Source organism: Pteronotus mesoamericanus, unplaced genomic scaffold, assembly GCF_021234165.1.
Source record: "Pteronotus mesoamericanus isolate MK-2021 breed Mesoamerican mustached bat unplaced genomic scaffold, CSHL_Meso_final scaffold_36, whole genome shotgun sequence".
NCBI classification, from domain to species: Eukaryota; Metazoa; Chordata; class Mammalia; order Chiroptera; family Mormoopidae; genus Pteronotus; species Pteronotus mesoamericanus.
The window spans coordinates 14199056-14271144 of NW_026555313.1; positions in this window are offsets into that span (position 1 = coordinate 14199056).

A 72089-nucleotide genomic window follows, 5' to 3' on the forward strand; every position below is an offset into this window, starting at 1 on the left:
ACCCAGGCGTCTGCTGTCTGACACAATTTCCCAACACATCAATTTCCCAGGAAGCTTGATACCTCAGCTATTTTGCATATTTTCTCTAGTCATCCCTTCCCATTTATGGGACCTTTATGAGTAGGTTGGTGCCTACTTTTCTCAGGTTCTGCCTCCAATTTATACTTAAAATTAGGAGACGACCATCAAGAAATAGAGAGTGTGGAATACAGTACCCATCTCATCCAGGACCATTGATAAAGCATTAGGCATATTAATTTTTGTTTTATTTTGTTTGTCAAGTATGTATTCATTCGACAAACTTTTATTAGCTGAATGCAAATCCCATTTTGTTTTCTTATTTTTTTTTAATTGTTGACACTATTACAGATGAACTCTGGGCCACAAATGAACTAAGCAAGGCTGCCTTCACTCTAGGTTGCAAAGTTATGTTCTAACAAAAGTAAAAAAATTAATAATAAATAAACCCAAAACAAAGAATCTTACATAAGGGATAATGACCTCTGTTCATTTATTCTGACAAGTATGATGGAGTTTTCATTGCAAAAATACTTAACAGTACACAAATAAACTTACTGTTGTACATCATGTAAACTTAATGAAATAATTATAACATAAGCTCTCACTAAGACATCTGGCAGCTTAATTCTTACCATTTTTGTAAAGAGGGAGACAACAGCAAGTAGGTGTTGGGGGGATGCACATCCATGCATACGCACGCAGGCAAGCGTGCACAAGTATAGAAACAATAAACTTTGTTCTGACATCTAAAAATAGAAATTTCTGTTTCATCCTCATACCTACCTATGTATAATCACTTACATATTCATTTTTTACTGTATACCTGGTTTTACAGATAGTAAGTAGACTATACATAAATATATTTTGTTTCCTCAGGAAGGTAGTAATATCTGGATGGCAAGAACTCTGGCTTTATTTTTGGTGTATTATCTCCCCTATAATTAACCCTTGAAAATTGTTCTATACATATCATCCACTCAGATGCAGCTAGTACCACTGCTGGATTGGAAGCAGGGTCTGGGATGGGGCAGAGGTAGAGTGGGAAAGCTAGTGTTGACATGTAGACAAATCAGCAGTGTACAACAAAGGCTTAAATGTAGAGCATTTCACATGGACTAATGTAATGGAGAAGGACTAAGTGCATTTAGATTTGGGGACCTAAAAGCAGAAAGGTTAAGACTCTTCAGATTAAAGAGTTAAGCCAGGATAATGCTTAAAGTTGTCCAAAAAGACAAAGTATTAAACAGGGCTTCTTGGAATTTTTTGTCTACAGGCTCCAGAAATATTTTTGGAAGGTAATATAAACTCTGGAATATATTTTTAGACTAGTTATTGAATTGAATGGTGCTCGCTGAAGTTTTTGGCTTTTGCTTAGTGTGACTTTCCCAAAGACTAAGAAATTGGGATGAGCCCTGGCTGGTATAGCTCAATGGATTGAGCGCTGGCCTGGAAACCAAAGGGTTGCTGGTTCGATTCCCAGTCAGGGCACATGTCTGGGGTGTGGGCCAGGTCCCAATTAGGGAGCACTTGAATGGCAAGCACATGCTGATGTTTCTCTCTCTCTCTTTCTCCCTCCCTCACCCCTCTCTAAAAATAAATAAAAATTAATAATTAAAAAAATTGGGGTGATTAATTCACAAGAACAAACATAACCCTACTCAGTTAAAATTCATCTAAAAGAAAGAGGGAAATTACATACTTTGGCATACGAACACAATACTTTGTCCAGAGTTAAATAAAAATCCAATAAGATTATAGTGATCCTAGAACCTAGGCCCAGGATCCATACCTTACATTATGAATACTGACTTTATGAATCTGTGGCTCAGAGATTGATGATTTGATTCTCTACTGTGGGTGTGTTTTGGAGCAGCATCTGTTCAGCTATTGGAACTAGAATTATTGCATTGAACCAGTCATCATTCAGAATAAACCCCTACATTTTTAAATTATCAAATCTTGAAAGTGAGGGAAAAAATGAACATGACAGGCACCTCATCCTGCTATGTTAATAGCATCAGTTTCAGTTAGGGCATTTAGCGATATCATCTCCATTTCATGGAAGATAGACATACCAGTTCTCCATTAATGGTTTTTTGCATGCTACTTTGTCTAGTCATCATTTTATTAATTCACTCACTCTCAGAAGGGACAATTAACAGACACAAGTCACCTGAGTTTTAAATGACACCATATTACCTCAGAAGTAATATCTCTGGAAACTGAGCAAGAATTAATCCCCAAGCTTTAACAAATGTTGCCATTTCCCCTAACTCAGTGGATTTCCAAGTCTGGGGGATAAATAAAGCTGTCATCATCAAATATGCTTACCTATCCACACATAGTTTTTTAAACATGTCTCAGAGAGCTCTCCAAAATTCTGATGCAATATCCTGATTTTATTCTCTCAACAGAAAAAAAAAAAAGCATTTTTGTAATACTGACTTTGCTGTTAAATTTTCCAATTTTTCAAAAGTCACTAAGATGTCAACAAATTAGTATCTGTTCACAAAATTTTCTGACTTGTTCTAATTGAGTTGACATCCCATAATGCATAAGAACTACATTGGTATTCTGCAAGGAGGTCATTCATAAAATTGAAAAATGGGAAGTGTCTAGGCATTGATCATAATACATCCCAGGAGGAATGATTTGCAAGCAAGACATTACTTCCTCTCACACAAAATAAGTGGATAACTTGTAGGCTGCCATCTGCTCACAATTATATCATAAATAATTAAATATTCAAGGTATTGTGGATTAAATAAAAATGCAAGAATATTTTGTGCTTTGCCAAAGAAGACAAATGAATTTTATCTTATATACAAACACCAGTCAATTGATGGTGCAGATTTGAGTGTTGTTGAGAACGATTTTGAAGTCATGTTGAGGTTCAATGGGGAAGAATGCCTTGATGGAATAGTGATATCCCCAAGGAACACAGAAGGGTTATGTGTCAGGAATTTACTCTTCCTAGGGTAGATCCTTGTGAGAGATTACAATGGCATGCGTAAGTGATTATGAGCAGTTTCCATGCCTGCAAAGTAAAACCAAAAAAGACATTATTGACAGTTTTTCTAATAAGCAATCAAGTGAAGGTTAATTATCAATATCAATACTGACTGTTAAGCTAGATCAAAATTTACCTGGGAATATACAGACCTCCAATTTGCTGCTTAAGCAAGTAATAAAAAGTAATAAATCAGCATATTTGGAATCTTTTGTCCTTGGAATTTATGTAATGTAATATTTGCTAAGTCCATCATTTGTGTTTGGTCTAAAAAGTAAACATATATCTTGTATTCAAAAATTTGCTGCAAAGGCTACAAAGCAGACTTATGTGTGCCATGTGCAAAGTATATTCATATAAGAGAGGAACAGATAGATAAACCCAAAATGGAGAAACCACCACAAATGTATGTGGGTGCACGCATGTGTGTAGGTCCCAAGCAAGACATAGAAGAAACCATCCTGAAAAGTATGAAATCAATATTATTTCTTGTTTGTATTTCTTGAAAAAAATCCAGAGTATGACAGATCTTAGTGGACAGCCTCAAACTTGATAATACTACTTTTGATAAATGTACATATATTTCTATTTTAAAAGGTGAAATGCAGGTGTCCCTTGATGTATGCATTATTTCTCATGACTCAGAGCAATTTATGTAAGTTTTTTAGTTTCAATCATTCTTAAAGAGAGTATTACACTTTCTTCTAAGTGAGACTTGTTGGAAGATTCCAGAATGATGCATTTTCCTACTCTTGTTCTGGAAGATGGGTTTCACTCTTTGCTAAATTATATATTCTAATTGATTCTCAAGTACAGTTTCTCCTATATGGATGAAGGTGGCTATAATCTCATTATACTGCCAGATAATCCATCAAAAATAGACACTGTCATTTTCTTAATAAATGGCAGCTCCTATTTTTTCCATACAGTATCTTACATCAAGAATATGCAACTATTGCTATACTCTTTTTCACCTTGCTGAAAAAAATGGCTAAAGATAAGTAGGATTTGGGGACATTAATAATCTACCATCAGTATTTGATTCTATGAACTCTGTAAGAATCAACATGCACATTCGGAATTTCCTAATTTATCGTATTCCAATCTCAATCCTTTTTAATCAAAACAACAATTTAGTCTGTTGTTGTTTAGTTTTATTGAAATTTTAAATATTATGGCCTGTAATACAGATTATTAGGAAGATAAAGACAGTTGTTTACTGCTGAAGGTCTCATATAATGCCATCTGTCCATAAAATTTCATGAAGCCAGATTTCATTTGGCTCATTGAGAACAGATCTATTAACCAATTATATGTGTGTATATTTTCAAAATCTTTCTCCAAATAAGATAAAGTGTTATTAGTATTTTACTTCTTAAATTATAACCTCAGGCTCTTTATACCTTTACAAAGACAGGATTTCATCTTCCTAGCCATTTTGTATGAATATTGCTAATTTGACTTTTAAAGGATATTATTTCCTGCTTCTCCAAATATCTAAATAGCTTCATGCATTTCTTGAATTAACTAGACACACACTGTTTTGCCTTGGCAAAGAAGAAGAAAAATATCCTTCTCTATATGGACAATATGTTTTTTCTTCCCAAAGCTACTCCTAATAAGATGAAAATAGCCAACACATGACAATTTCCTTTCAGGCTGCCAAATACAGTCCCAGAGGGCCATCCTTGCCAGAGACTTTAACCTTGAATTCACTGCTCTCTAGCTTCGTCAAAGGCTTGGCTGATAGACACAATACCATACCAGCAAGAGGATTTGTGTTCCCCTGCCCTGAGCAGAGCATTCTTGCCCAAAAGCAAAGCTGCATTGGCTATAACCTGGAAGTGAAATCCCACTGCCTCAGCTGTGAAATTAAGTTGAGGTAAAGATAACACACATTTCTCTCCTAGGACTCAGACATCAAAGCCTTTGGGAAAATGAGGAGAAGAGATGTTTGAATCCATCTCTAATTCACATAGTGTTTTTTCTTTCTGGTACCATGTTAATTTCATAGATATAGGGAAGATCACAAAATATCTAGTCCAGTTCTCTGTTTTCAATACCCATTTGAAAATTAGCCTCCCAGGGCTCAAAGAGACTGTGATTTCCCCAGTGTACACTGCTAAAGAGTAAGCAGAGGAAGAATGACATCTAGAGGAACAGAGTCCCAGTCCATGCCTTGAGCTTCCCCTCAACAGCATGGCAGGTAAGCCAGACATTCACAACTACCTCAGTAATTATTCAAATGAGTACTTATTAAGGACCTATTTAATGTCAAGCTCCATGTGAGGCTCCCCAGGGTATCAGGTGATATATAAAATATTGTCTATTTTTCCATGGAACTCACTGAATATTTAACAAGAGATTGATATAAGAAATAATCAGAAAACAAGACTTTGGTCTTATCAGAATGTTCTCCTTAGCTCATCCCACCTCACCCATATCCCACAGGTTCTGGAAAGTTACTTGATGTTCTGTGCACACTTGGAGGGAGGGTAGGAAAGCACTGATACCTCAGATGAATACTCCCTCTTCTTCTTTCCCCAGAATCCTCCGAATGTGGTTTCATTTATGTTCTTCTGTGGCTTGAATGCCAATTAGATGTGTTATAGGCATTAAAATCTACTTAACTCTCACAAGAAACCTGTGAAATAGGCAACACTGTATTGCCCCTATGTGAAAATGGGATAATCTTTCCCTGAGAAAATTTAATTGACATGGTCATACAGCTAGTAAGTAGTAAAACCAATCTTTCTGATCCCAAAACCCACATGCTTCTTCTACCCTGCATACTGTCTTCCAAACTAATCTCATTTGATCCTCACAGCCACTCTGCAACAGAGGAAGGGTAGGACCAATCATCTCTACACTGCTGTGAAGAAATAAACTTCATCCTTGGTCCTGCTTCAACCAAATCCACTTTTTTTTATACATCCCACTGGCACAATTTGCATAGCCTCTAATGCTATACAAAGGATCTTCTTGTGTTAGGCTGATTCATGTACAACACCAAAGGTGAAATACTTTGTCATTTCTATTAGCACCTGAGGAGCCATCTGCTACAGTCTCCTTGTGTCTTGAATCTGAAAGTAGCATGTCTGAGGATAATCTCTGAAAATTAACTAGGATTTGATGCTCTTTGTGCAGTTAAAACAGATATCCATGGCCATTGTGTGTGTGTGTATCTTAACCAACAGGTACTCAGATGCTTTGGCCACAGTGTGATGAAAAATTAACACTATTTTTGTGATATTAGATAAAGTCACTTACCTTTTCTTAGCCTCAGCAACTCCATGAAAAACTGAGATTAAAAATAACTCATGAGAATATTATGAGAATTTAGTAAACTAATTTACATAAACATATCTCAAAGGGTATCTTGCAAGTAATAGGCATCCATTAAACATTTGCTCACTTACTCTACAAATATTAAGTACCTATATTTACAGTGGACCAGACTCAGGGATATAGAGATGAGTAAGACACACAAACTTACATGGATATATGGTCAATGATTTAATGTTGGCTCTTCATTACCAAGAACTGCATGCTGAAGGAAGCCTTGCTTAAGACTCAAACACACAGGTTGTTTTCAACTATGATTTTACTCTTTATTATGGAGAATATACTGTTGCACTTTTACAGTGTTTTAGAAAATATTATTTCTAATTTATTCTGCTTTAATTCCTATTTTAGATTTTTTTTTTATTTTAGGATAATTATAGATGTACAGAGAAGTTGCTAGTACAGAGGATTTCCATATCCTGATCACCTATCTCCCTCTTTTGTTAAGGTGCACTTGTCAAAACTAAGAAATTAACTGGTACAATCCTGTTAATTAAACCAAAGACTATTCAGATTTCACTAGTTTTATACTAATATCCTTTTAAAATTATTTTTATTGTATTTTTCCATTACCATTTAATCCCCTTATACTCCTCTCTCCCCCTAAAATCACCACACTGTTGTCCATGTCAATGAGTCCTTTTTCTGTTTTGCTCAATCCCTCCACCTCCTACTCTCCCTTGCCAACAATTAGCTGTCATTCTTCTCTTTATCAATGAGTATGTCTCTATTTTGCCTGTTAGTTCACTCCACATAGGAGTGAAATCATATGGTATTTGATTTGTCTTTCTCTGACTGGTTTATTTCACTAGAATATAGGTATAGTGTTCTCTAGGTTCATCCATACTGTTGCAAAGGGTACAATTTTCTTCTTTTTCATAGCCAAGTAGTATTCCATTGTGTAAATGACCCATAGTTGTTTTATCCATTCATCTATTTGTGGACATTTGGACTGCTTCCATACCTTAGCAGTTGTAAATAATGCTGGAATGGATATAGGGATGCTTATCTTCTTTCAAATTAGTGTTTTGGGTTTCTTCAGAAACATTCCAGGAAGTGGGAAAGCTGATTCAACAGGCGGAACCATTTATAATTTTTGAGGTATCTCCATAATGTGTCCACAGTAGTTGCACCAATCCGCATTTTCACCAACAGTGCAAAAGCATTCCCCTTTCTCCACATCCTCGCCAGCACTTGTTGTTTGTTGACTTATTGATAATAGCCATTCTGACAGGTGTGAGATGATATCTCATTGTGGTTTTAATTTACATTTCTCTGATGGTTAGAGACAGTAAGCAATTTTTGATATGTCTATTGACCATCCATAGTTCTCTCTGGAAAAGTATCTATTCAGGTCCTTTGCCCATTTTTTAAGTTGGATTGTTTGTTTTTATAGTGTCAAGTTTTGTAAGTCCTTTATAAATTTTGAATATTAACCCCTACCTGATGTGGCAACAAATATGTTCTCCCATTTTGTGGGCTCTCTTTATTTTGTTGATGTTTTCCTTAACTGTTCAAAAGCTTTTTAATTTGATGAAACCCCATTTGTTTATTTTTTCTTTTTCTACCTTTGCCTGGGAACATATATCCAATGAAATACTGCTATGAGCAATGTCCAAGATTTTACTGCTTATGTTTTCTTCTAGGATTTTTATGCATTCAGTTCTAACATTTAATTCTTTAAACCACTTTGAATTTATTCTTATGTGTGGCATAAGAAGTTGGTCTAGTTTCACTTTTCTGCATGTATCTGTAATTTTCCCAACATCATTTATTGAATAAACTATAGTTAGCCCATTGAGTGTGCTTATTTCTTCTGTCAAATATTAATTGACTATAAAGGTGTGGGTTTATTTCTGGGCTATTTTTCACCATTGATCTTTGTGTCTGTTTTTATGCCAGTACCATGCTGTTTTGACTACTCTGGCCTTGTAGTATAGTTTCATATTAGATAGCATGATTCCTCCAACTTTGTTCATCTTTCTCAGGATCACTATTGCTATGCAGGGCTCTTTGGGGTTCCATATAAATTTTTGAAATTTTTTTTTAGTTCTACAAAACATGTCATTGGAACTTTGAAAGAATTGCCTTGAATCTATATATTGCTTTGGGTAGCATGGGCATTTTAATGATGTTAATTTTCCTATCCATGAACACAGTATGTGCTTCCACTTATTTATATCTTCAATTTCTTTCTTCACTGTCTTATAATTTTCCAAGTCTTTTACATTCTTGGTTAGGTTTATTCGTAGGTATTTTATTCTTTTTGAAGCAATTGTGAATAGAATATTTTTAATTTCTCTTTCTGTTAGTACATTATTGGCATATAAAAATGTAAGTGATTCCTGGATATTAATTTTATATCCTGCTACTTTGCTGAATTCATTTATCAGTTCCAGTAGTTTCTTGATGGAATCTTTGGGATTCTCTATGTACAGTATCATGTCATCTGCAAATAGAGACAGTTTTACTTCCAACTTTCTATTTAAGATGTCTTTTATTTCTTCTTGTCTGATTGCTAAGGCTAGGACTTTCAGTTCTATGTTGAATAAGAAAGCTGAAAGTGGACATCCTTGTCTTGTTACTAATCTTAAGGGGAATGCTTACAGTCTTTGTGCATTAAATACAATGCTGGCAGTAGGTTTGTCTTATATAGCCTTTATTATGTTTAAGTATGTTCCCTGTATTCCCACTTTGCTGAGGGGTTTTATCATAAACAGGTCCTGGATTTTATCAGATGCTTTTTCAGCATCTATTAATACGATCATATGAATTTCATCTTTCATTTTTTTAATGTGATGAATCACATTTATTGAGTTACAAATGTTTTGTGCCAACCTTGCATTCCCAGAATAAACCCTACTTGATCATGGTGTATCATCTTTTTGATGCATTGCTGTATTTGGTTTGCTAATATTTTGCTGAGAATTTTAGCATCTGTGTTCATCGGGGATATTAACCTGTAAATTTCTTTCTTTGTATTGTCTTTATCTGGTTTTGGAATTAGGGTAATGCTGGCCTTTTAAAACGAGATTGGGAATCTCCCCTCCTCTTGAATTTTGCAAAATAGTTTGAGGGGAGATGTTAGTTCTTCCTGGAATGTTTGGTAAATTCACCTGTGAAGCCATCTGGTCCAGAGCTTTTGTTGTTGGGAGTTTTTTAATTATTGCTTCAGTTCCACTAGGTATAATCTGTCCATTCAGATTCTCTGATTTTTCATGATTTATTTTTGGAAGATTGTATATTTATAGGAATTATCCATTTCATCAAGGTTGTCTAGTTTGTTGGCATATAGTTGTTCACAATATTTTCTTAAAATATTTAAGGGTTTTCTTAAAACCCTTAAAATATTTAAGGGTTTTCTTAAAACCCTTAAAATATTTTAAGGGTTTTCTTAAAACCCTTAAAATATTTAAGGGTTTTCTTAAAACCCTTAAAATATTTAAGGGTTTTCTTAAAACCCATTGTTGTTCTTTCATGTCAGTTGTTATTTCTCCTCTTTCATTCTGATTTTATTTATTTGGGTCATCTCCCTTCTTCATGAGTTTCTTAAAAGTTTTGTCAATCTTTTTTACTTTTTCAAAGAAGAAGTTCTTGGATTCATTGATCTTTTGTACCATTTTCTTAGACTTTATTTTATTTCTGCTCTGATGTTTATTATTTCCTTCCTTATATTCACTTTGGGCTTTGCTTTTTGTTCTTTTCAAGTTCCTTTAAGTTTAGATTGTTTATTTGAGCTTTTTCTTGGTTTTTTCTTGTTTGTTTTTGTTTTTTGATATGTCTATAATGCTTTGAATTTCCCTCCTAGGATTGATTTCCCTATGCCCCACAGATTTTGGATTGTTGTGTTCTCATTTTCATTTTGTCTCACGGTATCTTTTGCTTTCTTCCTTGAACTCATTGTTGACCCATTCATCATTTAATAATGTGTTATTTAGCTTCCATGTCTCTGTGTGTTTTTCAGTGTTCTTCTTGTAATTGATTTATAGTTTCATAGCATTGTGATCAGAGAAGATGCTTGGTATTATTGCAGTCTTCCTAAATTTATTGAGAACTGTTATGTGTCCTAACTTGTGTCCTTTCCTAGAAAATGTCCCATGTGCACCTCAAAAGAATGTGTATTCTGCTGTTTTGGGATAAAATGCTCTGAAGACATCAATTAAATCCACTTGATCTAGTGTGTCATTTAATACCACTGTATCCTTGTTGACCTTCTATCTGGAAGATCTATCCATTGAAGCCAATGGAATGTTAAAATCTTCAGCTATGATTGTATTTCTGTCATTCTCTCCCTTTATATCCATCAAGAGTTGCTTCACATATTTATGTGTTTCTATGTTGGGTGTGTAAATGTTTACTAGGGTTATATCCTCTTGTTGGATTATTCCCTTCATCACTACATAGTGCCCTTCTTTGTCTCTTACTATAGCTTTGACTTTAAAGTCTATTTTGTTGTATATAAGTACTGCTACCCCAGCTCTTTTTTCCTTTCCATTTGCATATGTCCTTTTCCTTCCATTTACTTTTAGTCTGTATGTATCTTTCAATCTGAGGTGAATCTCTTGGAAGCAGCATATATATGGATCTTGTTTTCTTATCCACTCAGCTACCCTATGTCTTTTGGTTGAAGCATCTAAGCCATTTATATTTAAGGTGATTATTTATACATATGCATTTAGTGCCATTTTATTGTTATATTATTTTCTCTCTATATTTTCTTTCTCTTTTTCTTCTTCTTCTTCTTCAAGCAAGTCTTTTAACATTTGTTGTAGTACTGGTTTGCTATTAACAAACTCCTTTAGGTTTTTCTTGTCTAGGAGGCTTCTTATTTCTCCTTGGATTTTAAATGATAGCCTTGCTGGGTAAAGTAGCCTTGGTTGCAGGTCGTTGCTTTTCATCACTTTGAATATTTCACACCACTCTTTTCTGACCCAAAATGTTTCTGTTGAGAAATCAGATATCAGTTTAATTGGTGCTCTCTTCTATGTAACTACCTGCTTTGCTGTTGTGGCTTTAGGATTCTTTTCTTGTCTTTAAGCCTTGCCATTTTAATTATGATATGTCATGGTGTCAGCCTCTTTGGGTCCAACTTCTTTGGAATCTCTGAGCATCCTGGGTTTGCGTGTATTTTTCCTTCACCAGATGAGGAAAGTTTTCTGTCATTATTTCTTCAAATACATTATTGATCCCTTGTTCACTCTCTTCTCCTTCCATATTACCATGATGCCAATGTTGTTATGCTTCATGTTGTCCAAAACGTTTCTTAAGCTCTCTTCATATTTTTTTAATTCTTTTTCTCTTTTCGTTGCTCTGCTTGGACTTTTTTTCTATATTCCAAATCACTGATTCGATCCTCTGCTTCATCTAGCCTACTGTTTATTCCTTCAAGTATATTATTTATTTCAGATATTGCATTCTTTATTTCTGACTGGTCCTTTTTTATGATTTCTATGTCTTTTTTCATGCTGTTGAATATGCTTATAATCATCACTCTAAACTCTGATAAATTGCTTGCCTCCACTTTATCTAGCTCTTCCAGAGAATTTTCTTGTTCTCTTATTTGGGGTCTCTTTCTTTATCTTCCCATTTTGGCTGTTTCCTTGTATTTGTTTCTATGTATCAGGTGGATCTGCAAAGACTCCGATGCTGGCCTTTATTAGACAATATTTGTGACTGGCCCTGGGCAACCTGTTTGGAGCAATCAGTGATCCACAACATGTGGCTCCCTCTGCTGGACCTGTTTGTGTGCAGAATGAACCAGACTGCACACTAAGGCCAGCTTTTACCACCAGATAATCCAGGGGAGTGTCAGCTAAAGTCTCAGAGCTCCCAGAGATCCACCTTAGCCATTAAACTTAATCAATGATATAGCCTCAATCCATACTTAGCAGCCCACCTTAAGCTCCACAGGGTGGGTGTAGGGTAAGTGAAGGCAGTCTGGCTTCCTCACCCAGATGCTTTGGCAACTGGGGGAGCAACTTCTCATAACCTTGAAGGGCTCTGATAAAGCAGTATTCCCACAGTCTTGAGCCTGTGTCTCATGGCCTTGAGCCTGTGTGTGATAAACTGCCCCTTAGCCTTGAGTAGGCTTGCGTGTGCAGCTGATGCTAGGTTACCTCACTTTTTGGCCTGAAGCCAGTTTTGTTTCTGCTAGTACTTAAGGAGATAGGGACTTCTCACAGAAAGAGAAAGAGAAAGAGTGAGTCAGGGCACCGACATGGATACAGGCTTGTAGCCTGTGTAACTCCCAAATAAAGGCATGTCAAGCATTTCCATGGCTCCACACATCTTCTTATGTCTACCTGAGTCTTGAATGGACCTGCCCAGCCTAGGGAGGCTGCAACACAGTGGGGCAGAGTAATTCCTGTGGGTGGAGCTATTGCTGTCCCTCAGGTGAATGCCATTTAGAGAGGAATGCTCTGCCTGACAAAGATGGCTTCAGCAGCATGGGGAATAACTTAGCACAGGGATCCTGGAAGCTCTTTCTTCAGTTTTCTCCCCAGAGCCACCAGCTGCCGACTCTCTTCACACAGCTCTAGACCATTCTGCCATCCTTCTGCCAGAGCCCAGGGTAAGGGGCTGCAAATGAAATTTTGTGTTGGTCTTTACGAAGCGCCCTGAGTCTCCAGCTGTCTCTCCCTGGCAGACAGAAACCCCACTGCTTTTCACAGGTGGATGTTTTCTGGGTTCCTTTCCCAGCTCTATTGGTATAGGGTAGGGAGTCCCACTTGAGGTTTAGACCCCACACTTCTCAGGGGGAACCCCTTGGCAGCTGAAATACCCCTTTGAAACTTCAGCTGCCACCTGTGGGAGCCCAGCCAGCCCTTCACAACTACTCCACACTCCCTGTCAGCGTTGTTGTGGTGAAGTGGTTTCTTCTCCCTGTCCTTGGTTATAAGGCTTCTCTCCAGTTAGTGTTCAGCTGGTTATTCAGGATGATTTCTCTACAATCTAGAAATTCTAGATTGGTTCTGGAAGGAGGTTAGTTAACTTCCACTTACTCATCTGCCATCTTTGGTCTTCCCTTTAATTCTTTTTCAACTTACCTTTCAACTACATCTAATTTTTATGTTGTGACTTATTTTTATTCTTTTTATTTTAAGTGGTTTTAATATTTTTATTCCATAGTTTTCAATTTGATTAAAGTTATCATTTATATATTTTCCTTATTTCTATAATATTAATCATTTTTAATTTACATTTTTATTTAGTTTTTTCATATTAATGTGTACCTTAATCATTTTTATTTCTTATAATTATTGTATTTCTATCTTTATCATTTTACTCTAAACTTTGTCTTTTCTTACAGAGTGATTACATTGGCTTTCATGATATCCTTTCATAATAAGGGGGAGGAATGTGGCAGTAGTGGGGGAAGCCCACATAATTGATAGGAGTGGTTTGAACCTTTGCCTGACTGTTTCCTCTAAAACCACTTTTCTTGCTACCCTCCCATGGAGGATCTGCAGACTAAGTCACTTGCCCAAGAATGGCACTGTGGTGGTACGGTGGACAAGTTCCTAGAACCACACAGAGTTAGCGAATGACAGCTGGGATTCCTTCAGGTCTCTGTTCCCCAGTGTCTTCCCATGCTACATTGACTCATCCCCACTTTATTGCCCAGCGCCTCAAATGTGTACCCCTGTACCTGACTTATAATTAAATATATCCTCTAACAAGTCAGTCATCATTACCTAAAGGTAAATTTGTAATTATAGTGACTTTAAAAGTTCACCAGGGGTTCTATGAGGTTCTATTGGTGGTGGTGGTAGGGGTGACTCCTTCTACTACTTTTATAAATGTTAGGAAATCAGTAATGCCTGCTTTCTTGGCTAAGAGTGCTATGACGTAAAACTTTAGTGCCCTGATAATGTATTTGTCCACATTTTGAGGCAGATTCGGACTCTCTGTAGGAGAACCTCTGGCTTTGTCTACAGGTATTCCTTCAGTCCACTTTACTGAAACAGTACTAGTTCACGGATAGGTTCAGGCTCTGTTTTTTGTAACTCAAATCAAACTTTCAGTTGAATATTAAATATCATTGGCAATATTTAGGGTTTATTAAATTATTATTTTGTTTACAGGTGACAGAAGCCCAATTTGAACTAACAATGAACAGGGTGGGGCATTTATGGAAGAAAAACTGTATTTTACAAAAATGCCACATTGATATGTTTATCCATTCCCACATGCTGATTTTACAATGTGATTAACACTTCTCCCGCCAAGGAGTGGGAAGTCTATGATCTTGAATCTGAGCTGGAATTTATAATTTTCCCCAACAATGGAGGATGGCAGAAGTAACAGAATTTGACATCCAAGTCTAGGTTAAAATAAAAAGATACAGCTTCCATCTGACCTAACCTTTATCTCTCTCTTCAGAACTACCAGGAGAAACTAGCCAGCATGCAGGGTAAACAACTCATTCTGGTTGTCAGGTTCTTCCTTGGTTTTAGCACCAAATATCCCATGTCCCAGGAAACTCATCAGTCCCAGGTAAACCACATTAGTCAGCCACCCTATACTGCCATGTTGTGAGGAAGACAGGATCACATGGAGAGGCCATGTGAGAGTGTTTCAACCAACTGCCCTAGCTAAGGTCCCATCCAGCAACCAGCACCAACCTCCAGATATGTAAGTGAATGAGATTTAGAAAATTTTAACTTTGTGTCATCCAGCTTTTTACTAGCATGGAGTAAAAACAAACCATTCCCACTATATCATGTGTGAATTCCTGACCTACAGAAATCATCAGAGATAATAAATAAATATTGTTGTTTTAAACCATTAAGCTCTGGAATAATTTCTTATGCAGCAATTGCTAACTAACACAGATATTGAGGTATAGAATACGAATATAACTTTATTTTAAGACGATTTGGAGTAGAACAGAAATACTACCAGCACTATTTTTATATTGTTCCTGACTTCCCTTTTCTGTGAGCTTTATTCATCTCTATTACTGATAATCAGCTCTCTCCAATGTAATGTAAAACACTCTCAACTTTTCTATCTTGTGGCTTTGACCAAGAGGCTTAAGTCTTTGGTCCTAGGGAATAGCTCTGATTAGCAGGACTTGGATCATGACAGCATTTCTGGACCAATCAACTATAGCTAGTGATGAGAGGAAACAGCAGAAATAAGGTCATGTTGTGGAAAATGACTGTCCCTCAATAACTATGTGATAGGAGAAGAAGAAAAGCGGTTTCCAGCAAAATGCAGAGTCTGAGTAGATCCCATGAGGCTAAGAATATAAGCATCTGAACTTCATGATCTTAATTAAACATATATTATCAAACTTTTAACAAAGACAGTTTTGAGAAAGTCTCTTCACAGACAATTATCTAAAATATAAGCAGACTATTCATTTCTGTACATCAGGTTAAAAATATAGATTTTTGGATCTCACTCCAAATTTATGAGTCCAAATCTCTGGAGATTAGACCCAGAAATCTGTATTATAAGACATATGTTTATATTTTCACACAATTTATAAGAAAATATATCTGTTTAGCAATTTTGTGTTTTAAAAAAAACTCCAATTGCTACCAAATTATTTCTTGAACATCTCTTATAAAATTAATATATGGCCCTGGCTAGGTAGGTCCATTGGTTAAAGCATCATTCTCGTACCCCAAGGTTGCGGTTTGATCCACAGTTAGGACACATACAAGAATCAACCAACAAATGCATAAATGAGTGTAAAAAATAAGTTTATGTTTCTCTTTCTCTCTTTCTCCCTTTTTCTCTCTCTAAAATCAGGGGTTTTTTAAGTAAACAAAAAAAGAATCAATTTGTGGAAAACCCAAGTAGTGTAACTTAACAACTCTGCCTTACAAAAAACACTTTTCTACACACTCTAGGTAAATAACAATTTATGGCCAGAAAGCAGTATTAAAAAAAAGAGGATTTCATTTATTTTATTGCCTTCCTCTTTCTTGGAGGAGGGAAGGGAAACCTACTTTTTAAAAGATGGTACATTTTATTTTAGTACTTCCTTCCACAATTGAATTAAAGTAATGCAAGGTTTTTGTACAGATATCACAGCTATAAAAATAAATCAATAATATAAAACCTATCTTTGAAGACCTGCTGTTTCTGCTTTATTGGTATATTTCTAACAGGGACATAAGAGTTCCAGGAGCTACAAACCCCTGCCTCTATTCTTCCCCTAACAGTCCCTGTCATCTCTCACCACCATTGCCATCAAATCTATGCAGCCACAGGGATCTTCTGAAACTTAAGTCAGTCTATGTCACTCTCCTTCCTAGACCCACCAAAGCCTCCTTTCACATTTAAAATTGCTTTCAAATTATATTTTATACACCATCAAGGCCTGGCCTCCTTTACCTCTTTTGATCCTATCTCCTACTCTTTTTATACTCCTGTCCTCTTTACTATTTCTCAAACATTTCAACACGCTTCTGCCTCAGGCCCCACTCTTTCCTCTATCTAAAATATATTCCCTAGATAGTCCCTTGACTTTTTTCCTCATTTCATTCAGGTCTCTGCTAAAATGATGTCCCACCAAAGGGGTTCTGGCCAGTGTGGCTCAGCTGGTTAGAGTGTAATCCATAAACTGAAAAGTCACAGGATCTCTTCCCTGTCAGGGCTAATACCTAGGCTGCACACTCAGGCCCCAGAGGTCAGTGCATGTGCGAGAAGCAGCCAGTGGATATTACTCTCCCTCTCTCTCTCCCTCCCTTCCCCTGTCTCTAAAATCAAGAAACATGTGAGGATAATTAATTACTTGGATTAAATAACCGTCACACCCCCATCCAAGCCCTGTATTATTTTTCTTTCTGTTACTGGTCTGGATTCACTAAATATTTCTTGAATGAATGAGTGGATAAATAAATGAATTTATGAATTAATAAGAAACATTTTGCTTTGTTCTGAAAAACTTAGAATTTTATCATTTCCTAAAACATCTAATGTGCGCTCTGAAAGGCTAAACTTCCTCCTGAAAAAGCAGAGGTTGATGTTATCAAGTTCAGTTTCCAAGTGTTCTGGAAAAGTGAAGTTGATGAAGTATGTGAGATTTTATAACATGTCTACAAATCAAAAGTTTTAAACTGGTTTTCACTAATGTATTGTGCTATACATTCAAGGAAGTAACTGTGTGGAAGACTTGGGCTTTAAAATAGTAGGGATTACTTCAAGCCTGCAACATACTATAATGCAAGGACATTGACTTTGAAAATTATAAGATGAAGGGTTTCTGGTCAAGATTGTGGCATAGATAATGCTGCACTTATACCCCATGGCCATATCAAAATTACAACTAAACTGCAGAATAACCATCATTGAGAACCACCTGAAGTCTAGCTGAACAAAAGTCCTATAACTAGGGCTATACAGAGGAAGCCATGTTGATACTGATAGGAAGAGTGGAAATGCAGAAGGGGCTGGTCCCAAAACCATGCGTGGCAGTTAAAAACCAGGAAGGATAACTCAGCTTCCTGGTGGTTCACCCTGAGGAGCAGGGAGTCCCAGCCCTGCACAGGGCTCCCTAGCCCAGGGTTCTAGTGATGAAAAGAAAAGTCCCCATAACTTCTGGCTATGAAAACCAGTGGGGATTATGGCTGATTGAGAGGGAAAGCTTCTGAAGTCCCAGGCAGTTCCTCTTAAAGGGCCCACCTGGACTTCCTCAGATTCATTTGCTCCGATCTCCAACACTGGGGCAACAGCTTGAAATGTACCAGGGACATATGGGGAGGGACTGAATTGTCTGGCTTTGGGGCAAGGGCTGGAGGAGCTTCTTTCTCCCAGACAGAAGTGCTGGCATAAGTCATTGTTCCTTTGTTGAGGGATCCCATGAAAGCCCAGATGGACATGATATCTGAGTTTCCATCAACCTGGCTAATACTGTTCTCCCTACACTGGTGATTCCCTGAGACCTGTCCCACCCAAATTTTGGGCCCACCCAAGCTGCTTCCAGTAGTTCTCCTATACAAACAGCCTGTCTCAGCTCATGTTGCAGACTTGCCTAAAAGCTATCAAAGGTTTACCAACCCCAAACAAGCAGCATGCCCCATACCTATTGCTAAGCTGCCCCAAGTCTGGCATAGTGACAGCCAGTCTCAGTTTGCAGCATAGCCTCTCCCAGGCACTTCCATGTCCAGCACAAGTGTTAAGCATCTGCTTATCACTTTGTAGCTTATACCAGTGTCCTTGGGCAAAGTACAGGCAAAGGCTGACTTTGGCCAGCACTAGAGCACCTCCCAAAAGGGCCCAGAACCAACACACCCAGTGACCAGCTTCAGGCCAAACCAGAATACCACCCAACCACCTCCACAAACAATATACTCAAAGAGCAGACTGGGCAGGCACAAGAGCCCCACTAAAACAAATCTTACTCTATGGGGTCAGCCCCTGCATAATAGTTCCTCCACTGTAGTCACTGCCAGTTCTCACACACAATCAGCCTGAGGGTCATTCCTTCCCACCAATGTACCAACAGCATTGAAGGCTAAACTATAACAGGAGGGCACACACAACTCACACAAGGTATATATGTGGAACACCCAGCTCAGGTGATCAAGGACATTGTGCCCCTGGGCCCCACATAATACCTACTATATAAGCTCATTCTGCCAAGACCAGGAGATGCAGCAACTTTAACTTATATATAGAAACAAATACAAGGAGGTAACAAAAATGAAAAGACAAAGAAACATGTCCCAAAGGAAAAAAATGGAACAAAACTTCAGAAAAAGAACCAAACAAAATGAAAACAAGCAATCTACCTGATAAAGGTCTCAAAACTCTGCTTAAAAGGATGCTCAGTAATCTCAGTGATAACTTCAACAAAGAGATAGAAAACATAGGAAAGAATGTCAGAAATGCAGACCACAATAACCATAATGAAGAATACATTACAGGAAATCAATAGTGGAATAGATGAAACAGAGAATCAACTCAGAGATTTGGAAGATGATAATTACAAACACACCCAATCAGAACAGCAAAAAGTAAAAAGAATCTAAAAAGATTAGAGTAGTGTAAGGAGCCTCTTCAAGTACACCAACATTCACATCATGGGATTGCCAGGAAAAGAAGAGAGAACAAGGAATTGAAAATCTATTTGAAAAAATAATAACAGAAAACTCCCTTAACCTGGTGCATGGAATAGACATACAAGTCCAAGAAGTATAGAAAGTCCCAAACAAGATAAACCCAAAGAGGCCCACAACAAGACACATCATAATTAAAATGCCAAAGGTAAAAGACAAAAAAGAATCTTAAAAGCAGCTAGAGAAAAGCTGTTAGTTACCTACAAGGGAGCTCCTGGTATTAAAAGAAATGTTAAAGAATATTCACTAGAAACAAAAAAAATGATCAAAAATATAAATAATAAAATGGCAATAAATACATATCTATCAATAATTATTTTAAATGCAAATGGATTAAATGCTGTCATCAAAAGACAGGATGGTAGAATGGAGAAGAAAACAGGAACTTTACACATGCTGTCTACAAGGGATTCACTTCAGATCAAAAAACACACACAGACTGAAAATAAAAGGATGAAAAAGGCACTTCATGAAAACAGAAAAGAAAAAAAAGCTAGTGTAAAACAATACTTACACCAGACAAAATAGACTTTATTTTTTTCCTTTTTAAAAACTTATTGAGGTGACACTGGTTAACAAAATTATACAGGTTTCAGGTGTACAATTCTACAACACATCATTTGTACACTGTATTGTGTGTTCAACACCCCAAGTCAAGTCTCCATCCATCACTATTTATCCTTCCTAAACCTTCCTCCACTTCTCCCTATTCTCCTCCCCCAAGCAATCACCACACTATTGTCTGTGTCCATGAGTTCTTTGTCTTTCTTTTTGTTCAGTCCCTCCATACCCCCCACCAACCTCCCACCCCCAACAGCTGTCCATCTGCTCTTTATTTATGAGTCTGTCTCTATGTTGTTTGTTACAAAATAGACTTTAAAACAGAGGCTATAACAAAAGATGAAAAAGGACTCAGAATTCCACTTCTGAGTATTTATCCAAAGAAACCCAAAACACAACATCAAAAAGACATATGTATCCACATATCTATTGCAGTATTATTTTCAATAGCCAAAATATGAAAGCAGCCTAAGTGTCCATCAATAAATGAATGGATAAAGAAGAAGTGGTACATATATACAATGGAATATGACTCAACCATTTAAAAAAATGAAATCTTGCCATCAGCAACAATATGAATGGACTAGAGTGTATTGTGTAGAGTGAAGTTAGACAGAGGAAGACAAATGCCAGACAATTTCACTTATATGTGGAATCTAAGAAACAAAATAAACAAAGAAGAACAGAAGCAGACTCATACACAGAACATTTTGAAGATTGCCAGATTGGTGGTGGGGGTGTGGGGAGATAGCTGAAAAAGGTAATGATATTAAGTACAAATTAATGGTTACACAATAGTCATGAGGATGTGAAGTATAGAGTAGAAAATCTAGTCAATAATATTGTACTACCTATGTATGGTATCAGATGGGAACTAGACTTATCGAGGTGATCACTTTATAAGTTATATAAATATGCAATCATTGAATTGTACACCTGAAAATAACATAATATTGTATGTCAACTACAATTGAAAAATTAAAAAATTATTTTAAAAAACTGTAAGATGAAGGTGAGTTATGTAGCACAGCTACTCAGAGACTGTGTTGCTTACATATTGGAGTTTGGTAATTAAGACAAATTTTGCATTCAAAAGATCCCAACATGGGCATATACTTTGTTAATAATGCATCTAAAATTAGCACTTGTGAGGATTATTGGAAAAGACTACAGTATCTTCTAAGAAAGACCTAGAGTTTAGGTCTCAGGAGAATATTTCTAACAAGATTTACTGCTTGAAAACAGTTCCTATATTTTCAAGGGCAGAGAGTTAATCCACTCTGTTATACCTTGGGTCCCACTGGATAGCTAAACAGGGTGAAGCCTCACCATTTGCACACTTTGAATATTTCCTGATATGGTAGAAATCTAATTAGGCCACAGAAGCTAATCGAGAAACAGGTGGTGCTAATGACATTTTGTACAGCACACTATGTTCAAGGCTGGCTACCACTTATCAAAATTAAAAATTTTGCAAACTAATACAACTAAAATATAGGTGTACATAAGCAATTGAGTCAATCCAATGTAAGTGACTTGTCAAAGGAGACTGTTAACTCTTATTTCAGTTCTGTGAACTCAGGAATATAAATACTATACCCAAGGGCCACAAGTACAGGTCCAATTATAATCTAGTCATTGTTAGCAAAACTCAGGCTACTGGTTTAGTGCTGGCTGAAAGATGAGATCATCATGTATTATGACTGATGTGTAATGTCAGACAGAAATCCAGGATAGCCAAACTTCAGTGCAATCTGACAGTTCAATAACAATGAAGATGTTATCATAGTTAACAGCAACTATGCACTTCTTGGATGAGATGAGCTGGAAGGCAATTATTCCCAAACTGCAGAAGACCAGCTAAGTCAGTGACCCACTGAGTGTTTTAAAAGTACACATCTAAGGCTCTAACCTAGAAATTCAAATACAGCAGATCGAGGTTGGAGCTTAGAAGTATATATTCTTACAAAACTTTCTAGGTGATCTGATGCCCAGGCAGGTTGATTTTAAATACATACTAGTATAATTTAAAAAATTGTTGTACTTTGTGGCTTAACTGCAAATATATTTATGGGGATATAGTATTATAAAACTTCTTTTCTATTCAACCAAAAATTATGACATATCTAAACTAAAAGTAAGTGAGGGAAGAAGTAAGTGAGTGTGGAAATGTCATTAGCGGGATGGAGAATAGGAATCCAAGCCTAAAATTAAAAAATCAAAAGAAAAGCAACATAAGCATGCAAGTAGAAGTCTGAAGTTAAATTCCAGAAAAAACACTCAAAACATTTAGAGTGATTGATTACAGGGGACAAGAATTGGGGATGTGGAAGCAACAACTAATTTTTTTCATTTTAAACATTGTAATACCATCTGACTAATCAATGTGCACAGAACTTTTTGATCAAGAACAAGGATCAGATTTGCCCTCTTGCTTGAAACAGTAAAAACAGACAAAGTATATGAAACATCAGACTGCAAAACTCTGTATATCAGGCACTGAAGGACAGTGATCTCTGAAAGGTGGGCAGCAAATGGAATTGCCCAAGCTCACTATCTTGAGAGAGTTCATAGATAGCAGTATTGGAAAGGGAAAAGTAAAACTGTCTTTGTTCACAGACAACATGATAATCTAATGTAAAAAATTCAATGTAATTTACAAAGAAGCTCTAGAATTAATAACAGTAGTAAAGCTTCAAGATACAAGGCAAATATATAAAAATTAATTGCATTTTTATACTAACAGCAAATGATTAGAAACTAATTTTTTAAAACTATTAATAGCATCAAAAATGTAAAATTCTTAGGGATAAATCTAATAAAACCTGTGACATAGCTATTTTACACTGAAAAATATAAGACATTGCTGGGAGAGTTTTAAGAAATCTTGAATACAGGAAAAGATATATTGGGTTCATGGGTCAAGAGACAAAAGTCAAATGTCAGTTCTCTCCAAACTGATCTATAATTCAATGTAATACTAATCAAAATTTCAGCAAGCTTTTTTGTGGAAAACATTAAAAAGTTCATATTTGAATGCAAAGGACCACACCTCTTTTAGAAGATGTTGTGTGTGTGTGTGTGTGTGTGTGTGTGTACACAATGGAATATTATTCATTCCATTATAAAGAAAAGATGACATACTGCCATTTGTGACAACATGGATGGAACTTGAGAATATGCTAAGTAAAATAAGTCAGTCAGAAAAAGCTAAGAATCATATGATTCATATGTGGGATATAAAATTGAAACTCATAGACACAAACAACAGTATGGTGGTTATCAGAGGAAATGGGGAAAAAGGGGTAAAAATATTTGGTGACAGATGATGATTCGACTTTGGGTGGTAAACACACAATGCAATATACAGATCATATATCAAAGAAATATACTCATATACTTGAAACCTATATGATCTTATTAACCAATGTCATCCTAATTAATTTAAAAATAAATTTGGCAAATTATTAATAATTAATAAAAAATAATACTTAAAAATAAAATAAATAAATTCAAAGGAACTAGAATAGCCAAAAAAACCCCAAAAAACTTGATAAAAGAACAACAAAGTTTCAGGACTGACACTAACACCACTATTTATAATAAAGCAGCAGTAATCCAAACAATGTCGTATTGCAGATAGAAAAATAGGCCAATTTAACAGAATAAAAAATCCATAAATAACCCCTTACATATAAGGACAACTGATTTCAACAAAGGCAAAGAGGTAATTCAATGGACAAAGAATAGTCTTTTCAACAAATGATACTGGAAAAATGAGATATTTTTATGCAAAAAATAACATGAAAACAAACATTGATAATAACTTTCACTATGCACAATTCTTAACTCTAAATGTATTACAGAACTTAAAACTATAAATCTTAGGGAATAAAATCTTTAAAATGTTTGCATTCGGAGGTTAGGCGAATATTTCTTTGACACAACAACAAAATCATAATCCACAAAGAATAAACTGGTAAATTTGACTTCATCAAATAAAAAAACCTCTGTTCTTGAAAAAAAATAAAAAAACATATTAAGAGAGTAAACAAACCACAAGCTGTGAGAAAATATTTGTAAATGATAGACCTCATATATATCTATATAATAGAAAACTATTCAGCAATAAAAAGGAATAAACTGTGGATACATGTTAACAGCATAGGTGAAACAATTATGTTGAATGAAAAGAAGCAAAAGATAATTTAAAAAGCCAAACAAAAAAGAGTACAGTACATATTGTGTTATTTCATTTATATGAAAGTCTAAAAAATGTGAACTAATTTATGGTGACAGAAAGTGGATCAGTAGTTGCCTGGAAACAAGGGCAGGGAGGAGAGGTGTGTTGGTTAATTTTATCTGTCAACTTGACTAAGCCACAGGGTGCCCAGACATTTTGTCAGACTTTATTCTAGGTTTATCTGTAAGAGTGTTTCTGGGATAAGATTAACATTTGAATCCATAGACTGAGTAAAGAAGGTTGCTCTCTCTAATGTGGGTAAGCCTTATCTAATCAATTGAAGACCTGAATAGAACACAAAGACTGAGTAAAAGCAAGCTCCTCTTGCCTAATTACTTGAACTGGGACATCGGTTTTCTCTTGCCTTTGGACTCAAAAGAACAACCAGCTTTACCTGGGCTGTGACCTGCCAGCCTTTACACTAGAACTTACACCATTGGCTCTCCTATTCTCCAGCCTTTGGGCTCAGATTGGAACCGCACCTAGATCTCCATCTTGCCAACTATGTATCTTGGGACTTCTCAGTCTTTATAATTGCATAATCCAATTCCTTAAAACATATATCCTATTGGTTGTGTTTCTCTTGACAACCCTGAATGATGCAAAGGAGAAAAAGAGAAATGACAAAAGGGTGCCAACAAGCTTTGGGAGGTGATGGATATGTTCACTATCATGATTGTGGTGATAGTTTCATGAGACTATACATGTCAAACTTACCAAATTGTACATTTTAAATGTGAAGTTTATTGTATAACAGCTGTACTTGATTATACCTCAATAAAGTTGTTTTTAAAATTAATTTTTAGAAGCAGGCAGTATATAATAAAGAACACAGAAGCCTATGAAGGTGTTATAACAGAGTTACATGAAAAGTGTTATGGGATGTCACCAGAGAAAAGTTGATTCTGCCTGTAGATGCTGAAAACATCTCACAGAGAAGGTGGAGCTGCCTTATGTATACCTCTAATCCCAACAATCCATATCCCACAAACCTCTTCTATTTTGCATTTTCTTCCCTCTTGCCTTTATTTTGTTCCTTTCAGTAGAAAACAGTGGTTTCAAGTTTGGGCTATAAGGTTATATGGCCACTAATCAGGCAACCATCATCCAGCAAGTTAGACAACCTTTCACTCTAGCTCTGTGCATAAGCATGTCACTGCCATCTCTCAACAACTTCTTATACAATCAGGATTATAGTGGAACCTAATTCCTAGAGCTCCTGTAATGATTCAGTGAGATAATGCATAAAAAGGGCTTAACACAACTTCCAGAAGATGGCACTTAATAACATTAGCTGCTTCCATTCACCCTTAGCCTTCCTCCAAACGTCAGCCCAGGTGAACTTTTCCGTTCAAATTAGTGTGCTCAACTATCTTTCTGATTCACCAGTTTTCTTTCTTACTAAGAACTTTCAGTGGTTAACTCACTTCTTGCTCTTTTGTTTTTTCTGCAGGGCTCCCTTCTAAATCCTATCCCCACCCACTGCATTTGCAGTGAGAACTGGTTAAAAGCCACCAAAAATTTCAGTATTTGACAAACACGTATGATCGTGAATCCTAATCTGTATTTAAAATAAAAAGTGCCTGCAATTTGTTGCTCAACTCAGCACCAGCGAGAGTGTCAATAGGTAAATGTAAAATTACTCTTGGTGATTCTTATGAAGACATACGTAGACACACGAATGGGCACAGCATGGTTACAGAGAATTTAAAATCATTTCCCCCATTACTAGTAGGTGACTGGCCAGAATCAACTGTATACGCAGAATTAATAAACTGAGGATATTGCACTCTGAGTTTCAAAATAGACAAGGGATTTATTTCATGGCATGCCATCGGGAAATTATTAAGGGATTTAGCAATATTGAATCTGAACCGAACTGTTAAAGAGAAGCAGAGGGCAGCACATTCTCTCGGGCTTAGCCTCAGGCCCTGCCCAGACAGTAACATCAAGCCCTGTAGAACTGCAGACTTGATGAGGTTTAATTTAAGGGTTCCCAGCTTTTCTTTCTTTCTTTCTTTCTTCTTTTTTTTTTATACACCCTTATCATTGTGGTTCTTTCTTATTCTCTTCCTTCCCCCTCCACAGCTCAGATGTCTGTAAGCTATTAACTCTTCCTCAGGGCAAAAAACATCTGATTAGCCACCGAAATTTTCAGTGCAAACAAGGCTTAATGTCTAATCCCTCCAAGGGAATTTACATTTTAACAAGTAAATTTTTTAGATTGTGAAATTTCAGAAAAAGACTCATTGACTAGCAGAGAAGGTGTAGAGATGAATGGGGATGCTCTCCTCAGCCCCAAATCACACCACTTATCATTCAGACTTGGTAAGGGTGTCCCTGTTTCTGAGTTTTAAGAGAGACTTAAAATTGCTTGTTTCACAGGCTTGTTTTCCTAGAAAATCACAATTTCTTCTTATGTGAGAGAAGAATGGTTGAAAAAAAACTTAAGAGATTTCTAGGAGGACAAATGCACATCAATTATAGAAAAATTACATACTTTGGTTTTCTAAAGTAAAAAATCAAATACTCATTGCCACATGTTCTTTAAAACTGAGCAAAATATATACCAGAGATGATTAAAAATATATAGACCTTGTGCCACAAAGCCCCATTGAATTTTTATTGTCCAATAAGACTGATTGCCCAAAGCCATTTTAAGTACAGGGGAATTAAATTTAAATTGCAAAATGTGCCATACTTCTACCAAGTGAAAATATAACCATGTGGAATCACTCTTAGAAGTTAATGTCATCAGAATGAAAATATATTTAAAAATACATGGTAGTGTGACACAGCAAATGAGACAAAGTTAAAATATGAAACCATGAAATGGTTTTAAAACCATTTAATTTCTTATCCACTCATCTCAAGAGTCTAAGTACTTAGCATGCATTAGATACTGGTCTTTCAATTGGAGATTAAGTCTCTGCTTTCACAGAGCTCACTGCCTGGTGGGGATAACAGTCATGTAAATGACAACAATATAGAGTAATTAATTCTATGAGAAAGGAAAACATGAATCCCCTTGGGGACACAGAGTAAAAACTCCTGGGTTCTAATCAGAGGAGCAAGACCAGGGCTATGTCTCCCTAAAGAGGAGGACTTGCAGATCAGAGTTTTAAAGCCACCTTAAGAAGGATTCAGTCCACAAAACCTGGGTGAGAAAGATTTTGCAAGTACCATGAATAAAATGTCCAACTACGAGATCTAAGGTGCTTGGAAAATGAAGTAGGCAGACACCTGGCTGAGGTGCAAGTGGATAAGGAGAACTTGGGGGGGATCTAGCGGTAGGGGTCAGGGGGTCAGTCTCAGGTATATTAGATATGCGATGATGAAACTTCTCATTCCCTTTGCCAGGAACTTTCTTCTCTTGAAATTCCACAACACTGACTTCTCATTGGTCAAATATGACCCTCATGACTTACCATGCTTTATTTTCTATGCAGCATCTGTCAGTAATTAAAATTATCTCACTTATTTACTGATGTACCTATTTATTTCTATTTCTCCCCATTAGAATATAAGTTTCGTGAAAGACTATTTCATAAAGCATCTGCTAAACATTTGTTGAATGGTTATTGAATGAAGAATGCTAGGACCCAAGGGCAAAGCAGGAGGATGCAGTGAATAGATGAACATAGCAGGTTGGTAGGGCCTGTGGCACAAATAATTTTCAATTCTAAGGGGATTGAAAATTGAATAAGGCTAGCATGGGCTCAAATGGTCGAGTCACTGGTCACTTAAAAAATTTTTCACTACCTTACACAGAGCTGGATTTTTTAAGAACCTCCATCAATATTTGCTGTAGACTTTGATCTTGGCTTATTTAAGTAATAATAGAACAAGTCTAAGGTATCAGACCACTAATGCAAAATTGGTCATAAATGGCGTACTCTCCTAGGCAATTTGTCTGAGATATTGCTGGGTGTGTTGTATATGATGAGATTCTTTTAGAAGGTAAACAATTTAGGTCATATTTGTTCTTTGATTCAATGAACTTCTCAGGAAAAATTTAAATCTTGTGGTGTTGACTGTCCTTCCTTGTAATTTCAAGACAAAGGTTGTGTTCTCATGGTGTCTGGGATAATTCTTCAGTCTAGAGAATGACAGAGTAGATTAAATTAGCTTTGGTTCTTTCATCACTAATTAGGTGACAAAGCAGACCTGCCTCAGGGCAAGCAGACATGGACTTTGTTCCCATAATCAGCCTAATGAAGGGATGGTTGCCCTGGCAAAAGAGATGTCCTTGCATGATCTCCAGGTACAGAATTCACATTATACAGTGGGCTTCTTAAGGAGAGAAAGGTTATTGCATTATCTGTGTATCTCAGGTATTTAATTCAGGGTAGCTTCCAACATATAATAGTTCCCCAGCAAAAATTTATAAAAATGTGTTTCTTTGAAGTTTCTGGAAGTATATGTTCGCATTTCACTCTTAGCCATATTTTATTCACTATTTTTACCAGTGGGTTAAATTAAAAGAGACATGCTTGTTTATTTATTTATTTATTTATTTAATTCTTATCCTCACCAGAGGACATTTTTTTCATTGCTCTTCGAGAGAGAGGAAAGGAGAGAGGCAGATGGGGTTTGAGGGGAGAAACATTGATATGACAAAGAAACATTGATCAGTTACTTCCATATGCACCCTGACCAAGTATCAAACCAGCAACCTAGGTATGTGCCTTGATCAGGAATCAAACCCACAGCCTTTTGGTGTGTAGGGCAACACTCCAACCAACCAAGCCACATGGACCAGGATCTCATCCATTTTTAAAAGGATACAAGCTGGGGGAGATAAATATGAGTAATATGACAGCTGATGAAATAAAACTTCAACATTATCCCAGCAGAGTAGAAAGATTGGCTTCAAGTGACAGGATAAACTTTTATAATGATATGTGTGTACTCTCATATATAGGTGCAAAATAACAATTACACCATTGGGAGAAGAAGCAAACCTTATTAGCAATGGTTTATGTGAAAAAGATCTGGATCTTATCCTTGTCCATAAATTTAGGAGAGATTAACTGTGCAAAGCATTTGCTGAAAAAAATAAAATTTAAATATAGCAATGATAGGATATTTCATACAAATATAACATTCAGAGCCAGATAAATAATATCACTCTATTCTGCAGTCCTCAGACACACACTTGAAGGATTTACATAATTCGCCATGGTGCATTTTAAGAGGTAGTCCAATAAACTAGAAAAGTACTTCTCAAACTTCAATACTCATACAAACCCTCTGGTTGGTAGGTCTGGCAAGGGGTCTAAGAGTTTGTAACAAGCTCCCAGAGAGCAGAATTGCTGGAACACAGAGCACATTCTGAATAGCAAGAAACTAGTGTCTTTCAAGAGAAGAGCCCACATCTGGTGGATTTCAGAGCCTGAAAAGCAGGCCGTAATAAATGTTGAAAGAGCTAGACCATTTTAGCATGGAGAAGATTTGCATGGCTGGGGACAAATTTCTAGTCCTTAAGTTTTGAATAACTTTCCTATGAATAAAGAACAGATTTGTGCTTTCTTGTCACAAAAAGGCAAATGCAGAAGTTACAAGAGCCAGATTCTGACTAAATATAATTAAGTACATTTTAGCAGATGGAGCCATTCAATGATGGACAGCACTGCCTTGTAACCTGGACAGGTCCCTGCACTAGAAATGTTTAAACAGGAGGTGGTTGATAACTAGTTAGGAATACAAAGAGAATTGCTGTGTGGGAGAGAGGGTGAACTAGATAAAACATAGAATGCTTTTCAACATTAAGATGCTGTGAATCTTTACCTTATCTCTCTTTGCTGTCTCCTCTTTAATGCTTTTTCCTTAACCTATTGTTTCAGGACCCTGAGCCTCACTACAAATCCTGTCTGATGAGAAACTTGATGTCAAAATGCTCTGTAAAGTACATAGCAGTACATAAAATACAAGGTTATATTGAGAATTTTATACTACCCCATTAATTTTCTTTTCTTTTTATCTATCTGGTTGTCAAACTAACATGGAAGTGTTTTGGGTCAAGAAAATATTTGGCAAGTGGTTGATATCCAATTATAAATAAGAGTCATATTTCATACTCTTGGGGATAGCAAAGACTGTTAGATAATTGGATATGTTACAAAGCAGTTGTGGCACTTCCAGCATTTAGAAATTTAGAACAGATTCTGACTCCTGGGATGGTTCCATCATAATCCACCATGGAATCTGAGAAATAAATTAGTTGCTATGTCAAGATCACTTTCAAATGTAGGGTTGGAGAAAATATGAACATATCCTTTAAAATATCTATATAATTTCTTTTGTTTTCTGTTGTGTCTGAAAATTGCTTGGGTAGCTCTGATATTTCTTAACCTTTCAGGGCAACTTTTAAAGAATTGGCATGCTGAAAGATGGTAAAGATACTTCATTAGGCCTTACAAGTACTGAACTGATGCTTTTGTGCCCTCAGGTAGGCCTGCTGTGCCATCTAATTAGTGATGGAAGAATCAAAGCTAATTCAATCTAGAGAGCTGCTACTGGGACTGAGAGATCACCTAGGATCTCCTGGGAGCACCAGCTCTCTCCCAGGGTTATGGCATCAGCATCAGCCCTAGCAGGACACTGATCTCAAACCATTAAGGATCTTCCAGTTCTCCTTCAAAAACAACTTTCAGTACAGCCTATTTAATTGGAGTGAATGTCACACTCAGGAGGCTTCCAAAGAAAAAACAGTGGAAGAAGCACATTCAAAATACTCTGTAATTTTACTTTTAACATAACTATCTACCAGAGTGATTTTTCTCCTGGACCTGAGAATCAAAAAGTAGCAAAGAGGACCCTATTTCCTCACATGGGTATCAAAAAAGTAATTCTGCACATGCAAAGATTTATATAATAATACAGTGCAGAAAAAAAAAACCACCTTCACATTCAGAAATCAATTTGTCTTCAGAACAACATAGATAGAATGTAACGAGGGAAGATAAGCTCATTTCATTGATAAGAACACTGAATTTAAAAGAATCTAAGTGGTTTTCTCAATGTCAAAGAGATCCTAAATAATAGAGCCAGGACGTTTTTTGACTTCTAATTTAATTTTCTTTCCATTAAGGAAGGAACAATTAAATGTTATGCTGTCTTTAAAACTAAAAGATGCCATTGGATTGTGCTCATATATTGCTAAGGTAGATATATGTTTAAATATCTCTGCCATTAATGTTTGTAATAGAGGTTTTTAAAAAATTCTTCCCTTTAAAACATAATTCTCTCAGACAACTTAGAAAATGTGGTTTATAAATATCCATGATAATTTAATTCCCACCATGTACAATGCTTTGCACGTGCTATTACTTAATCCTCACTAAAGCACCCAAAGTAGGCATTACTAGGTCCATTCTTAAAATGAGGAAATGATTTGAAAAGACTGACCTGCAGACGGTCCCACAGCTAGCAAGGGGCTAATATGATCTCCTTCATATCATGCCCCTCCATTTAATGCTGAGGTGCTATTTATTAATTTGACCAATATTTATTGAATATGTGTATCTTATAGCAGAATGAGAGCTCAAGGATGCAACTAATGATAATTTGAATCAGTTAAGTTATAGCAGCTTAAAATTATTATTTGTAGACTTAGCTTGGAATTTGTATTTTGCTGGATGTCATTTTTTTTTAAGTAGCATTTCAGGATACAGCAAGTATTGACTCAATACATTGTGTGCCTTTTAGTAGTAAACACTTGAGGGTCTGGATCTAAGGATATGAAAGGTCCTAGGGGGTACAATCCGCTGTGATTCTGTTTTGTGCCAGGCACTGAGAGTCCATGACGAGGTTTGAAAAATGAGAATTGGAGAGGACAACGGTTTGACACATACCTCATCTTTTGGGGTATACTGAAATCACATATCAAAAGGAGCTCAGTGGGCTTGGGCAAGAAATAATCTCTCCACGCTTTAGTCTCATGACCTGTGAAAAGAGAAAATCACTGTTAGCTCTGCCTACCTCTGGGATTGCTGTAGGGAGCAAATAAAATAATGTCTATAAAAGCATTTGCCAACTGATGGATATTACACATAGAAGATATTATATACCAATGGAAGGCATTCCCATGTTATCCTTTGTATTAAGCATTTTCATTGACTTGACTCTGAATCACTTCCGTAACTGGCCTGGATACTGTAAGTGCTGGTCTCACGAGGGCTGTCACTAAGATGAAGGATGTGGATATAAATGAAGCAGTGGAAAAGGTAAGGAGCTGGGGCCAGTCTGCAGTTCACATCTTAATGACAATTTACTTAGATATATTTCCCCTTTGGTAAATCAGGACAATAACACCTGCTTTTGCATAAGCAGGCTATGTATTTAAATACCTAACCAAATTTAGGACTCTTCAGATGTTTATCAATTGTTCCTTTTTCATAGCTATCCAATCAATCAATTAATTATTTAAACCTGCTGTGACCTGATTCTTAGCTTTCCCTTCCCACACACAGGGTAAGGTGCCCTTTTAAAACAGCTCTAAATTTTCTTCAGCATTATCATACATTAACTAATATGATAAAAATATTGCATGCTATTTTTAACTCCAGCTTTTAAACCCAAAGATGTACTATTTCTGAGACAGATAAATTCTCATCTCTATTTCTAAACCAAGAATCCGATGTTAATTAATGTTTTTACCAAGGATTAGAAGGAAATACTTCATAAAAGCTACAAAGGCTGAGATATAGTAACTGTAACCAAAATGAATTAAATTGTAATCAATACTCATAGTTTATAATTATATGAATCATGTGTGAATGATACAAATCCATGGAAAAGTTTTGAAATTTATTTCCGATTTTTCCTTCTACCATAAGCTGTATCCCTTAAATTGATGTTAATAACATTTTAAATGAGGTTTAGCCTTTCATTAAATACATGCTAGAAAATAAAGTGATATTTTCTGAGAAGTGCAACAGCCCTTAAATAGAATTTTATTGATGCTTTCCAATCAATGTTAACTAATAGTGCATGCAGGAAAATAGCATGGGACTCAATGGGAAAGAAATCAGTGTATCTTAAGTAATTCGCTGGAGTAAGGGAAGATAACTTCATGAAACTGTTATCATTAGGTTTTTTGCTTTTTTTCCCCTATAAATAGCTGGCTGATTTTTATAGTAGATATAATCATTATTCTACCCAAGTAGCCCTTGTGAATTTACTGTAATTTCATTCACTTCCACCAGGAGAAGACATAGCTCTGGAAATCAGCAAGGTAGCCAGGAAAGCCATCCTAACACAGGTTTCCCTCACTGTCGAAATCAGAATGTTGCTATGAACCCGCTCACAGGCTGAAATAGCATAAAATAAGAAGCAGTTATCACTAATTTACATGGGAATTTTTATGAGCATTACCAGGCCCCAAAATAACCTACCAAATCACACAAAATACACTTGATTACGTCCAGCTGTATGCTAAGCGTAACATCATTATGAGCTTTCTTAGGCTTTTCTGATACTGTAGGACACAGAATACTAGAAGATGCATAAAATAAATGGAGGTGAAACATAGAGGTTCACAGACATGGTTCGAAGCTATGGTGTCTTGATGCTGAGGTGCTAAGTGTTGTTCCTAGGAAGGAGTTTGGTGGGGCCACTCTTCCTGCTTGGGGTGCATGCTGCCTCAAGACCTGCTCACACAAAGCAAATGCTGAATGCTATTTTTGCTTTTCTCTATTTTTGTTTTTCACCTTTTTTCATAAAAGCAAAATTCCTCTTTGGATTTCTTTTACTTAGCAAAAACAGGTAATAACGTAGGTCTTTCATGAAAGTAAAGTGGAGTCACGTGATGTTTTGAAAAGCGAAGGCACCTGTAGGTACTTTTTTGTGGCTTCCTACATGAGTAGTTCCTGTATTCAGTTGAAGAGCTTTGTCTCCCCAAGTGGAGCAATGAAAACAGACAGGCACAGAGAGAGAAACGCTGACAGCACTGTGCCTTCAAGGGGCTCAGTCACAGTGACGACTCAGTACAAGGCCTCCTTTCCTGGAGCTCAGCCTCCTCATTTTCTGATGCTCATCTGCCAAAGCTGGAAAGAGTGCTGCTTATACAATAGAAGAGTTTTGTCTCCTTAAAGAAAACACAGTATGTAAATAAACGCTTGCCCTTTAGTCTTCTTTTTTTTTTTAATTTATTTACTTTTTAAATACATTTGTCTCTGCCTCCCCACCACCACTTTCCCTTGCCCCCTCCCGCCTTCCCTCCCTCAGCTCTTCCCCTTGGGTTTTGTCCATGAGTCCTTGCTGTATGTTCCTTGACTTTCCCCTTCCCTTCCCTTTCCCAGCCCCACCCCCCCACCCTTCCCTCTTGTCTCTGTTGATTTCTTTTCCTTTCAGTGTTGCTGGTCATATTTTCCTTGCATCTTTGCATTGTTGGTTAGGTTCCGCTTATAGGTAAGATCAAATGGTATTTGTCTTTCGCCCCCTGGCTTATTTCGCTTCGCATGATGCTCTCCAGTTCCATCCATGCTGTCGCAAAGTTTAGTACTTCTTTTTTTCTTTCTGCTGCGTAGTATTCCATTGTGTATATGTACCATGATGTTTTGACCCAGTCATCTACTGATGGGCATTTAGGTTGCTTCCAACACTTGGCTATTGTAAATTGTGCTGCTATGAACATTGGGGTGCATAGGTTCTTTTGTATTGGCGTTTTGGTGTTCTCAGGGTATAGTCCCAGCAGGGGAATCGCTGGATCAAAAGGCAGTTCCATTTTCAGCTTTCTGAGAAAATTCCACCCTGCTCTCCACAGTGGCTGCACCAGTCTGCATTCCCACCAACAGTGTACTAGGGTTGCCTTTTCTCCACAGCCTCGCCAGCACCTGTTGTTTGTGGATCTGTTTATGATGGCCATTCTGACCGGTGTGAGGTGGTACCTCATGGTGGTTTTGATCTGCATTTCTCTGATAGCTAGTGATGCTGAGCATCCTTTCAAATGCCTCTGGGCCCTCTGTATCTCCTCCTTAGAAAAGCATCTGCCCAGGTCCTTTGCCCATTTTTTGATTGGATCGTTTGTCTTCTTGGAGTAGAGTCGAGTGAGTTCTTTATATATCTTGGAGATCAAACCTCTATCTGATGTATCATTAGCAAATATATTTTCCCATAGGGTTGGCTCCCTTTTCATTTTGCTGATGTTTTCTTTCGCCGTGCAGAAGCTTCTTATTTGGATGAGGTCCCACTTGTTTATTCTTTCCTTTATGTCCCTTGCTTTAGGAGATATATCAGTGAAAAAATTGCTGCGTGGGATATCTGAGAGTTTCCTGCCAATGTTCTCCTCTAGGACTTTGATGGTGTTGCGACTTCTATTTAAGTCTTTTATCCATCTTGAGTTTATTTTTGTGTATGGTGTCAGCTGATGATCCAATTTCAATTTTTTGCATGTAGCCATCCAGCTCTCCCAACACCATTTGTTGAAGAGGCTGTTATTGCTCCATTTTATGCTTCTGCCCCCCTTGTCGAATATTAGATGTCCATAGAGACCTGGGCTTATTTCTGGGCTTTCTATTCTGTTCCACTGGTCTATGGGTCTATTCTTGTGCCAGTACCAGATTGTTTTGAGTATGGTGGCTTTGTAGTAGAGTTTGATGTCCGGTATTGTGATCCCTCCTACTTTGTGTTTCTTTCTCAAAATTGCTGCGGCTATTCGGGGTCGTTTATGGTTCCATATAAATTTTTGAAATGTCTGTTCTATTTCTGTGAAATACGTCATTGGTATCTTAATAGGGATTGCACTGAATCTATAAATTGCTTTGGGTAGTATGGACATTTTGAGGATATTAATTCTTCCAATCCATGAGCATGGTATATGCTTCCATTTATTTGTGTCTTCCTTAATTTCTTTTTTCAATGTTGTATAGTTTTCTGCATACAGGTCTTTTGTGTCTTTGGTTAAATTTATGCCTAAGTACTTTATCTTTTTTCTTGCTATATCGAATGGTATATTTTTTCTGATTTCTTCTTCTATTGCATTGCTGGTGCACAAAAACGCCTTTGATTTCTGAATGCTGATTTTGTATCCTGCTGCTTTGCCAAATTCACTTATTAGGTTGAGGAGTTTTTTGGTAGAGTCTACAGGGTTCTCTATGGACACTATCATGTCATCTGCAAACAATGATAGTTTTACTTCCTCCTTTCCTATTTGGATGCCTTTTATCTCTTTCTCTTGTCTGACCGCTGTGGCTAGGACTTCCAATACAATGTTGAAAAGAAGCAGTGAGAGCAGACATCCTTGTTGTGTTCCCGATCTTAGTGGGAAAGCTTTCAGTTTTTGCCCGTTGAGTATGATATTAGCTGTAGGTTTTTCATATATGGCCTTTATTATGTTGAGGAATGCCCCATTTATTCCCATTTTGCTGAGTGTTTTGATCATAAATGGGTGCTGTACCTTGTCAAATGCTTTTTCTGCATCTATCGAGATGATCATGAGGTTTTTGTCTTTTCTTTTATTTATGTGATGTATCACGTTTACTGATTTGCATATATTGAACCATCCCTGCATCCCTGGGATGAATCCCACTTGACTGTGGTGGATAATCTTTTGAATGTATTGCTGGATGCGGTTTGCCAATATTTTGTTGAGGATTTTAGCATCTATGTTCATCAGCAAAATTGGCCTGTAGTTTTCTTTCTTTGTAGTGTCATTATCTGGTTTTGGGATCAGGGTGATGCTGGTCTCATAGAAAGAGACTGGGAGTCTTCCCTGCTCTTGGATTTTTTGGAATAGTCTGAGAAGGACAGGGGTTAGCTCTTCCTTAAATGTTTTGTAAAATTCTCCTGGGAAACCGTCTGGCCCTGGGCTTTTGTGTGCTGGGAGTTTCTTGATGACTGCTTCAATTTCCCCAGCTGTTATCGGTCTGTTCAAGCTTTCTGTTTCTTCCTCCTTCAGTGTTGGAAGATTATACTTTTCTAAAAATTTGTCCATTTCATCAAGGTTTTCAAATTTCTTGGCATATAATTGTTCATTATAGTTTCTGATGATCATTTGTATTTCTGTGGTATCCGTTGTTATTTCTCCTCTTTCATTTCTGATATTATTTATTTGGGTCCTCTCCCTTTTTGTCTTGATGAGTCTGCTTAATGGCTTGTCAATTTTATTTATCTTTTCAAAGAACCAGTTTCTGGATTGGTTGATCCTCTGAATTGTTCTTTTTGTCTCTATGTCATTCAGTTCTGCTCTAATCTTGACTATTTCCTTCCTTCTACTTGCTCTGGGATTTATTTGTTGTTGTTTCTCCAGTTCTTCAAGTTGTAGTGTTAGGTCTTTTATTTGAAATGTTTCTATCTTTTTTAGGTAAGCCTGTATTGCTATGAACTTCCCTCTCAGGACCGCCTTTGCTGTGTCCCATAGGTTTTGGACAGTTGTCTGTTCATTTTCATTTGTTTCATAAATTTTTCGATTTCTTCTCTTATCTCATTATTGACCCATTCATTGTTTAATAGTGTACTGTTCAGTCTCCATGAGTTTGCAAGTTTCTGAAGTTTTTCTTTGCGGTTGATTTTGAGTTTCAAGGCCTTGTGGTCTGAGAAAAAGTTTGGTATTATTTCAATTTTCCTGAATTTGCTGAGGCTTGCTTTGTGTCCTATCATGTGGTCTATCTTTGAAAAACTGCCATGAGCATTTGAAAAGACTGTGTATTTTTCTTCTTTGGGATGTAAGGTTCTATATATGTCAGTTAAGTCTCTTTGACTCAGTGTGTCATTCAGCGCCACGATATGTTTATTAATGTTTTGTTTGGAAGATCTGTCATTTTTGACAGTGGGGTGTTGAAATCCCCTACTATCAGTGTGTTGCTGTCTATATCTTTTTTGAAGTCATCCAACAATTTCCTTATAAACTTGGGGGCTCCTATATTGGGAGCATATAAGTTTACAATGTTGATGTCTTCTTGATAGATTCTTCCTTTAAGTATGATAAAGTGCCCCTCTGGGTCTCTCTTTATGGCCTTTGCTTTGAAATCTACTTTGTCTGATACAAGTATGGCAACGCCAGCCTTTTTCTCATGTCCATTTGCTTGGAATATTTTTTTCCATCCCTTTACTTTCAATCTGTGTAGGTCTTTTGCTCTGAGGTGGGTCTCTTGTAGGCAGCATATGTGTGGGTCATGTTTTCTTATCCATTCAGCTACCCTGTGTCTTTTGATTGGGGCATTTAGTCCATTCACATTGAGAGATATCACTGATAGAAACTTACTCATCTTTTCTCTTTGTACCTGTGTTCCTCTCTCTCATTCTTTTCCTTCATCTGCAGTCCCCTTAGCATATCTTGGAGTGCTGGTTTGGTAGAGCTGTATTCTTTTAGCTTTCTTTTGTCTGGGAAACTCCGTATTTCTCCTTCTATTTTAGTGGAGAGCCTAGCTGGGTAGAGCAGCCTTGGCTGTAGGCCCTTGCTTTTCATGGCTTGGAATATTTGCTGCCATTCCCTTCTGGCTTGTAGAGTTTCTGTTGAGAAGTCAGCTCCTAGGCGTATCGGGGCCCCCTTGTATGTTACTTTCTCCTTCTCCCTTGCTGCCTTGAGGATTCTCTCTTTGTCTTTGATAGTTCCCATTTGAATGATGTTGTGTCTTGGAGTGGACCTCCTTGAGTCCCTCTTGAGTATGGTCCTCTGTGCCTCCTGGATCCATGAGAGCCTCTCTCTCCTCAAATTAGGGAAATTTTCCATCATTACTTTTTCGAGGAGGTTGTGTATCCCTTGCTCCTCTTCTTCTCCTTCTGGTATCCCTATTATACGGATATTATTGCGTCAGGTTGTCCTGCATTTCCCTAAATGCCTCTTCATTCTTTTTGAGCCGTTTTTCCATTTCTTGTTCTTTCTGGGAGCTTTTTTCTACCTTGTCCTCCATCTCACTGATTCAATCCTCGGCTTCATCCAGCCTGCTTTGGATTCCTTCTACTGTGTTCTTCAATTCAGAAATGGTATTCTTCATATCCTCTTGTGTTCTTGATAGTTTCTATGTCCTTTTCCAGGCTGATATAGTTTGCTGTAAGATCCTGATAGTTTCTCTGCAGTTTCTCATAGTTATCTTTGAGCTGGCTGAGCTCATTGAGCTTCCTTAGAACCATTGTTTTGAATTCCATATCTGATAGTTCCCTTGTCTCTATTTCATTTAGCTCTCTCTGTGGGGAGTCCCCTTGTCCACTCATTTGAGGGGAACTTCTTTTTCTTCCCATTTTTGTGATTGTCTGTTAAGTATTTTTGTCCTTTTCTTTCTGGGCTTGCCTCTGATGATGTCAGTTGTTGACCCTATAGGGCCTTGGGTTGTTTGTTTGAGCCTTTCAGGAGTCTAATGCCTGTGTCTGACTCCTGCTTGGAGCAGCTCTGTGACCCCTTCGGTCAGGGCTGGGCTATTTTTGGGGATCTCTCTGCACTCTCACGCAGGCTCCTTGAGCGAGCTCCCAGGGCAGCAGGATCCCCCACCTGCCTGTGCTCGCATGTGCTTGCCCCAGACCAGGGGGCTTATTCGCGACCTCGCGTATTCATCTGGCCTCCCTGGCATGCGAGCTTCGCGGCACTGGTCAGTTTAGGGTCTTCTATTGTGTATTTTCCCCGCTTTTGGCTCTTTGGGCGCATTGCTTGCCCTCGCCAAATGGGGACTACGGAAATGGGAGGAAATCAGCTCTAGGACTCTCCGGTTAATCCTGTTTCTAGTCTCTCCTCCAGGGACTCTGGGCAGCTCTACTTATTTTGTGGGCCGCTCCGCAATCGCGGCGGGTAGGTCAATTTATGCCTGCCCTTGCCCCTCTGTGCACTCCCTCGCAGGCCGTATGGGTGCCAGTCTGTGTGAGGCCTTGCCGGCAGGTGCAAGCGTTCACCAGCCCGCATGGGTCACACACACGCTCACCAACCCTCGCCGGTCACTCGGTGCAAGTGTGCGCGCCTGCTCTGGGTGTTTTGGGGGTGTCTATGTTTGCTTTTCAGCTTTTGGCTCTTTGGGGGTGTGGCCTCTTCCCGCGCAATGGAGACTACGGCAAGAGAAGGAGTCGGGACTCCCCGGTTCCTCCTCCCGTTCTTTCCCCAATGCCTCCGTTTCTAGTCTCCCCTCAGGGGCCTCTGGGCAGTTCTGTGACCCCTTCGGCCAAGGATCCAACCCCTGTGTGGACTGCGTTTCAATCGCAGGCAGTCTGGTTCATGCGCGCTCCGCTTCTGCCTCTTTGGGGTCGCGCCTTTCCAGCCCACAATGGAGTCTACGGAACGGGGAGGGAGTCCGGACTCCCCGGTTCCTCCTCCCGTTCTTTCCGCAACGCCTCCATCTCCAGTCTCTCCTCAAGGCTCTCCCAGCCAGTCTGCACTCAGCCCCGCAGCTCACACTCGTACAAGCTGTGTATGGAGCGCACAAAAGGCAGGTTAATTGATTCCCTTATGCCTGAGCGAGATGGTAGCTGCAGAGTGGGAAGTGCGTTATCACCCAGGCTCCACCGGCTGCTGTGTCAGTTCTCTTCACAAAGTTTTCCTCACCAGTCTTTTCCCAGGCACCAGCCCACCCTGCTGCCGCCTCTACCCAGCGATCAAGTAGGGTGGCTGCTGCTGCAACTTTTGGGTTTGCCCTTTATATGTCTTTTTGCATCCCCAGCCACCTGTCTCTGGCAGAGAGCACCCCTAAGCTTTTTGGGGTTGCGTTTTGTCTGTATTTTCTCGGCTTTAGCTGCTGCAGTTTAGGGGTTCCTGTTTATGATTCAGACCCCGTTCTTCTCGGGGGGAAGCTAACTGGCCCTTTCAATGTCCGTCTGGTGCCAGTGCCCGTGGGCACCCAGCCCACCCTCTCGAGCCTCCACCGCAATTCTCACCCGTTGGGATGTGTGAGAGTCGAATCCGCTGTCCGCGGCACCAAGGCTCCTCTCACACTATCGCTCCACTGCTTTCCAGGTGATTACTCCATTATTTAGTTGCAATTCCAGTTTGGTTTTGGGAGGAGGTCAGCGTGACTCCCTTTCACTCCTCCGCCATCTTTCCAAATCCCTCCTTTAGTCTTCTTTCGAGTACCTAAATCCTGCCCTTTATTTTAAGTCATGACAGATCTTACTTTCAATAAACTCTTCCCTGGTGCCATCTCTCCATTGTGGCATGTTATCGAAGTATTGCCTAGGAAGGAGACAACAAGGAAAAATTACTAAAAAATCATCTTTGAAGTAAAACATATGAACATTAGAACTCTAACTGACAGTTACTAGTCATGTAGTTTTGGACAAACTATTTAGCCTCTGTAAGTCTCAATTTCTTCACCTTTAAAAGAAAGATAATGACATCTACTTAATCAGATTGCTATAAAAATTTTTAAACAAATGCCAGTGAAGCATTTAGCAGAGTGCCTTAAAAAATATAAACATTAAGTACATAGAAATAAATATTGCATAATGTACATTTAACTATATTGCAGAGATTGCACCTGTTCTCTGTTGATGTTTCTACTAAAGAGAAAGGAGAAATTATTACTAAATGCATGACTGTTACAAGTTTGTAATATATTAGATAAAATCTTGAAATAGTCACAATGATGGGCCTGAACTAGCCTAATAAAAAATCCTATGCTTAGGTTTTAAAAAACAAATTTAACGATTATAGAATGAGGGGAAATCAGACTCTGCATTTTTTTTAAACACTACGAACATTTAGTTGACAATTACTTCATCGAGTTAATAGAATGACATAGCTAACCAAAACATTGAGATATAAACATTTACTTCAAGTCTGTACTTGTGTTTTAATTTTGTTTAAGGTATCTTCTGCCATCCAATTTAAATCTTTATGACTTCATTAATAGGTGGTATTCATATGTGATAAGAAATATCATAACAATTATACACAATAGCATTACAGACTGGCTAGCTGTCTCCCAAACCCAATTTCTCTTGTTCCTATGTATGGTTCTTTGCAGCTAGATGTGGCCGTGTGGCTTTATGAACTGAAGTGAGGCACTCTACTTTAGGTTAGGTCCAGAAAGTTGCCCATATACTCCATTCTCTCTCTCTCTGTCTCTGTCTCTCTCTCTCTCTCTCTTTCTCTCTCTCTCTTTTCAGCTTGATGCAGATGAACACAATGACCCTGAAGGTCATGTTTCAAAGACAGGAGAACTGTAGGAGACAGTAAGTCTGGCACTCTAAATCAATGCTTCAAAGCGAGCCACCCACCAATCACAAAAGTCCACTATAAACTCATATAAGCAAGAAATAAACTTCTATTGCATTTGAGCTACCACCGTCTTTTGATTTGTTTGTTATGACAGCTGGCAAACCCTAATGATTTCAACCAGTCCACATATGTTTGCAGTGTGTGTTTGGATTAGCGAGTCATATTTTGAGAGGGATATTGGCAAGTTTTAATAGTGTTAGAGACAATTTAAAATATTAAGATACTTAGAATTTAAAAATCAGTTGGAGAGCATTTTCAAAATGCATGCTTTTTAAAATATCTTAAATGATTCTGATGTATATCCTATCTTAAAAATTAACAATCTAGAAGCCCAGCATGGGGCAGAATGATTGAATGAGTTTGAGGTGGTTTTCCTGGAAAATAGAAACCTGATAATAGCTGCATTCAAATATCTGAAGATCTTAGATGAGAAATAAAAATTTACACATACACTGTGAAGAAAGAGGTGTATACTTATACTAGAAGAGACTGACCAGAATCACCAGGTAGAAGTTATAGGAAGAGAGATTTGAGATCATTCAAAGGAAAATGTTACAATTACAATTTTTCAAAAAATAACCATCTGCTTTTAAAGTAATGTGTTCTCCCTTTCTTGTGATAGCCAAGCAGAGATGATGTAATATTACTGTTACTATAACGCTCTTCACAATCATTATTTTATCTAAACCTCATAACAATCTTGGGGGTCAGGCATACTTTCACATAGATAAGGAAACTAAGGTGCACAACCACAAACCTCCCTGCCCATGCACAGAGCCACAAAACAGCTCAGGTGAAACGTCCACCCCATCTGCAGACTCCGAGAGCAGTTCTTTTTTTCCACTGTCCATATATATATTATGTGAGTAGTTCCACTCAAACATAAGATCCTGCAAAAAGGATTGGGTGCCCTTCAATGGCAGAGATATTATCTCTTTTTATTTATATTTTTACTTTGCTGAGCACATAGCACATACTTATTAAATACATATTTGTCTAGATTTAACTGACACCATTTTTCTGAAATAAAAATGTTAAACAAAGTTGGCCTTTCCTCTTTAATCTGCTTTCACACAAAACGATTGCCATCATAAACAATGTTGTGCACTACAGAAGCAATACAAAGAGCATGGCCCATTCCTTCCAGAGAACACACAAAATGAAGAGATGGAAACTTCAGTCAATAGTAAGTAAAAACACAGTAGAATTACACTCAGAAATTGCAGTTCAGTTTTTAATGTTGGCCTATGAAATACACTGGACTGGACTCCAGCAGACCTCAGCTCTGCTCTGAGTACTTGGCCAAATCACTCACCCTCTTCATGCTTCAGTATCCTCATCCATAGCCAAGAAATGATTACCAGTGGGTGGTGACACCACAAAAGGAGAAGCCAGACTTTACATGCCTCCTGCACCTGATCAAGCCCCTCAAACAGACCACCAGTTTGTAGGAAACAATAGAGATAGGCACATGTCTAAAGAAACAATCAGCAACATCAGGCTGCAGGAGACTTGCCTACAGGATTACCATCTCAGTTTCCGTTTTAAAAAACTCAAAGAAAAATAATAGATGGAGAGGATCGATATAAAAGACATAAATGACATAACAAATTGCAATCTTATTTGAATTCCACCTTCAAATTGTAGGGGAAAATATTTTAAGGAAAAGAGTATATGATGTGATTCCATTAAACTTCGAAAATAGTCAAATCTAATCTATCCTCTTAGAACTCACCTTAATATTTTTTTTCTTCATCTCTTTGTTTCTGTGGGTATGTTCAGGTGAGAAGAATAAGTGAGCTGTAGAGTAATGATATGTGCATTTTTTCATGTATTATGATTTGATAAAAAGTGTATTAAATGATATAGATATGGGTACTATGTCAACAAAGGTTAATAGTAAAAGAGTTAAATTTTAAAAATTATCAACTTTTGCCCTGGCCAATGTGGCTCAGATGGTTGGAGTGTTGTCTTGTAACCAAAGAATTGTGGATTCAATTCCTGGTCAGGGCACATGCTTGGGTTTCAGGTTTGGTCTCTGTTCCAGATGTGTATGATCCCCAGGTCAGGAACATATGGAAGGCAATCAATCGATATTTCTCTCCTGTATCAATGTTCTCTCTCTCCCTTCCTTCCTCTAAAAAAGAAATGAGAAACTGTCCTTGGGTGAGGATAAATATATATGAATAAAATTATCAATTCCTTTTAGGTTTGCCAAGGAGGGCTATATGGAATCATGGAATTGTTTAAAAACACAATGAAAAACAAAAGTATCTTGATGAGTAAAACTATATCCAGAAGGTGTAAGATTTATATCTTATGTGAGAGCAGACATAAATCCCAGAAAGTTGGGACAATAAAGAAAAAGTAAATTTCAAGGCATATATGCATATGCATTGAGAAGGAAGGAATCAAAAATATAGTCTGTATCAACCTGGAAGCTGAGGTAAAAAACTAAAATTTTCTATAATCATATTTGTATCCATCTAGACATAATGCAAAATAGGCCTGCTTCACACAGCACCATAGCTGCTGTAGGAAGCTGCTTTATTTTAAAGATGCTGTGGCTTTGAGTGGCTATCACAAGGACCTCACATTGAAGGCAACATTAAACAACTGTGGTCTTCTGGTTCTGCAACTGTTTGTTTCAGAAACTGGGCTTGTCAAGATGAAAAATGTCATTCTATTCACAACCTGAAAAGAAATCTCTGGGAAAGGACAAGGGAAACAGAGGCCCCAAAGTCCGACACTTATTCTCTATGTTCTCATTTTAGTAGTCCCCCTTTATCCACAGGAGATACATTCCAAGAGCCCTGTAGATGTCTGAAACCATGGATAGTACCAAAACCTATGTATATAATGTATTCTTCTATACATACATACCTATGATAAAGTTTAACTTATAAATTAAGCACACTAAGAGATGAACAATAATAACTAATAATGAAATAGGACAATTATAACAATATACCATAATAAAAGTGGTCAATGTGTCATGATTAAGTAAAATAAGGGTGACTTGAATACAAGCAGTGTGATACTGTGACAGTCCATCTGATAACCAAGATGGCTTCTAAGTGACTCAGGTGCAGAGAACAAATACATAAACCAGAACAAAAACCAGTGGAGACACTCAACAAAGGGATGATTCACATCTCGGATGGGACAGAGCAGGATGGCGTGAGAATTTCTAATGCTACTCAGAATGGCACATAATTTAAAACTTATGATTTTTTTATTTCTGGAATTTTCCATTTAATATTTCAGACCACAATTAATATTGGGTAACTGATACCATGGAAAGCAAAATCATGGGTATAGGGGGACTACTGTATATATACAGATGGATTATTTCTAGTACTCCTAACCAAATTGTGTCCCTTCAACTCTATCCTTTACTAACCTCCGGGTAATGCTGACATTTTCCACCCAGAATGAAGGGATTCTCCCTCACCCAGAAAGTCAGAACACAGTTCATGGCAGACAATAATCACAGCAGTTTTTTTTCCATCATCATAACTTTATTTGATGCAAGTAAAGCCAGTAACTCAGAATTCTGGGCCCATGTCATGGCGATGTGGCAATGATAAAATAAAAATGAACAAGCCCTGAAGACAGAAAAGTCTGCGAAAGGGCCAATTCATACAGGTGAAGCTATCTGTCAGCCATGATCTTTCTGACTCTAGTCCTGTTGCTATCAGATAGAAAGTAAGGTCACAAGGCACTAGGGCCAAGCTGAGAAGGCAGTTGTAGGGATATAGAATTCACTAAGACCTCCATAATAGAATATGTCAGACTAGTCCTCAAGAATTGAAATGGTCAAACACATACCTTGCTATAAAACATATTTAAAGACCAGGGGCTGAAGATAAGGCAAAATGGAGAGTTATTGTTTAATGGGTTCAGAGTTTCAGTTTGAGATGATAAAAAATTCTGGAGGTGGATGGTGGTGATGGTTATATAACATTGTGAATGTACTTGATGCCACTGAACTGTACACTTTAAAATGGTAAATTTGATATCATGTATATTTTATCACAATAAAAAAATATTTACAGAAAGAGTTTTGTTAGAAAATATTTTTAAAACAAGAAATTAGAAGGTGGTCAGGCAATCAACCTTAAGAACTCAAGAGAGATCAGGCCCTGGAATCAGACTACTAGTTTCAAATCAAGCCTTCAAATCTCCATCTCTTCTTATCTCTGTAACATTAGAAATATATATATATATATATATATATATATATATATATATATATATCTCATATAACTGCTCCAAATCTCAGTTTTCTAATCTGTAAAATGGGTTAATTATAGTATGTAATTTGTAGGATTAGAGGGGTAAATGAGATAATCTGTTGTCTGGTACAAAGTACCTGTTCAGAAACTCTTAACTAGTATGTTGTTATCATTATTGTTTTGTTTTTCTCACTGATAACTAAATTCAGACCTAAAAAGCTTTAAGAGAGCCCTCAGGAGTACAGAAGGCTAAGAGTGCATATTAAATCAACAGGAAAGTCCTGGCCAGGTGGGTCAGTTGGTTGGAGCATTGTTCCGTACACATAAATTTGTGGGTTTAATCCCCAGTCAGGGTGCGTATGGCGGCAATTGATCGATGTTTCTCTCTCTCTCTCTCTCTCTCACTTCCCAAACCCCCGAGCCCCTTCTTCTCTCTCTCTAAAAATCAAGAAAAACATATCCTCGAATGAAGATTTTAAAAAATCAATCAATCAATCAACAGGAAAGGTATTAAATGCCTGCTATAATGCAATGTTCTACTAAAAACTGGGAAAAAGAGAAAAAAACAAATTTGAAAACACACCATGTGCTTTAAAATTTTACAGTCTCACTGGAGGGATGAAGTACACACATGAAGCAGTTTCAGTGATGTCAAGTGTATGCCAATATCCAAGCCTTTAGCTGGTGTCACACTGGAAAGAATGGAAAGCTCTTCTGTGAGCATCATGCTGTGGTGTTCACATGCTTTGGTGTCTGCCACCCTCTGGTTCAAACCCCAATTCTGCTCCTGCACGTGACCAAACCTATCTAAGCCTCAGTTTCCTCATCAACCCAGCAGTGATAATAACAGTAACTACCTCAGAGAGCTGTTTTGAGATTTAAATATTAATTCATATAAAGAATTTGAGATTTGAGACAGAACCTAGCACAGGTCAAACCTTCAATAAATTTACCTTTAATCAACAATCCAATCAGGTGAACACTACTTATTCCTAACTTACGTTTAAGAAACCCCACAGAGCTCACAAAGGTTAAGTCACTCACTCAAATTCAGGCCTCACAGAATCAGGAATCCAATTCAAGTCATCAGACTCCTAATCCAGGGCCCTTTCCACTATACCATAGCCACCTGTGTAGTGTCTCTAACGTGTCCTGAGAGTAATTCCTGCAGCAGTTGGGAAGATGGTTAAAGCAATGTCCGTAGAGAAATAGAAAAAAAATTCATGTATGAGGTGAAACATCAGGATCCTATACGAGAAAAAAGTACATTATTTAGAACTTCCCTGACACATTCTACCATTTAAAAATATCTTGTTTAATCTTTACAATGATCCTTTGAGACATGTATTATTAGCCCCATTTTACAGTTGGTAAAACAAGCTTCGGAGTGGTTTAAAAACTTGTAGAATGTCACAAGGTTAGTAAGACATGAAGGTGGTATTTGAATCCAGTTTGATGTGATTTCAAAACCATAGCCTTTAACCAAGGAGAAGAGCTCTCTAGATTTGAGGGGAAGTACATGATGAGTTCCTTATTAATTTTTTGGATGAATGGCAAAGATTGGTCAGAAATAAGTGAAGCAAATTCAGGAATACAGGTGGAGAACAGGTGGAATACAAGTGGAGAGGAGACCAGGTTAACAGGAGAAAAATGAAAATAAAATTTCATTTGGGTGAAGAAAGGTGTGATAGCCGAGAGATGAGAGGTTTGTTTTGTTCTGTTTAAAGGAGATTTTAACTATCATATTCCCTTTATCCCCATTAGTTTGGGTAGCAATGTTCTTCTTTTTAGGCCCCATTTTTCATTAGAATTTGATTTTAATTCCTGTGACTAACTCCTGCCAGATAATTAATATCCAGGAGAATCCAGAAAGAGTTCACCCACCTCATCAAAGGAAATAGCTTAATCCTGAATCCAAATTGAAACTGACTCACTCCAAAATCAATAATGGTGATGGCCAAAGCCAAAACAGTATCCTTGAAGGTCACTATCTCTGATGCTACCCATTAACAAGATATGGGGGTAAAAGTTCAGTGATGTTACTAAGAGCCACTCTGAAAATGTGTCTAAATAAAAGGCTCTGTGGGTGTATGAGTTCATTTTTATAAACATAAACACTCTGAGAGAAATGGCCTTTGAATATCTTGAATTTTATTTAAATTGAATTACCTAAATACAATTTATTGTAAAGCACAAGAGATATACTTACTTAAATGGAAATATTTATAGATTTTGACTTCTTATAGAGATGTTATTAATCACTTATCTGTGAGTCCTTCAAAGAACATTCATTGGGCCAAGATATTTTAAAGACTTGTCTCTGAACACACTAGAGAAAGAAGCCAATTCCCATCTTCCCATCTAAAATCCTGAGAAACAAGGCAGGTCCCTTCCAGCAACTACTGGGCATTAGACCTCAGATGCAGCCTGTATTTTTCACAAGAATCCAAAAGAGAGTGGTGAGCACCAGACTCTGGTTTTACGTATTCCCAGCTTTGCTCATTCCCCTGTGGTGACAGCACAAGAAAAATACCAAATCACTAGAAGTCTTGCATCTTTCAAAAGTTGAATCCATACTTCCAAAAGGATGATTGGGCAGAATCTTACACACTGGTTGAGAAACAATGACCAGGGTGGATATGAGTTGGAGTTGATTACTGAGGAGGTACTGGCATATAAAAGACAAGTGACCTGGACACAATTACTAGTGCTGACTCAAGTCAAAGCCTCCTTTCCCAGTCTTGTGGTTGTCTCTAAAGTAATAAAATAGGATTCCCACCTCTGTGTCATGGTTATCTCTTCTGACCAGTAAATTAAAATAATATACTTCCTGATAAAGACACCAATTCTAAATATTTGAATTGTGGATTCAAAACTCTCTAATTAAAGTGATAAATGAAGATCTTCAGGTCAGTAGAACTAGGCAAGAGCAATTTTGAGTTCTAGGTTCTGAACCTAGAATTTGGGGGAAAGAATTACAATTTAATTGGTTCTGCATTATGATCTCAAGGCAAACCATTCTAAGTTAAATGAAACTCTTTATCTTAAACAGTGTAAAGCAATGCTATATAAATTGAGGTTTCACTCTTGGAATCTTGAATATATTTCATAATATATAATTATTAAGTATATAAAGCCAAATAACATAAAAGCTACAACACAATGTTCCTTTTAGGAGATTTCTGCATATTGTGGATTGGTTGAGGCATCTTTAAATGTAATTTCAGTAATGTGTGTACTAAAAGAGCTTTCTTAGTTAATATCCTAGAGGATATCCATGAACATTCTTCATATGTTCAAGACCTTCCTAACTGTGCTCCAAATTGGATCATCTTAAATTTTGTAAACAATAACTCAAATCTGTCATACCCTTAACTTATTCTGAACTGACATAATTTAGCAAACAGGAAACCACACTGGGCATGAAATGTGTATGACAGTGTTGGTTTGGATGCATAGTTAGTCCCTAGGACCAAAACACAAAGACTAACCAATTAGGTTAGGACTAAAAATTTGGGCTTCAGTGTTATCCTAACCAATGTCATCAACATCCAAAAATATGAGGTCTGTCCAGAAAAAGTCCAGCCATTGTTAATATAGTGAGAGCAGTTTGTGCAATATCAATGTAACCTGGCAGCTAAGGAGAGAGAACAGGAATGTGCATGCATGAACAATGATGACTTCACTGTAATAATCGGTGGGGATGGTAGACATCATTGAGCGAGCATGTGTACTGTGTGGCCATCGCATTCAAAATGGTTAAGCAAGTAGAGCAATGAACCTGCATCAAATTTTGTGTTAAACTTGAAGTCTTCCCCTGGAAACTATTCAGATGATTCAGAAGGCCATAGCTATGGGCAACTGGTGAATGACAGCTTCATCAGAACAACATACCCACTCACGCATCATGTCTCATGCAAGGTTTTCTGACAAAACTTCAAAACACCCAGGAGACTCAGCCCTCATACAGACCAGATTTGGTGCCCTGTGACTTCTGGCTTTTCCCAAAACTAAAATCACCTTTGAAAGGGAAGAGATTTCAAACCATAGATGAGATTCAGGAAAATATGACAGGGCAGCTTATGATCATTGAGAGAACTGAGGCCTCATTTACCTATATATAATGGATCTTGTATCTTCTTCAATAAATGTCTCTATTTTTCATAGTACATGGCTGGGTACTTTCTGGACAGACTTTGTATGTATGAAATATACAAATACAAGGGGGACCCCCAAAAAACCAAAATGTATTCATTAAAAATTATGTATTCATTCTTACATGTTTAAACTTCAGTCACCTTCAAAGTACTCTCAATTTGATGCAATACACCTAGCAAGATGTTTTTTCCACTGCTCAAAACTGTTCTTGAATGCATCAATTTTGATGTCTTTTAATGCTTCTGCCATTTTTTTTGTTTCACCTCTTCTACATTAACAAAACATTTGAGGACTTTTTTCATCCAGGGAAACACAAAAAATGTCACTCAGGGTGACATAGGGTGAATAAGGAGGGCAGGGCATGCAGGTCATGTCTTTTTTGGTCAAAAACTGCTGAACATTCAAACATGGTGTGGGCAGGTGCGCTTGTTAATCACCCATCATGAAATGGGCAAAGACGTTGAAACGTATTAAAAAAAAATTCACCGAAGTCAAATACAGTCTGTTATGACAAAGCCAGCAGGTACAGCAATTCAGATGGGCTTCTAGAACATTCACCTAGTGGGGGGAGCCTGTACTACAAGGGGCCCACCCTTCAGAAGATAATTCTGGGTTTTTGGTGGTCCCCCTTAATATATGTATGTACAGAGTGGGGCAAAAGTAGGTTTCCAATTGTGAGTACATAAAACAGAAGAGTTTATTATTGTATTATTTTAAATACAAACAACTGGAAACCTATTTTTGTCCCACATGTATGGTATGGAACTCACACAGGAACTAAACTATCAGGACAAAAACCTCATTTTTTTTCATAATACATTAGATTTTAGATACTTTGAAGAAATCTACATTTAAAAAAAATAAGCAGTGTTCTGTTTAAAAGGTTAAAACTATGCAATAATTTGTAAATAAAATCAGTAACACTAATTTAAAAATTTGTTCATTTTTTGCATGCTTATTGGGTGCCAAGAACTATGCTACCTGCTAGGAATATAAGATAAAATCTACTGTTCCAATTTTTAAGAGTTCTGAGACTAAACACACATATACATTCTGCACAGGATGGTATGTCTTAATTCATGGATATGAATGAACTATGATTGGGAACATGAAAGAGGAAGAAGAGTAAACCTCAGTGGGTTAGAAAGACCTTAGACTTCTATAGTGTCATCAAATATAAAAATGAAAGGATTATACCCTAATCGAAGATAGGCCTGAAAACCAGAGAAGATAGTGCATTGGCCAGAATGGTAGAGGAAGCCTTGGAAATGTTTAAGGCCAGAACACTCATGTTAGTGTTCAAGTATGAAAAGGTTAACTGACTCATTCAAAGTTATATGAGTTAGCAATTTGGAGTATGTAGATAAAATTCATCAAAAATACAAGTTAATTCATTTAATTGAATTTAATTTCACCCCCAAAAGCAGAATATACATACTTTTCAAGTGTATATGGAATGTTTTCTGGATAGACTATGTACTAAGACACAAAACAAGTCTCAGTAAATTTAAGGAGCTTGAAATCATATTAAGCATTTTCTCTGACCATAACACTAAGAAACTAGAAATTAATCACAAAAACACAGAAAAATACACAAAGGCATGGAAACTAAATAAGGTTATTAAACAATAAATGGGTCAACAACAAGATCAAGAAAAAAGTCAAAACATACCTTGAAACAAATGAAAATGACAACACAACAATCCAAAATCTGTGGGACACAGGGAAATCAATCCTAAGAGGGAAATCCATAACATTACAAGACTATCAAGAAAGAAAGAAGGGAGGGAAGGAAGGAAGGAAGGAAGGAAGGAAGGAAGGAAGGAAGGAAGGAAGGAAGGAAGGAAGGAAGGAAGGAAGGAAGGAAGGAAAAGAGAGAGAGAGAGAGAGAGAACTAACAAAACCCAAAATGAGGAGAAGGAAGGAAATAATAAACATCAGAGAAGAAACAAGTGAAACAGAGTCTAAAAAATGATACAAAAGATCAATAAATCCAAGAGCTGGTTCTTTGAAAACATAAACAAGACTGACAAACCTTTAACTGGACACATAAAGAAAAAGAGAGAGAGGACCCAAATAAATAAAATCAGAAATGAAAGAGGAGAAATAACAACTGACACGAAAAAAACTACAAAGGATTTTAAGAAAAATATTATGAACAACTATATGCCAACAAACTGGACAACCTAGATGAAATGGTATATTCCTACAAACATACAATCTTCCAAAACTAAGTCAGGAAGAATCAGAGAATCTGAGTGGACAGATTACACCTAATAGAATTAAAGCAGTAATAAAAAAAAAAACAAAAAACCTCCCAACAAACAAAAGCCCTGGACCAGATGACTTCACAAGTGACTTTTACTAAGCATTCCAGAAAATACTAACATCTCTCCTTCTCAAACTATTTCACAAAATTAAGACCATCAAAAGATCCTACACCATGATCAAGTCTGATTTATTCCAGAAATGCAAGGTTGGTACATTCACAAATCATTAAATGTGATACACCACATAAAAATAATGAAGGATAAAAACCACATGATCATATCAATAGATACAGAAAAAGCTTTTGATAAAATCCAGCACCTATTTATGAGAAAATCTCTCAGCTCTATGGTAATAGAGGGAATATACCTAAACATAATAAAGGCTATATATGACAAACCCACTGCTAGCATCATATTCAATGGGCAAAAACCACAGGATTTCCCCTTAAGAATGGGAACAAGATAAGGATGTCTGTTTTCACCTCTCTTATTCAACATAGTACTGGAAGCCTAGGCCATGGCAATCAGACAAGAAGAAAAAATAAAAGGCATCTAAATTGGAAAGGAAGAGGCAAGACTGTCTTTATTTGCAGATAGCCTGATACTGTATATAGAGAACCCCAAAGAGTCCACCAAGAAACTTCTGAACTGATAAATAAATTCAGCAAAGTAGCAGGATACAAAATTAATATCCAGAAGTCAGTTACATTTTTATATGCCAACCATGAACTAACAGAAAGGGAAATTAAACATTCTCATTCATAATTACCTCAAAAGAATAAAATACCTAGGAAAAATTCTAACCAAGGATGGAAAGACCTGTACTCAGAAAATTGTAAGACACTGCAGAAAGAAATTGAAGAAGATACAAATAAATGGAAGCAAAAACTGTGTTGATGGGTTGGTAGAATTAACATCATTAAAATGTCCATACCACACAAATCAATTTATAGATTCAACACAATTTCTATCATGATTCCAATGACATATTTCACAGGTCTAGAACAAATATTTCAAAAATTTATGTGGAACCACAAAAGGCCCGCTTATCCACAGTAATCCTGAGATCTTATTTCATTAGAAAGAAGAACAAAGTTGGAGGAACCATGCTACCTGCATATGGAACTATACTACAAGGCCATAGTAATCAAAACATCATGGTACTGGTGTAAAAACAGATATATAGATCAATGGTACAGAATAGAAAGCCCAGACATAAATCCACACCTTTGTAGTCAATTAATATTTGACAAAAGATACAATTGATTAAAGATAGTTTATTCAATAAATGATGTTGGGAAAATTGGACAGATACTTGTGAAAAATAAAACTAGGCCATCTCCTACATCATACATGGGAATAAACTCAAAACAGATTAACAACAAATGTAAAACTCAATCCATAAAAATCCTAGAAGAAAACATAGGCAGTAAAATCTTGGACATTGCTCATAACAATATGTTTTGTAATATAGCTCCTCAGGTAGGGGAAACAAAAGAAAAAATAAACAAATCGACTATGTCAAACTAAAAAGTTTTTGCACAGCAAAGGAAACTATCAGCAAAATAAAAGGTAACCCACAGAATGGGAGAACATATTCTCCAATATTGTGATAAGAGGTTAATATCCAAAATTTATAAAGAACTAATAAAACTTGACACCAAAAAAACAAACAATCCAATAAAAAATGGGCATAGGACCCGAAAAGACATTTCTCCAAAGAGGACATACAGATGGCCAATAGACATATGAAAAGATGCTCAATGTCTCTAATCATCAGATAAGTGCAAATTAAACCACAATGAGATATCATCTCACACCTGTCAGAATGGCTATCATTAATAAATCAACAAAAACAAGTGCTTGCTGTAAAAAAAGAAGAAAATTTTACCCTTTGCAACAGCAAAGATCAGCCTGGAGAACTTCATGCTAAATGAAATAAGACAGGGAAAAATAAGTATCATATGATTTTACTTATATGTGGAATCTAATGAACAAACTGAACTTACAAGCAAAATAAAGACAGATTCATAGTTAGAGAACAGGATGACAGTTATTCGGTGGGGAGGTTAGGGGGTGGAGCAAAAAGGACAAAGGATTCATGGACATGGATAATAGTGTAGTGTTTGCAGGGGTGAGGAAGGACGGGTATAAGGGGTTTAAATGCTAATGGAAAAAATACAATAAAAATTTTGCTAAAGTATATGAGTTAGGAATTTGGAGCATACAAATAAGGTTCACTGAGAAATATAAACCAATGTATTTAATTGAGTTATAAGTGCCTTCATATTGATGAGGATATTTGTTAAAAGTTCTATCCACTATAGAGGATTCAAAAGCAAAAGAAAAGTAAGATCCTTTTCAACTGAAATTGACTCCAAAATTATCAAAATCAAAGGCCGTGATTTGGCTCTGTCATCTATGTCTGTAATAAGTTGAAAGTCTCAACTGCTATCACAGAAAAAACTAAGGCTGATGACTAATAACAGTTTATATTTAGCCAAGAAAGTGTATGTACAGCATTAGATTTTGCTTCAAGTTACATGATCCCCACAATATATTAATCAAAAGTTGGCAATTAGGTTAGTTAATAAAAATATTATTTAGTTATATATAATTGTGTCCATTTATAACTTGTGTTAGATTGTTTTTAAGATATATATTAATATACATTATAATGTTTATATAATATGTAATATATAATATAATATGTAATATATAATATAGTATTATATATTATATAATATATCTATTATATTGTATCATATATGATATATACTATATTATACCATCTATAATATATAAAATCATGTATATAATATGCTATATTATTATATAGCATATAATAGAATATGTGCTATATTATAGTATATATTATAATATATAACATATATAATATATATCATATATCATATCATAATATATCATATTATAATATATTATATATAAATTTATATTATTAAATTTATATATAAAACACTATAAATATAATTTAATAAAATATACATTAATGTAATATAAAAATAATATAATTATATTATTTTATTTTATATATATTTATAATTATATCTTATTTTGAATTGCATATCCAAAATAATATAAATATATTATAATATGTTATATAATTTATTATATAGTATATAACATATTATTGTATGTTATATAATTTATTACATATTATAAACCATATTATTATATTATATAATTCATTACATATTATATAATGTGTTATTATATATTTATGATTTATTATATATTATATACAATATAATATATTTATAAAGATATATTTTATATATTATATATCTATATAATATATAAAATATGTTATATACAGTGCATATATTATATAATATATAAATAGTATTTATATAAATATACTTTTATATTTATATATAAATATATTATAAAATTATGATATATAAATTATATCATATATCACATATTATATTGCTCATATATTATATTATATATTTTATATATATGTGTATGCAATTAGTTAAATAATGGGGTATTCCCTCTCCCTTGGCTACTTTTAAAGAAAGTTTGAATGATTAACTCAGGTAGCCAAATATCAGACACAATTGTTACCATGGTGGTAGCGATTTGAGATGCAGAGATAAATCTAAGATCAACTAAAACAGCCTGAGAAAGTCTACGTCCAGCGTATAGGAACTTTTTCATACAATCTTGGACTTACGGCTTCTCTAGATGAGATGAAAGTTCTAACCAGGCCAGGTTTACATTTCCAGTTGATAACATCTAGCAAGAACTGAGGAGTGGCTGCCCTTTCTAGATGATATGAGCACTCTGCAGTTCATGTCAGTTCTCACAAACCAAAATTAATATCACTGGCCTGGCCCTGTAGACATTTGAGGTTATGATCACTGGTGTAGTCTTATAGACTCAAATACAGAATTCCAGTAAGCATCACAGATACTTAATGTTTTTGTTCTTTAGAGAAGGATTGATTTTAATTACTTTGGAAGAGACTCCACTGACTTTTTAAAATTTTAATTCTTTAAATTTTAACCAAAAATTTGAATGCTGACAGTCCTTATTTATACCAGTGAGCTACCTTGTTCCATCAATTTTACTTTGAACACACTGTAAAAAGTAGATTGGATCATCTCAAGACTCTAAATTCTAATCCTAATGCTAAATCCACAAATTTCTGCTCTACCTTCTAGTATAATCAAGAAGGAAAGTTTCCAGTGGTCTATTACACAGGTTGAAGAGTCCTGGCAGGGTGGCTCAGCTGGTTGGAGCATCATCCATTACACCAAAAGGTTGCAGGTTCAATTCCAGGTCGGAGCACATACCAAGGTTGCAGGCTCGATTCCCAGTTGTGGTGCATACAGGAGGCAACTGATCAATGTTTCTGTCTCACATTGATGTTTCTCTCTCTCTCTCTTCCTCTCTCTCTCAAATCAATAACCATCCTCAGGTGAGGATTAAATTAAAAAAATAAAGAGAACAAAGAATAACTCCTTAGAAATTAATAATAAACATCTGATGTGCCTGCTTTCTCACCAAAGCAAGACATCCCATGACATTTAGTAATTAATGGTATGACTTATACATTATTGGGAAAATTAATGGAGTACATATTTCAAGTAAAATTCATTTTGTAAATGAAAAATGTTTTAGTTCTACACCATTATTCTCAAATAGAGGTAAACCAAAATTTACGAATTTGTAGAATCAAGAAGAGGAGTAAGGATCACATAAGTAAGTATGGAGGCTGTTAGTCAGTGCCATAACATTAGTGACCCCCTTCCCTGTCAATTGAAGCTGTTAATGCCTTTAAAGTTCAGTAAAAGTGAGATAATTGGGCAAAAGAAACCCCTGGTATAGGTAGAAGTCTTCAGGATTAAGAACTTCAGACTCTCCACCATTTCTTTTCCTAATTCCATTTCGGAAAATAAAATAAAACAAAAATCTTTGCATAGTAAGTATTGTAGCTTAAATGTTAAGAAATTTTGTTTAGTGTTCCTCATTTGAATATGTGCCCACCTCCCTGGAATGTACTATAAGACATCAAAAACACAAATATATAATCAAATAATTCCTAGGTAGAAATCCTGGCAAACGAAGAAAAATGTGCCAAAATACAACAGGATTTGGAATCTTTGAATACGCTCATATGAAGGCATTGCAAAATGAAAATGCTTCTCTGTTGAGATCATTCTTATGGCATTTCAATATCTGGCCCAGACACACCTCCTGCATACGTGTCTCTTAAACAGAAACTTGGAAGTTCACTCAAGCATTTTAATGACCTCAATTTGGGTAGCAAGAGCCTGGGGGCTTTTTCTGAATCAGAAGGAAAGTACCGTAGGGTGACCGGCAGAACCTTACAGAACTACTAAGTATGAGATGAAGGCAACATCAAATGAGAAAAAGTATCATTATTTTCCAAGGTAGTGGTCTGTTATCTTCTCCATTTCTGGAGTTCATTTTGTGACTACAATGCCTGGCAATTACAGAGGTTATTTAAACTCTGAAGAGAAAAATAAGAATTACACCTTGCTAAGGATTCCCTAGGCTGAGATGTTCAAAAAAGAACATCTCTCACCAAGTACATCCTCACATTTGTTGGAGCCAATAAGGACAACTGCATTCTCCAAGGCACCTCTGAGGCTCTTCCAACTCTGTCACTAAAAGTAGCAGCCTTCTCCCTGCTTTCCTTCACCTGGACTGGAAAGGAGCAGATTCAAACACTATTATTCTACTTTAAAAGAGTGCATTGAAATAAAAATGTTCCCAGACATAAAGAAGATGTCAAATGAAACACACACTTTCAGAACCAAATGGGTGGAGGAGCATTTTGCATAGCCAGTGAATGGTTTCCATAGAAGTCAGTCTGAAAATAACCAACAATGTATGAATCACTCAATAGTCATAGTCCCAAGGCACTCAGTGATTGCTAAAGGGTAAGTGTAGTACACCAGAAGGACTCTAAACTTTTAGTTCTAAAAGACTAAAGTTTAATCCTGGCTTTTCTGCATGATCTCAGGCTGCATACTTTTGAGTTCCTTTTCTATTCTGCATTTCATATCTCTCATCTCTACATTCCTGTTAGTTATATTTGCCTTATCAGTGTTGACTCAGATAATATGCCTAAAAGTGCCAGGCAAATATTAGTTATTATCATTATTACTTTTACTATTATTGAATAAATGAACAATCTCTTCAGAGTTGTCTTGCCCTTTCTTTGTTGCCCATATGGCATCATCCTTATAGTTAAAGTACTCTCCTTGGGTTTCTTTTTCCATCAAAGTCAAGCTCTCTCAGATCCTGTAAGTTAATAGTCAGAAACAAAGACCAGGAAGTATTGGACAATCTAAAAAGTATACATATCTAGGTAATCAAGATGGCAGAGGAGTGAATGGAAGTCACACTGACCTCCTCCCAGGACCAATCTGGAATTAAAACTAAATTGTAGAGAAATCACCTGGCACAAACAACTGAACAATACTGAGAGAGGAGTTTCATTACCTCAGACAGACAGAAGAATCATCTTTAGCACAACCTAACTGGTAAGGATGTGGTAGAGACTCAAGAAGGCAGGCAGGGTGCTCATGGGCAGCAGCACCAGAAGGATATTGAAATGGATGGTTGGATCCCCCTGAGAAGAGCACGGTGTAAACCATAAACGGGGATCTCCAGCCTACAGCACCAGAGCCCAAAAAGTACACAGATAACAGCCAGCTGCATAGGGCAGCATGGTTGCTCTCTGCCAGAGACAGGCAGCTGGAGATGCAAAGAGCTGTTTAAAGGGCCAACGCATAAATTTTTATTTGCAGCCACTTACCCTAATCTCCAGTAAAGGCGGGGGCATAGTTAGCTAGAGATGCTTGAAGAGAGACTGGGGAAGGAGGCTTTGGGGAGAGAACTGAAAGAGTAGCCAGCAGGATCCCAGTGCTGACTCCTACCCCATATGACAACAGCCACCTTGCTCAGGCAGAACACTTCCCTGAGTGGCAGCAGCCTGACAGGAAACAATAACCCTGCCCCCAAGAGGGACTTTGCCGCTCCCTGTGGGGTCTAGGCCAGCCTGCTGAGTACACAGTGACTGGATTAACAGCTGAAGGAGACAGCCACAGACAGTAGATTCCTGGAAGTCTTGAACAGACTGTTTAAGATCAGACAGGGTCAACATCTGACATCATCAGAGGCAGGTCCAAAAGAAAATACAGCAGTCTCCTGCCATAGAAGTTCACACCACAAAATCAGGAAATCAAGACAGATGAATTTAAGAAGTAGAAGCAAAAAAGAAGAGCCCCACAAATAATGGGAAGACAAAGAAACACCCCTCCATCTAAGTGAAAGGAGGAATCCCCACAAAGAGAAATAAATGAAATAGAGGCAAGTAAACTATCAGATACTGAGTTCAAAACAATGGTTCTAAGGAAGCTTAATGAGCTCAGTGTGCTCAGAGAGAATTACCAAAAACTACAGAGAAACTATGAGGAACTAACTGCAAACTATATCAGCATGAAAAAGGACATAGAAAGTATCAGTAAGAGACAAGGAGAAATGAAGAATACAATTGTCGAACTGAAAAACACAGTAGAAGGAATCAAAAGTAGGCTAGGTGATGTTGAGGACCAAATCAGCAAGCTGGAAGACAAGGTTGAAAAAAACTCCCAGAAAGAACAAGAAAATAAAAAAGGACTCTAAAAGAATGAAGAGGTATAGAGGGGAATGCAGGACAACCTGAAATGTAATAATATCCATATAATAGGGATACCAGAAGGAGAAGAAGAGAAGGAAGGGATAGAAAACCTGTTTGAAAAAATTTGGCTACTGTTTCCATCAAAGTCAAGCTCTATCAGATCTTGACTTCCTTAATTGGAGGAGAGAAAGTCCAGGAACCACAGAGGGTCCCATTCCAGAGGAACCCAATAAGGCCCGCACCAAGACATATCATAATCAAAATGACAAATATCAAAGACAAAGAGAGAATCCTAAAGGAAGCAAGGGAAAAAGAGGTAGTAACATATAATGGAGCCCCAGTACAGCTAGCATGTGACTTCTCAACAGAAACACCGCAAGCCAGAAGGGAATGGCAAGAAATATTCTAAGTCATAAAAAGTAAAGGCCTACAACCAAGACTGCTCTACCCAGCAAGATTCTCAATTAAAATGGGAGGGGGAATAAGGAGCCTTTCAGACAAAAGGCTAAATGAACACACCTCCACCAAACCATCATTGAAAAATATGCTAAAGGGATGGCTTTTAGAAGATGAAGAAAAAGAGTCTATGAATACCCAGTTCCTTTCACAGTCAGCAATACTTGATATTACCAATATTTTCAATACTTAGTGATCTGATTGTGACAATGATGTGTTATCTTAATTGAAACTTAATCTGTTTTTGTATATCTCTTGCCTATTTCTATTATTTTTAAAAAGCTCTAAATGACTTTTTGGTATTCTTTATCCATTTTTTGATTAAATGTTTGTAGAATATTTTCCCTAAAATAAAACAAACAAAAAAAAACCATTAACCCTTTTTTAGATGTGTTGCAAATACTTTCTTATTCTATTACTTGTTCTTTTACTTTTTTTATATGTATATGACTGTATAGTCTTAAATGTTTAATGTAGTCATATTGTCAATATTTTACTTTATAGCTTCTGGGATTGAATATTTTGCTTCAGGGTAAGATAAATATTAGTTTGTATTTTCTCCTAAAACTTGTTAGATTTTATATTGATTTTTAACTCACTTGAATTGTTTTTTGTATAATGTGTGAAATAGGGCTCTATATTTGTTTTATTTCAAGGAATAGTGGTCCATGTACCTTATTTGTTGAATAAGCCTTATTTTCCCCATTAATTTGAAATATCAATTTAATCATATATTACATTGTTAGACAGATACATACATTTGTTTCTAGAATACCCATTTTATTTCATTAATCTACTTGATTATTTCTTGCTGGTGTTACGTTGTTTTAATTGCTGAGACTTTATAGTGGATTTAAATGTTTAATATTTTATAATTGTTTTTGACATTTAAAAAATAAATAAATAAAATCAATCTGCATTAAAAAAAAAAGAAAGAAAGAAAGAACTCCTACCTTTTGTGACAACATGGATGGAACTGGAGAACATTATGCTAAGTGAAATAAGCCAGTCGGTGAGATACTTATGCCATATGATCTCACTTACAAGTGGAAACTATTCAACATAATAAACTAACAAACAAAGTAAACCACAGGCATGGAAACATGGAGCAGACTGAAAGTGACCAAAGAGGATGCAGAAGGAGGACAGTGGTGGAAAGAAGCAGAAGGGACTAAACAAAAAACATGTATGAATGACCCATGGACATGGACAACACTATAGGAATTGAATGTGGGAGAGGGGGCTGGGGCGTGATGGATGGAGGAGGGCAAAGGGGGAAAAACTGAGATAACTCTAATAGAATAAACATGATTTAAATATAAAAAATAAATAAATAAATGCAAAGTATGCATATCTAATTGAGTGAGGTAAGTCCCTGAGTCCAACTCTGTATGTGTTAAAGTGAGAGTTTGTGCTGAAAGAAATGTCATTCTTCCTGAGATCTGAAATGAGGCAGGTTTGGGGTCAAGGAAAAAGAAGGGTTTCTTGTACCCTCAAGATCAGAAGTTGGGGTTGGGGAGAGCCTAATCCCAAACAGCACAGGAGGCTGCTGATACCCTCTTAGGAGCTTGCCTCTTTGACATGTCTGGGGTAAAGTGTGCATGGAAGTGTGTATGTGTGTGTACATGGACTAATGAGTCAGCCACCCAAGGAGCAGAAACACAGCAGCCAAGGTCCACACTGGCATGAAGTGGCAGCAGCTCAGGGTAATACTTGGGGAGCAGGACTTCATCTTCCAGCCCTTCCCCCAGAGCTAGCAGCCACAGTCCCCCGTCACTGAAGCATCTTTGTTCAATGGATGATGGGGTCAGCCTAGGCTCATGAATTTTCAGGTATCAGTGCCACCAACTCAACACCAAGTAATGCAGCTCTCCTGCCAGCAGATGGGGACAATGCCAGTATTCAGACTGCCTGTTTCAACAGTGACATCATGTGGCAGTGACAACAACCTTGTTCTCTTTAATGAACTAAGCAGATTTCTGGCCTTCTTTCTTGATGTGAATTATTCGCTCAGCAAATACATATTGAGTCCTGTTATATGACAAGTACTGTTCTGGGCACTGGAGATATAGTTGCATACAAAAATCCATGCTCCTGATGAATTTACATTCTACTGGGGAAGATAGAATATAAATAAAATAAATAATAAAATATATTACAGATTGTAATTAATGCAGCAGAGAATAAGAAAGCAGGGAAAATAGACAGGACATATGGGAGGAGATTTTAAATGAGATGTCCAGGGAAAGTTGCTCTAGGATGGTGTCAAGCTAGCAAAGACACCAAGGAGGTAAGGAAGTGGGCCATGTGGATATTTGGAAAAGATGACTCCAGACAGAGCGAACAGAGGGAACAAAGGCACAGAAGCAAGAGCAAAGTGGTTATGCCTGAGTGTGGCTGAAGCAGTATAAAGAGCGGGTGAAGAGTAGCAGACGAGAGTTGAAGGGTCAAATTGTGTGAAGCCTTGTGGGCCACATTAAGGACTTGGGTTTTCACTCTGAGTGGGGTGGGGACCATTGGAGGGCTTGGGGCAAAGGCGTTGAGACAAGTTTCTAGGGCACGTGGGCAGAAGTGGGAGACCCGTTGGAAGTGGCTAGGATCAATGTGTTCACCACAAAGGTGGTGAGAAGCAGTTAGATTCTGGATGTATTTTGAAGGTATAGCTGACACAATTTCCTTACAGGTTGGTTTTGGGGCTATGAGAGAAAGAGAGGAGACATAAGCATGACCCCAAGAAATTTGACCTGAGACAACTTCCCAGATAGGTCGGACTAGACCAGGCAGCAATATTATATCATCTGAGTCCCTTGAGTCTTTTAAAGCTCTCCCAATCCATCAAGAAAACAGCTGCCTGAAAACAGGTGGTAGAATTTGGTCACAAACCGTGAGGGTGAAAAACAGAAAAAAAAAAGTCAAATCAAACAAAACCTCTATTTCAGATCTTATAAGGCCAAGTGAGCTCTCTCTGTCCCCTGGATCACACCTGCTACCTGGATGGCACCAATGTCCTTGGAGATTAGGCATGCATAAAGAGCCAGGTTGCACTACTCTGCCCTGTCTTACTTGTCACCAGAGAAGTAAATGAATTCTACACACATAGCATGAGAACATGTTTTGTGAGGGGGCTTGAATGTATGACAAGAACAGCGCTTCCTTATATACCTTCTCCAATTAGCCATCAATCAGCAATCTTAAGCTGTCACCAAACTGATCCCTTTTATAAACCTTCAGAGGTACTTATATAACTGATGAATTCTATTTAACATTGTCATTCGTATAGAGCCCACTCTGAAATTTGGCCTACATCCCATACATCAATCAAACCAGTTTTTGCTGTGTTTTTCTCATAAAACTTTCCCTTACTGCCAGCACCTACTCTTGATTCCTGCCATCTCGACTTTCCCTAAAAGGAGCACAACAGAACAATCCAGAGGTCTGATACAAAGTCCATCTTTTCTTTTTTAAGACCCTGTTGATTGATTATCCTTTCATGTTTTTAAGACCTTGCTAGCTTTGCCCTGGCCAGTGTGGATCGGTTGGTTGGAGCATAGTCCCCACAGATCAAAAGGTCAAGGATTTGATTCCTGGTCAGGCCACATATCTAGACTGTAGGTTCAGTCCTGGTCCAGGCACATAGGAAAGGCAGCCGATCAATGCGTCTCTCTCACATGGCTGTTTCTCTACCTCTCTCTCTCCCTCCCTTCTCCTCTATCTAAAATCAATAAGCTTGTCCTCGGGTGAGAATAAAAAAAAAAAAGACCTTGCTAGTTTCATCCCTAGCTTTCCACTGGTCTTCTCATTAATAATGTCCTCTTCAAAACTGCCCAACAGTGTAACTCTTTATATGTTATCATTGTAGGTGACACTGGACGAGTTTTCAGAATAAAACAGCTCTGTTAAAAACCTGTTTCCCTTTCTCTCTCTCCTTCTCTCTCTCCCTCTCCCTCTCTCTCTTTCTCCCTCACACACACACACACACACACACACACACACACAATATACCTTTCATGTCTGTGAACTTGTAAAGTCAGAGCTACTACCTACCAATCCATTCTGACAGCTGCATTATAGCTACAGTTCCTTCACAGGAATGGTCACCTCAGAGAAATTTAAGATTCTCCCTGTTGTGTCTTTGCAGATGTTAAAAGGTGAATCAATTCACGAAGATACTTTGCTCTTGAGCTCTCTGGAGACATTCTTGCAAATATATTTTTGCTGTCTGTGCTGTGGGGTATGGTAAGTAGTTACCCTCTAATCTTCAGCAGGTTATTTTTAATGAAATGCTGACAATTTAGCATTTCCTTGCATAACTGCATTCTAGGATATCTGTCAAAAGTGACAGCTATTCAAGAAAGCATGGAAAATAATCCGCCAGTTATCAGCCCTTGAGTTTTCCTACAAATTGCTACAGCCTTGAAATTAATTTTCGTTGGCAATGGAAAATCAATACAAATAACCAGAAACAGTTTTAATCTCTTTAGGTATGTTATAACTCACATCGCTGCACACATATTCATCCCCCTGCAAATATACTTGGAGACATTAGAAGTTTGGAAAGAAAGGCAGAGCATGAACACAATAGTATCAGTGTGCAGATAAAGAGCAGCAATTGCACTGGCAAAACAAACTGCCCCCCGGGGGCACATGTGCAAGTCACAGCTGTGTGGTAAAGTGAGATCTGGGTGACTCATTTTGTTAACTCGTCCATGCAGCAGCCATGTCCTCCTGAGTTGGTAAAAGCAGGAGCACAGTAATCTGACTGAACTTTGGGGCTTGGTCTGCAGTACTGGTTCAGTATGGGCAGTCATGAATAGTGATGACTGGAAAGCACCAGATTTCCCATGACTTTCTTCTTCTCTCTGACAAAATGTGCCTCTCTGTGGTAACAACACCCTAAGAAAATTTTGGGCATAGACACCAGTCCTGGATTCTGGAATATTCAGCAACCATTGTTCTTTATGGATGTAACTTTATTTTTTCTGATACCACCAAGATTTTAAATGGAGTAAAGTACTTTCAATCACATTTTCTATGTTCCTCAGACCCTGCCATTCACTTAAGGTTTCAAAAAATTGTGAAAGATAGCCTGAAGGTAAGTGAAATAAATTAGAAACAAAAGGACACATATTGAAAGTATTGTATGATTCCAATTATATGGGGCACCAAGAATGGTAACCAGAGCATTGAAGGTAAATTTATGACTAAATAATTCTAAACTCTGGGCCAATGAACCTATTAGGGGGAACCAAAACAAACAAACAAAAAACCAAAAACAAAAAAATGGAATTATCATCTGGAGGACTAGCTCTTGTAGTACAGGCTTCCCCCTGTAGCTGGGTGTTCTAGGAACCCATCTGTATCAGTGTACCAGCTGACATTGTAAGAGGCTACATTAAGCTTTAGTGAATTTTTTTTGAAGACTCTTTCAATACCTTTGCTCATTTCATGATGGGTGATTTACAAGAACACCTGCCCACACTGCACTGAGTGTGCCGCAGTTTTTGACCAAAAACCTGCCCCACTCTCCCTATTCACCTGATTTCACCAAGCGTGAATATTTCTTTTTGTTTCCCTGGATGAAAAAAATCCTCAAAGGGAAACATTTTGTTGATGTGGAAAAGTGAAGCAAAAAACAGCAGAAGCACTAAAAGGCATCTAAATCTAAAGACAAGTTCAAAAATTGTTTTGAGCAGTGGAAAAAAATTTCATTTGGTGTATTGTATCAAATGGAGAGTACTTTGAAGATGACTGAAGTTTAAAGATAGAAGAATAAATACATAATTTTTTATAAATAAATTCTGGGTTTTTTCGGGGGAGTCCCTCCATATGCAAGTGCCAAACATACTTGTAAACCACTAACCTCTGATTAGTTACTATGCAGACACAAACTTTCAAATGTCAGTGGCCTTTGAACTATTCTCCCAAACAGAAAAAAAAAAAAAAAGTAGATTAAGGCAGTGATTAATCAATAAACCAACTAACCCAAAGGGTACAATGTTACTAGGTAAACAAATAAGCACTAGAAATTGAAAAATAGTGCAGCTGTTTTCATCTTGTGAACCTAAGACACAGCCAAGAATCAGTAGTTGAAAAAAATCACCAAGTGCTTAAACACTGTTCTTGGCATGTTCTTTACTTATACAGTACAGTACTATATTTGCTTAACAGATGAATGGATTTCCCCAAACTTCATATAACTAGAAATTGGCCTTGTAAATTGGCTATTGCTGCATTTTCATCACTAATTCTGATATGGTGTATGATATGGGATTCCCATATCCATTTTTCCTTTTTCTCTGATTGGCTTTTGAATCAGCCACTTGGAGGACAAGCAGGAAGACACATGCCAGGGTTTGTTGACTTTGCAGCAAAGTCATTCAACAATGTCCTTGTGAGGACACTGGAAGGTGGACTTGTTTCTTCCAAATAGGTGAAAGCAGAAGCCCCAGGATCATGTAAAAGATTAAGGAAGAACCTCTAGATTTCTCTTCTGGCACAGTGATCACTGCATTCAGAGTTGCTCCCAATTCAGGAGATTTTCTTAGGTTCTCTTAGTTGTAATGAGTAAAGAGTGGGACTTTGGGACATTTGGACATTGGACAAGAGCTACTGGGAGAGTTCAGAAATTCAGAAAATCCTGAACAGCTAGCCCTCAGGAAGGACAAAAGCTTGAGCATCTAGAAGTTTCTGAGGCAGGGATACTTGATTTTCATTCTAGTACAACTGGAAGAAGAACACACAAATCCTCTCCAGAGAATACCTTCCTCAAAACAGGTCTCAAAGAATTCTTACAGACTAGGTGCGAAGAAATGAACTCAAAGTAAAAAAAAAAATCGCAAAACATGAAAAATAAAATATCTTTAGTGGCATTAGCAAAAATAGAGAGCAACTGGAACTTTCATACTTCTCTGGTTGGAATCTAATAATTGTAAGATTACTTTGGAGAACTGCTTGGCTCTTTCTTGTTAAGATTATATATATATATTTATCATACATCCAGGCAATTCCACTCTTAGGAACTTGCTCAAGAGAAGAAAATATATATTCAGCAAAAAACTTGGACTGAAATGTTCACTGCAACTTTATTTATAATAGTCCCAAACTGGAAATAGCTCAAATTCCACCAAACAGGTGAATAGATAAGCAACCTTAGAAATAAAAAAAGGAACAAAGTGCTTTAAAAGTAAGAAAAATTCATTATTTTGTCCTTTCTGAAGTAAGGTGTTGATGGGCCCTGTGTTCTCTTTCAGATTTATCACAGGTCACCATATTTGATTTTGGGAATAAGATTATTTTTTAATTAAATATTTTATTTCTTTAATATTTAATGTTGAGATTAGTGGCCTCTGATAAAAATTATACCCCTGAAGGAATAAGTCATTCCCTCAATAAACTAGACATTAACTTACTTTTGTCAATATTTTTCCCTACTAATGTTTACTTTTAATATAGAAAAATAGTAAAACAAATTATGAATACAATTGCTTGAACAAAGAGAAAGTATGTATTTTTAATAAAACATATTTATGGTAGTCATTCAGACTACAATATGGGTCAGGAAGGAAATGGAAATTTCTTCCCCTTAATATGTTAGGTAATCAATATTTAAAAGATAAAGCAGGTCTACTACAGCACTGATCAAACACAGGAAGAATTTTTAAATTTCAGTGAATTAAATTTGAATGTTTTATTATTTATAGACAAATAAGTACCTATATTTATTTAGACTCTCAACAGTAAAGATTGTATGTTTTATACAAAGGAACCAATTTCCATGCTACTGTGGTTTTATAACATGCTTCTCAAGTGTATTAATAAGAGATTTTACTACCATTGTATTGATTTGATTTTAAATGTCATCAAACTAATTTGTATAGCAAATTAGAAGCAGCAGCAGACAAGAAGCAAATGTGCTTTGATCATTAGTATCCAGAATCATGGGTATCTGAAAATCCCACCTCTTAAGATCAGGGCTGCTGCATCATAAAGACTCACTCTTTACAAGTATCTCTCAGAACTGCAGTTCTCAAGCAACCCTAACCTAGCAGCAAAACCTGCGCTCTTAACCCCTGTGCTACACCATCTCCAGAAGATTTCAGACAAGCTCAGGACACAAGACAAATTGATATGAAACAATGACGTACACTCTGGCTTTATGTTCCTTTCTATCCATTTGGACCCAATGACCTCATTCTGCTCAACCTTCTGCCAAGCCCCCCATGTTAATCCCAACTCTGGGTAACTCCCGCTGCCTGCTTTTACGCTGGTTTCCTGGGTGCTGAGGAGTGTCAGAGGAAGTCAACAAACAATAGTTTGGGACCCTGCAATTCCACATTCTTATCTCAGCTAATCCTCACTGCTACTTGGGAATGATTTCACTCTTTGTGTTATGGAGTACTTAGTGGTTATTCTCATTTTTTCCATCCCTTTAAGTTTCTAATACCAGATTTACTATCTTTACTAAAAATATATTTTCCAAGGATTACATCCAACAATTTCTCTGCATCATCATTCTTTTTCTCCTCTCCTATCCTCTCCTCAACTTCTCAACTCTATTTCTTCAATCTCTCTCTCTCTCCCTGGCTCACCTTCAATATTCTCTCCTGTTCTGTTCTTTACCTCCATACTTACTTTTGACCCTCTCAAGTGGTCAGTTGCCACTACACCTCCCCTGTGAATGGTCAACACCCCTTCTTCATATTTTCAGCTGAAGTGCCTCTTCAGTTCCTCCAAGTGTGGCCTACCATCCCTCCTCTATATTAAAGATCGCTTTCTTTGAGGTCTTGAGCAAAGTGTTAATCTTAAATCCAGTGGCCTCTTCTTGGACCATATGCTTCCTCCAGGACCAAACTATCTTCCTCCCCCTCTCTTTCCTCTCTCACAAGTTCATAAGCTTATAACCTTTAACTCTCCCCTTTTCCTTCTTTGAAATGCTAGCAAACCTGCCTTTGTGCCTGCCTGGGCCATCACCAATCACTGACTTTAAGCTTTGCTATTACCAATACCTTCTTTTTCTTCTACTGTGCGCATGTTGGTGACCATCACTGACTTCTGTGAAAAATAAAGGTTTGCATTGTATTTGGGCATGTAGCTTCTCAAGTACTGTAAAAGAAAACTAAAAGCACTCTTCTTGCTTTCTGAATAGCAAAAGAACTTCCATAATACCTACAGAGAAGGGGCTAATTGACATCAGTCTATTGATGTTATTATAGACAGTGGTTAATTATCAAAAAACTGATTATTTTATACCAATGGGATCAAATTCAAGTCCCTTTGTAAAAATGATGCTAATGATGCAACATTCTCTAACACACTTCACACATATTAAGCCATCACATTTTCCTTATATCCTTTCCTGTTTCACTGTTTTCTAACATATATAATGCTGAAACCAATAATTTCTATACTGGTTTCCTTTCCTAAGGATAATGTTTGAATTTAGGGTTTATTCTTTTTGATCTGGACTATTGCTATAGGTCTTTTGTTTCCTTTTCTCTCTTCTAACATAACATTTTAAGATACTCTATGATCCAAATTTAATAATTTACTAAACTATTTCCCATCACTCCCCAAATCCATTACCTAAATGTGCCTCTTGCTTCCCCTCCTCCAAATTTTCTTATGCTACTTCTCCTGTTCAGTGTTCTTCTCTAAATTACACCTGGTGAAATTCCATTTATTTTTCAAAGCCTAGTTCAAATAAATACTACTTCCTCCATGGTGTCTTAATGCTTTCCACAGTTTCCTTAAGAATTTTTTAATGCCTGCTTTATTGTCTCTTTAGCTGTTGTTTGTACAAATTTCTTAACTCTATGTAAGATTGTATGACCCTGAATATATAGGGCCCACATGCTTTATTCATATTTATATTCTTCATGGAATTATGCATAGTTCCTTACACATAGTAAGAGTATGTATGCTCTGGTGTTTTATTAATTATTACTATTAACAAAACAGTAAAGAAAATCTTATGAGAAAGAAAGCACATACAAATGAATATTTACTTCTGTAGGTTTTAATCCTTTTAGGAAACAAAGTTTTTGAGAATCTACTGAAAATAATAAACTTATATGCAATTTACAAATCATGAAGCCATTTCTGAACTATGGTTTAAGAACTACTGTTTTCAATAGTTTGCTGTTTTTATTACTATTATTATGAATATGGTCAGTTGTCTCTGCAGAATGAGAGATTAAAATGCCCCATGCCTGTGGATGAATTATTCCCTTGGGTTCCAGTGGGGGAGGAGACCCTTCTTTGAGAATAATGTCTGTCCCCTATTACCATACTGACTCAACACAGAAACAAGAAGTAAGTGAATATGAGTATAATTTTTCCAAAGTAAAATGTCCTGTGTGATCACCAATGCTGGTTGTTGAAGACACAGAGCTGAAATAGCTCTAAAGCAGCCAACATCCCAAAGAAGCAAAGCTAGACAGTCTAATGACCATCTTTCAAACCTATGTTCTTATGTTTGAATTATTAGATCTTCTGATTACATTGTAAGTCTTCATGCTGGTATAATATTTTTCTTTTATTTTACACAGCACTGATTATATCACCTGTACCCAAAAATAATAAATAATAATTAAGGAGATTAAAATGAAAAATTTATTAATTTTTTGCTATTTACATGTATTAGACACAATGCAAGTGCAGGTCAGATGTGTTGACTAGGGTTATTAGTGATATTTAAATGTTATGGGATAGTAATTTGATGTTTTCATGTGTATTGCAATTTAGAAGGGGTGCAGGATGTAATTATTAGGTTTCCTGAAGTTAGTAGGTTAGACAAAAACAAATATTTCATTATCTGTTAAGATGATTACATATTCACTTATGTAGTCTATTTTAGGATATTGCTGTCCCAGTTTGCCTAGACTGAGGTAGA